The 72089-nt window shown below is 42.3% G+C and overlaps 5 protein-coding genes across 5 annotated transcripts in view; all 5 read left to right on the plus strand.

Moving 5' to 3' along the window:
* The first annotated feature begins 15594 nt into the window (after positions 1-15594).
* Positions 15595-16636, plus strand: LOC120930953 (extracellular calcium-sensing receptor-like). The gene has a single exon (XM_040342085.1). It carries the CDS (start codon positions 15859-15861, stop codon positions 16573-16575), a length of 717 nt encoding a protein of 238 aa, XP_040198019.1. The 5' UTR covers positions 15595-15858; the 3' UTR covers positions 16576-16636.
* A 2112-nt stretch (positions 16637-18748) lies between these two features.
* LOC120930595 (vomeronasal type-2 receptor 26-like) lies at positions 18749-28163 on the plus strand. Its single transcript, XM_040341770.1, has 3 exons — positions 18749-18964; positions 24168-24291; positions 27228-28163. The coding sequence occupies exons 1-3, from the start codon at positions 18749-18751 to the stop codon at positions 28124-28126; spliced, it is 1239 nt and encodes a 412-aa protein (XP_040197704.1). The 3' UTR covers positions 28127-28163.
* A 5878-nt stretch (positions 28164-34041) lies between these two features.
* On the plus strand, positions 34042-42903 carry LOC120930596 (extracellular calcium-sensing receptor-like). Its single transcript, XM_040341771.1, has 3 exons — positions 34042-34140; positions 40260-40448; positions 42058-42903. The coding sequence occupies exons 1-3, from the start codon at positions 34042-34044 to the stop codon at positions 42901-42903; spliced, it is 1134 nt and encodes a 377-aa protein (XP_040197705.1).
* Positions 42904-48876: 5973 nt separating this feature from the next.
* LOC120933553 (vomeronasal type-2 receptor 26-like) lies at positions 48877-59711 on the plus strand. Its single transcript, XM_040346810.1, has 3 exons — positions 48877-49101; positions 54876-54999; positions 58781-59711. Exons 1-3 carry the CDS (start codon positions 48886-48888, stop codon positions 59698-59700), a joined length of 1260 nt encoding a protein of 419 aa, XP_040202744.1. The 5' UTR covers positions 48877-48885; the 3' UTR covers positions 59701-59711.
* A 6472-nt stretch (positions 59712-66183) lies between these two features.
* LOC120930597 (extracellular calcium-sensing receptor-like) overlaps positions 66184-72089 on the plus strand; it is a 24683-nt gene continuing 18777 nt past the window's right edge. The window contains exon 1 of the mRNA XM_040341772.1: positions 66184-66327. Coding sequence (XP_040197706.1) covers positions 66184-66327 — 144 coding nt within the window. The remainder of the gene's footprint in view (positions 66328-72089) is intronic.

Below are 72089 nucleotides of genomic sequence, written 5' to 3' on the forward strand. Positions count from 1 at the left end.
TGTTTAAAAAAAAAAGGGTGTGGCAGCGTGGGTGGCTTTGTTTACACTGCGACCTGTGGGCCGAATAAAACACACAAGCGGGCCGGATTTGTGGCCCGCTGGCCGGGGTTTGGAGACCCCTGCTCTAGAGCAGCCTTTCTCAATCTTTTTATAATGCAGGAATTCTTGAAACAACTTTCCGGTCTAAGGAAACCTTCGCTTATAATGACCCTATCAACAGAGCATGATACATTAGCGTGAATTGATCATCTGAATTGAAGTTTACTAAACAGAAAAAAAGTTAGAAAGCAACAAAGCAAAACAGGTTCAGCATGGCAAAAGCATGCATACACCGCAGACTAATGAAAGTTACACAAACGCATGAAAGCTACATAAACATTGATTCTGTGACTCGATCAGGGTAACACATGGCTGCATGGTCTTTATAAGAGCACAGGTGTCAAACTGTTGTCCCTCCAGCTGTAGCGGAACTACAAGTCCCATGATGCATTGCAAGGCTAACGGTTACAAGCATGACTCCCACAGGCAGAGGCATGATGGGAATTTTAGTTCTGCAACAGCTGAACTGGAATTCTCTAGTAGCAATTTAAAAGGGTTCCCCACAGTAATGAATGAGTAGTGATATTAGAAAAAAAATAGTAATGAATGAGTTTACATTTATCACCACCTCCTTATTTCATTCCGGCAGCAGTTATGGAGATTTTCACTTTTATTTCCCATTGTTTACATTTTTCCCCACAGTAGTTGAGTATTCCAGAGAGACTGTGTCCTATTAAGCTTTGGCCCAGTTTGCCACACCCCTGTTCTGATAGTAAAGGGCCTCTCACTTGGCTGAAGATCATTTGCTCAGCTACCTCTACCTCATTAGGTGTGGCCTTTCTGAGCTGCAGAGTAAGGAAAGCAGAGAAATGTATCTCCCTTGGGTGTGCCCAGGAACTCAGTGAGTTGTGGAGGAAGGAGTTAAATGTGCCAGTGCCTGTATCTGAGCATTGCAAGTAAATGGGCACCCCAGTACAAGTTTCTATCCCAAGAAGTATCAATGTACTGCAAACACAGATTACGCAAATGACCTAGGTCATAGGACATTTTCTGTAAACACATAATTACTACAATTTATATTCCGGTGTTGCCCATCCATTAGGGGTGCCTGGGTGCCACCTTCCTATCCATGCCAGCCCGTCTATCAATGTACCCAACCCCTTTCAGGACGCCGGATACATGAATTCCAACAGGGTGGGTGTTTTTTTTTAGGCACCTAATTAGAGCCAGATGCCCTAATAGGCTTCAAAATAGGGTGGGCTCGGGGCACAGAGCATTGTGCTATAAAACCCACCCAGGTGTGTTACAATAGCAAATGAATATTCATTATTGAAACACTGATCTTCCTATGAGACCCGTTTCCCGATTGGACGAAAAGAGAATCGCCCCGGTTGGCCACCGAGGAAGATGGAGGAAACAGGAAACGTGGAGAGCAGGAGAAGGGGAAGCCACTGCCATGATCACAACAGAGAGCAGGGGACATGGAAGCCACCATGCTGCCCATGGAAAGCAGGGGAGGCCGCGGATGAAAGCCCAGGTGAAGTGCCAATAGATGGGGTAAGTGCTCCGAACCTGACCGACCGGATGTGGGAGGGTGGCTTCACTGTTTGCCCCTCAAAAAAAATTCTACTGGTCACCACTGTTTCTTTTTTTTTTCATATTTATCATTTTCTTTATTTTTCCCTTTAGTAAGGGTCACAGAGAATAAACATAACATTATACAAAAGGAAAAATTGCGCTTATCAATACAGGTGGAAATTAACACAATAAAAATAGGGAAGCAGCAGCTCATGTGCAGATGCACATAAATAAGTATGGAAAAAAAAGAGGGGGGTAGGCTGCGCTAATGGAACCCAGACTGGGTGAAACCAGTCCACACAAAATATGGATATTGCTCCAACCCTAGAGGGGTGAGCAATAGTATAGAACAGTCCACACTAAGTGATTAAAAGTTTATTTCCGTCTTTCAAGAGTCCGGATATTAACCAACACCAAATGCTCCTTTAGCTGGACAGAATTTTCTTGTTATAAATTGCAGTTGTCACCCTGTGGATCCACAGCACGCTCTAGGTGAAAGCCCACCACCACTTATGCCAAGCAGCTTACCAGAAGGTTACCAGTATACAGCGGTCGGCTATAACCCAGCCGCGGCCTTTTGGGGGGATCCTACTCCGGGAATCGCACCACCTTTAGCTTCCGTACGTATGATCAACACCACCATACGAATCATAAGTAAGAGAAGGCAGACATAGTATAGCACCGCAAGATATATTTATTTTTTAAAAAAGCAATCCGAAAATTACTCACATGGTTTAAATGTTAAACAGGCGTTTAAAATTTTGTTTGTTGCCGGCCGGCAACAAACAAAATTTTAAACGCCTGTTTAACATTTAAACCATGTGAGTAATTTTCGGATTGCTTTTTTAAAAAATAAATATATCTTGCGGTGCTATACTATGTCTGCCTTCTCTTACTTATGATTCGTATGGTGGTGTTGATCATACGTACGGAAGCTAAAGGTGGTGCGATTCCCGGAGTAGGATCCCCCCAAAAGGCCACGGCTGGGTTATAGCCGACCGCTGTATACTGGTAACCTTCTGGTAAGCTGCTTGGCATAAGTGGTGGTGGGCTTTCACCTAGAGCGTGCTGTGGATCCACAGGGTGACAACTGCAATTTATAACAAGAAAATTCTGTCCAGCTAAAGGAGCATTTGGTGTTGGTTAATATCCGGACTCTTGAAAGACGGAAATAAACTTTTAATCACTTAGTGTGGACTGTTCTATACTATTGCTCACCCCTCTAGGGTTGGAGCAATATCCATATTTTGTGTGGACTGGTTTCACCCAGTCTGGGTTCCATTAGCGCAGCCTACCCCCCTCTTTTTTTTCAATAAACATAACATATATCATGGGTACATAAACATATATAAAGTCCACTGTTCACTCTTACAGGGAATCAACGGGGGAACAAGGCGGTATCAATCAAGTTAAACAGTTAAATACCCTATCTAATATCATCCTGGTTCCCCTACTCTGTTTAAACCCTCCTTTTGTTCATAGCCCATTTTCCCCTTTCCCCAGGTCCCATGAGTTATTCCATACGTCTGCCCCATTCTGTTCCCTTTACCTTCCCTATGACCTACCTAATTCCACCCAAAACTTAAAACCAAAACCAAAACCTCCCCCCCCCCAAAAAAAAAACGTAATATTTTTAAACGGTTCCCCCCTCTCCCCCCCCCCTCACCCCTCACCTCCTCCCCGCCGGAGAGAAAGGATCCCCATTTGGTTCTCCTATTCTACCTCTCTCAACCTGGACCCAACATAATAGATTCTACCCTCTCCCTTCTAATCCTCCAGTAATCTCTTCCCTTCTTCCGATTTCATAAACTGGTTCCACCTGGACCATGTTGCTTCATATTGTTCCCTTTTATTCCTCGCTGAGAGGATTAAATCCTCTATAGCTCCAATCTCTCTCACTCTATTGAGCCATCTCGCGATAGAGGGTGATCTACTATCTCTCCACTGTAACGTTATTCCGATCTTGGCCGTGTTTATCAAATGGCATACCACCGACTTTTTATACTCTTGCACTGGGATTTGTGAGCTATGGAGCAGAAAAAAGGCCGGATCATCCGGAATCTGACGTTCCGAAATTTTTTGAACAATTCTCTGGACTTCCTTCCAGTAATCTCTTACTTTTACACATGACCAGAATATGTGCACCATAGTTCCCTGCTCCAAGCCACATCTCCAACAGTTCTCTGAGTTTTCCTCACTAAATTTATGTAGCTTAACTGGTGTATAATACCATTGGGACAATAGTTTATAGTTGGATTCCTGTATACGCGTAGATGTTGAACAGTATAATGCTAGATGAATTATGTGTTTACGTTGAGTCTGTGAGAAATTTCTCCCCAGATCCCTTTCCCATTTCCCCAGTCCCGGCAACTCAAAGTCTTCTTGAGGCGCGATCTGTATTCTATACATCTTTGAGCTTACTCTTTGTATTGGTTCCTCATCGTCGCAATATTGTTCAAATTTAGTTAATTGTCGCCTGAAGTTAGATGGTTGGCCTAGGGATCTTAAAAAATAACTTAATTGAAGTGCTTGCCACAGGCTTAGCTCATAATTCCCCCCTCTCCTCGTCAAGTCCTCAGTTGATGGCCACATATCTGTTTGCAGAAAATGTGATACCTGCACCTTGCCCTTTTCTTTTAATTTATTAAAAACCGCTCCTCCTGTGCCCGGTGTAAATCCTGGGTTCCCTAATATAGGGAACAGGGGAGAACGTTTTGTTGAAAATTTGGGGATTTTGCATATTTTAGCTGCAATTGGCAGCGTAGGTCCTATTATAGGATGTTTTTTCATCTTGCTTGGTAGTACATTATAGCACCAAGGGGCCCTACTTAATGCTATTGGACAGATCTGCTGTTCCACCTCAACCCACCTTTTATAGTGCCCATTCCTGCACCAGTCTACCAATCTTGTCAAGTGTGCCGCTTGATAGTATTTAGCAATGTCTGGGACTGCCATCCCCCCAAAGCTCTTGGGCACCTTCATCACCTCTTTTTTTATCCTTGCTTTTTTCCCCGCCCATATGAACTTCATCAAAAATGAGTCCATTTGTCGGAGAAAAACCTGTGGTATGGTTATTGGCAGGGTTTGAAATAAATATGTGATTTTTTGCGTCACCATTTATGAATTTATATTGTTTTGTACAGAGAAAGGTAACATTTAATTTATCTTACTTAACTTAAACTTAACTAGTAAAAACCCACTCAATTGCAGGAAATGTATATGAATGCAAAAGGGAATAAAGGGTCTTAATATCTGGTTTGTTGATAAGTCACTAGATCCTTCTTCCTGGTCTGATATTTTTGTTTTTAAGGAAACTCAGAAAAAGCAATCCTGACAAAGCTTATCAAAACTTTTTGATCAGAACATGAAGCAGTTTGATTTTACCATAATTGTTCTTGGTCTTGCAGTGTAAAAATCATGCATAAATCAATGCAGCAGAGGCGTAACAAGAACCTTCGCGGCCCCAATGCAAGAAACCATGAAGGGCCTTCCTGACCTCCCCCCCCCCTTCCATCCAAGTCCTGGGCTTCCAGTTCTGGGAGGGCATCAATGGATATATCCTGTTATCGGCAGTCCTTTCCTCTCACGCTTTGTCTGTGTGAGGAAAGGAGAGCCATTAACTGGCAAGACTATCAGTACATTGTCTACACTGATAATCAGGGCACTGATCATGAGTGTCTTTATTATCAGTGAAGCCCCATCAGTGCCCATCAGTGTAATCTAACAATGCGGTCTATCAGTGCTCATCAGTGCCACCTATCAGTGCTCATCAATGTCGTCTATCAGTGCTCATCAGCGCCACCTATCAGTGCTCATCACTGCCGTCTATCAGTACCGCCCATCAGTGCCACCTATCAGTGCTCATCAATGCCGCCTATCAGTGCCCATCAGTGGTGCCTATCAGTGCCCATCAGTTCCGCCTATCAATGCCACCTATCAATGTTCATCAATGCCGCCAATCAGCGCCCATCAGTGTGTGTGCACCACGTTGAAGTGGAAAGCCCAGAAGCTGAATTCAGCTGCTTAGCTTCACACTCCCCATGGAGCATACAGGAGGAAGGGGGCGGGAGGACAAGGAGCAGATCGTCTCTCTCCTCTCCCATCAGTACAAGGGAGGAGGAAGGGGGAACTGTCAGGGCATGCACTGGGCTGTATAAGAGAGGTGCTTTCAGTTCAGAGCCTAGTGGCCAGCAACCCAGTCGCAAGTGCTACCTTTTGCGACCCTGGTATTTCTGCCACTGGTGTGCAGCCATATACAAAAACACTAACCATTAACTAAAGCTAACACTTAACTGTAATGCTAAACTAAACCCTAACACTTATTATAAACATTAAAAGTAATCCTTAACACTTACAATATTCCTAACACTAACCTTTTATTTTCACATTAAAAAGAATGCCCCCTGCCACCATATTGTGGAAATGGGTCCTTGCTTTTTGTTTTATAACAATGACACTTCCACTTCTGATTCCGAGTTAGAGCTCCCCAATTATTCTCTGCTTCCCGGCAGGCAAAGCTCCCTAAGACTCCAGTGGTGGGCTGTTTCTTAGCACTATGGACCCTGGCTTATCAGAACTAAAGACTGGTAAAGCATGGGGGAGATCTTTGAAAACCAGTCTAGCAAAGTGGAGCAGAGGAGGATCTTGTGAGTAAATCTAAATTTCCCTCTGCAAGGGATGATTTTTAAGTTTTCTGGAGTTGGGCTTCAAATTGACAAGATGAAAATGTTATAGGGTCAAGTGTGTCCTGATAAAGGGTATTGTCAAATTGCTATTTTTCAGATAGAAAACTCAGAAAGAAAACTAAAGTACATTCTTCAAAGAATTAGCAATTTCAGATGAGTATTATGAATTTTAAATTGGTTAAATACATTTTTAAGACAATACTATTTAAACATTTTTCCATTTTTATCTGTTTAGGGGTATTTTTTTAAGCTACATTAAAAATGTACAGTTAAATAAAGCCCTTTTTTACATTTTTTAAATATCTTTGAAAAAAAAAAAAGGGGTAATTAGAACCTTGATTAGAGAAAAAACATATGCTCTTCATTCTATAAATAGGTAACCTGTAAACATGTTTTATTAATGTTCCCCGAGGTATCAATTTAACTGTCATCTTTAATTTTCACCTGGGACTGGAGAATTCGGTTATATATATATATATAGTAGTTTTATTTGAGGGATTCATTTTAACTGTCTGTGTTATCCAGAGCAAGTGAACTTATACTACATTACAATGAGGTATGTAATTACTGTGCAGTATGCGTGCAACATAAAAAAAAATGTAGAACCATATTATAAAGAACTTTTCAACACCGTAATGTGCAGCCAAGGTAAGAACTTTTCAACACCGTAATGTGCAGCCAAGGTAAGAACTTTTCAACACCGTAATGTGCAGCCAAGGTATATTTTATGTGTTTCTCAATCTCTTTAAAAAATTAAAATAAAACTGTAATAACAAAAGCAACATTCGTACCACAAAACAGCATCTCACTGTCATTGCTTTTATTTTATAAGTCAGAAATACTTATTTTTAATTTGATTTAAAAAAAAAAATATTGTAAATCAAAATATTAAAAAAGATACACACACTAATCTTCTGCTGCTAGTCCCGGGTTTGCCTCACCAAAACTCACTAATCTAGAAAAGTGGGCCACGCAATAAGCATCCGGGCTGGGAGAGTCTATTTTTAAGTCACAACTGCGCAGTGCACCTTTTGCAAATACAGCCTAATCAATAGGTTAACTTCTTCCCAGATGCCATCTGATTAATAACTTTGAACATATGGCACATAAACTAAAAAGACTTCAATGCAATTTATTGGGCATATGGTTTATATCCTGTTCCCAAGCCCCCTGCTGATGCTTCCCAGACCACTATTGCCTAAAAATCAAAATCAAATCAGCGTTTAAAAAAGCATGTAAACAGTGTTCATAAGATTCACAATACAAGCTAACAACATTATTTTAGCATTGAATTTACTCTGCTACCAAAATTTACTACCTTACTAAAAAATAAATCCCATTCAACCCCTTAGTAACCCTTATTAGCCCTAATTGATTCCTTCCTCCTCTTCCTCCCTTTATTATTTTTCTGCTGATTTTTTTCTTTATTTCTTTTTCTTTCTATTTTAACGCTTGTTTTCTCTTGGATTGGTTTTGTTATTTTTTTTCGTTTAGTGTTAATTTTTTTTTTTTTTATGTTGATAGTAAGCTTTATAAATAGAAACCCTTTATAAATAACTTTACAATGTTTGGTACCAGAACCAACATTTTAAGCTCATTGTAAACTAGACAAATTATAGGAAACAATTTACCTTATAGTTACATAGTAGGTGAGGTTGAAAAAAGTAAATCAAGTCCAACCTATGTGTGTGATTATATGTCAGCATTACATTGTATATCCCTGTATGTTGTGGTCATTCAGGTGCTTATCTAATAGGTTTTTGAAACTATCAATGCTTCCCGCTAAAACCACCACCTGTGGAAGGGAATTACATATGCTGGATGCTCTAATGCCGCGTACACACGATCGGTCAATCCGATGAGAATGGTCTCATGGACCGTTTTCATCAGACCAATCCGATCGTGTGTAGGCCCTATCGGTTATTTATCCATCGGTTAAAAAATGTGAAACTTGTTTTAAAAAAAAAACGATCGTTTGTAGGCATGTCCATCGGTTAAAAATCCATGCATGCTCAGACTAAATTAAGGGACGGGAGCGCTCGTTCGGGTAAAACTAGCGTTCGTTATGGAGATAGCACATTCATCACGCTGTAACAGACAGAAAAGTGCGAATCGTCTTTTACTAACACGAAATCAGCTAAAGCAGCCCCAAGGGTGGCGCCATTGGATTTAAACCTCCCCATTATAGTGTTGTCGTACGTGGTTTACGTGACCGCGTTCTGACACGATTGTTTTTTTAACCGATGGTGTGTAGGCACGACTGACCATCAGTCAGCTTCATCGGTTAACCGATGAAAACGGTCCATCAGACAGTTTTCATTGGATGGACCGATCGTGTGTACAGGGCATTACAGTAAAGAACCCTCTGCGCAGTCTAAGGTTAAACCTATTTTCTTCTAATATTAATGAGTGGCCACGTGTCTTATTAAACTCCCTTCCACGGAAAAGTTTTATCCCTATTGTGGGGTCACCAGTATGGTATTTGTAAATTTAAATCATATCCCCTCTCAAGCGTCTCTTCTCCAGAGAGAATAAGTTCAGTGCTTGTAACCTTTCTTCATAACAATATCCTCCAGTTCCTTTAATAGCTTTGTTGCCCTTCTCTGTACTCACTTCATTTCCAGTACATCCTTCCTAAGGACTGGTGCCCAGAATTGGACAGCATACTCCAGGTGAGGCCGGACCAGAGTCTTGTAGAGCGGGAGAATTATCGTTTTATCTCTGGAGTTAATCCCCTTTTTAATGCATGCCAATATTCAGTTTGCTTTGTTAGCAGCATCTTGGCATTGCATGCCATTGCTGAACCTATCATCTACTAGGACCCCCAGGTCCTTTTCCATCCTATATCCCCCCATAGATTCTTCCCCCAGTGAGTAGATTACCTTCATATTTTTGCCACCCAAATGCATTATTTAAAAAATGTTCCACATTAAACCTCATTTGCCATGTAGTTGTCCACCCCACCTATTTGTTCAGATCCTCTTGCAAGGTTTCCACATCTTGCACAGAAGTTATTGCCCTGCTTAGCTTAGTATTGTCCACAAATACAGAGATTGAACTGTTTACCCCATCCTCCAGGTCATTTATGAACATATTAAATAGGATTGGTCCCAGGGGGACCCCACTTTCCACCTCTGACCATTCCAAGTACTCCCTATTTATCACCACCCTCTGAACTCGCCCTTGTAGCCAGGTTTTCAATCCATGTACTCACCCTATGGTCCATGCCAATTACTTTGTACAGTAAAGTTTTATAGGGAACTGTGTCAAATGTTTTTGCAAAATCCAGATACACCACATCTACGGGCCTTCCTTTATCTAGATGGCAGCTCACCTCCTCATAGAATGTTAATAGATTGGTTTGGGAAGAACATTTCTTCATGAATCCATGCTGATTACTGCTAATGATACAGTTTTCATTACTAAAATCTTGTATATAGTCCTTTGTCATCCCCTCCAAGAACTTACATACTTTTGATGTTAGGCTAACTGGTCTGTAATTCCCAGGGATGTATTTTGGCCCTTTTTTAAATATTGGTGCTACATTGGGTTTTCTCCAATCAGCTGTTACCATTCCAGTCAGTAGACTGTCAGTAAAAATTAGGAACAATGGGCCAGATTCACAGAAGAGATACAACGGCGTATCTCCTGATACGCCGTTGTATCTCTGAGAGTATCTATGCGGCTGATACATAGAATCAGTTACGCATAGATAGCCCTAAGATCCGACAGGTGTAATTGACTTACACCGTCGGATCTTAGGATGCAATACTTTGGCCGCCGCTGGGTGGAGTTCACGTCGTTTTACATTGGATTTAAGCCATCCAGGACTTTTTTTCGCTCTTGTATTTGCATTTTCCAGCAGCAGGCTGAACTTTAGGTTCCATTTGAAATATTTTCCAGTTCCTTCTTGTCTCCTTCTGAGAAAGCCTGCAGATCACAGAGCTCAGTAGCTCAAACAAAAATTTGCAATTATAAATATTTTATCAAAGTAGCTGCTCCAACCCTTCCTTCTGTACAGATCTATATGACTTTTAGTCAGACAAGGGTAACTTCAAAACAGGCAGCACCTGCTGTGCTATTTCTTTTGGCAAAGCTCTGAGTATCCATTGTAATGTATTACCTTTTTTCATTTGGATACATTACAATTAAAACATAAAAAAAGCAGAGAGGTTTCTCTACCAGAGTCACTTGAAACTCAGGGGTTCCTCCAAAGGTTTCTAGGGCTTCCTTGAGCAATGACCAATTTTTGCCTTTTAGTTAAGTTCCCACTGACAACAATGATCTTTTTAGCTATCTATAAGGGGGTAATTCTTCCCAATGTCCACAAGTGTAAGGAGCATTCTTCCCACTGATTATCACACTAATGTATCATGAATTGTAGATATAGTCATTTTTAACAGGGGTTCCCAGAAACGGAAAGTTATTTCAAGTTTTCCTCTGTAGACTATAACATGTTCCCTTGAAGTGACCTATAATGAGAAGATAAAAATATGTTTATGTTATGTTTCTGTTATAAGGTGTATTACACTTTTCTACCAGTCGCTCTGGCACATCGTTCAGTATTTTATCATTCAGGTATTGTCTTCTAATGGACCTGCATGCACATTGGATTCTTCAGATCAGATGGGGATATCTTGGGATGGGGATATAATGGCTGGAGCAGTCTTATCCCTTCATGTGGAAAATGAATTTCCCCAATTAACCTTTACTCAGAGGCCGGGTCAAGTCATCTGTAGGAAGTAAGACATTTTTTTTAATATAAACAAACATTTTTATCCTATGGCACACTTAATTGATACATGTATATTTATCAAAGCATTGTTTAAAGTTTAAAGGGATTGTAAAGTCAGAAGGTTTTTTATCTTAATGCATATGCATTAAAGTGGATGTAAACCCACCACTCACCCAATATAAACTAACGGCACAGTATTAATCTGTGTGCATATACAAGACTCCTGCATGTACCCTTACCTTTCCTCTGTAATCCCCTTCAGCTGTAGGAGCCCCTCAAAACTCCGGAATCTGTGTGCGGGTCTCTTTGCCCTCATTTGGTGGGCAGAGTTATGATGTTACAAGACCCCTGCCCACCTCTACACTCTCCTACTCTTTCTGCTGGTGTCCTAGGGAGCTGACTGCACCATGTAAATCCTCCTCAGTCACGCTGATCTTCTGCTGATCTTGTGGATCACGCTCCATAATGAGTAACATCCAGTCAAAACTCAGGAAAGGCACCACATGACTTAAGCATGCCCAATCATGCTGAGGTGTGGAGCAGCCGATCCTGGGAGAGCTTGTGAAGAAAGGAGGAGGGATGTGAAGCTGGAATCGTAACTCTCTCTTAGCTCTCATGCTCGTGCATGAGATAAAGAAATGAGATGTCAGTCACAGCAGTGGGGGATGTGGCGACACACATTTATCGTGTGTTGGTTTTTATCTTACTAAAAAAAGACAAGAGGATTGCTCAGAGCTGAATTTACTCTTTATGGCAAGACTGGGCAAAGATGACTTGACATCCTCTACTGTACCAGGTAGACGTCTTCATTAAAAAAATGTTTTTTAGGTTTACATCCACTTTAAGATAGAAAGCATTCAGCCCCCTCTAATGCTTACCTGAAGTCCCTCTCTGTCCAGCAATGTCCACGAGTGTCTCAGCCATCCGAGATTCTCCCACCTGATTGTCTGAGACACAGCAGCTGTGCCATTGGCTCCCCCTGCTGTCAATCACAGTCAGCTTTTAAATCAGGGGAGAGAGGGGTCGGGCTCCATGTCTGAATGAAATCCCTGTGACTCGGTTCACAAGCTGCTCTGGGGGAGGGAGGGGCCAAGACAGCCAAAGAGGGAACCAAGAAGAGGAGGCTCCGGGCTGCTCTGTGCAAATCCACCTCAACAGAATAGGTAAGTATAGTTATTTTTATAGGAAAAAAGACAGACTTTACAATCACTTTAAAGTATTTTTAATTTTTACATTTTGAAGTTATAATCCCTGTCGTTTTTTTTTTATGCCTTTCGTGTCCCAATGGAAGAATCTCCTATTTGTGTTCTATCCTTAAGAAAGAGCAGGATGTGAGGGGGAACCAAAGACAACAAGTGTTCCAGTGAGAACCATGACATTTTGGATTTCCTCTCACTTTTTGTCCCGGTGACAATGGTCACTATGACAAATAGAAAAGGTGACACAAATACAGTAGTCAAAACCTGACAAAGGTTCTAACTTTAAAGGGGTATTAAAGGTTTGTTTTTGTTTTTTTTAAACAACAAATATGTCATACTTACCTCCATTGTGCAGCTCGTTTTGCACGGAGTTGCCCCAAATGCCATCTTCTGGGGTCCCTCGGCGGCTGTCTCGGCTCCTCCCCGCTCAGATAACCCCCTCTGGGAAGCGCTTTCCCAAGGGGGTTACCTTGCGGGCGCACTCCTGAATCCTGCATTTGTGTCCATAGACACGAATACTGGACTCGGCCCCGCCCCCGGCACCCGCATCATTGGATTTGATTGACAGCAGCGAGAGCCAATGGCTGTGCTGCTATCAATCTATCCAATCAAGAGCCGAGAAGACTGGGCCGAGATCGAGCACGTTCTCGATGCGGGAATTTTTAAGGGCACTTGGAAAGTAAATCGGGGGGCAGGGGGGGCCTGTAATCATCAGATCTTTTTTCACCTTAATGCATAGGATATATAAATTTAAAAAATAAAGTGTTGGCTTTAGATTCACTTGAATGCACCTTTCTATAGTTACTGTATGTGCTGGGAGGAATGGAAGAAGTAAATCCAAGCCAATCTCTGGGCCAATGTAACCCTGCTTCTAAGTAGCAGTAGTCTCAAAATGTCAAATATTGGTTAAAAGGTTTACATAAAAAGAGATCGTGTGAAGGTAAAAAGATGGCTTTTAGAGTGATCTGGAAAATGTATTTCAAAAGCTGGATTTGCATAATTTAACTTGTTAAAAACCCCAAAGGTTTTTTTAAGCTGACCTTAAGAACAGTCAAACTTTAGAGTTTTTTTTTTTAAATTGTTGAGGTATAGGAACTTTGTCAATGCAGATTTTTTCATTTTATTTGCCTTATTGAAATAAAGGAACCAAATTGGATTAAAAACCCAATTGTTTCATTTGCTTCCAGTAATTCAATCTTTAACTTCTTATGTACTTATAAAACATAATTTATATTTAGTATCTTTTTCTATTTTAATCATACTTTCAGGATTCTTCTGGAAAAATATCTTCAGCTACAGACTATAAAATTTGCCATGGAAGAGATAAATAGTAACCCTTTCCTTCTCCCCAATGTAAGCCTGGGTTTCCAGATATATGACTCCTGTCGGGTGTTGCAGAAAGAGCTGGAGGGTACTTTAAGGATGATAACTGGGCTCAATAAAGCCATACCCAACTTTCAGTGCCAAAAGAAGAAGCCATTGACTGCCATCATTGGCTATACTACATCTACATTTTCTATATCGATGGCTCATATTTTAAGGGTTATCAAGATTCCACACGTATGTATAAAATAAGTATTGGGAAGTAACAATGTTTAAAAAAGTGTCAATCATTTCTGATTTAAACTAGTGTAAAATTTGTATGTTGCATTCCTTGTATCAGAGACAACTGAAGAAAGCCCTAAAGTCTGTTGTCAAAAGAAAAGTTAAGCCGTGTACACACAATCGGTTTGTCCGATGAAAAAAAAACTGATGGACTGTTTTCATCGGACAAACCGATCGTGTGTGGGCCCCATCGGTCTTTTTTCCATCGGTGTAAAAAATAGAACATGTTTTAAATTTTTCCTATGAATAAAAAAACGATAGGAAATTCCGATCGTCTGTATGGAACTCCATCAGAGAAAAATCTGTGCATGCTCAGAATCAAGTCGCCGCATGCTCAGAAGCATTGAACTTCATTTTTTTCGGCTCGTCGTAGTGTTTTACGTCACCGCGTTTTGGCACGGCCGGAATTTAGTCTGATAGGCCCAGATTCACGTAGATCGGCGTATCTTTATGCCGGCGTAGCGCATCTCATATGCACTACGCCAACGTAACTGTGAGAGGCAAGTGCAGTATTCACAAAGCACTTGCTCCCTACGTTGCGCCAGCGTAACGTAAATTGGGCGGCGTAAGCCCGCCTAATTCAAAGTAGGAAGGTAGTGGGCGTGTTACATTTAAATTAACCGTGACCCCATGTAAATGAAGGGCCGAACGAACGGTGCATGCGTGCGCATGCTCAGAATCACGTCGCATATACTCCCTAAGATACGACGGCTCAATGCCTTCGACGTGAACGCAACCTACGCCCAGCCCCATTCACGTACGACTTACGCAAACAACGTAAAATCCGACGGCTGTTCCGACATCCATACCCTAACATGACTTACCCCTGCTTTATGAGGCTTAACTTTACGCCGGACGTACGTCTTACGTAAATTACAGCGACGGGCGGAAGTACGTTCGTGAATCAGCGTATCTAGCTAATTTACATATTCAACGCGTAAATTAATGGAAACGCCCCTTTCGGTAAGCGTAAATATGCGCCCAAGATACGACGGTGTAGGAGACTTACGTCGGTCATATTAAGCCAAAATTCAGGCGTATCTTGTTTCCTGAATAAGGCGCATAGATACGACGGCGCATCCGTGGACTTACGCAGCGTATCAGAAGATACGTCGGTGCAAGTCCTTTCTGAATCCGGGCCATAGTGTGTAGGCAAGACTGATGAAAGTCAGCTTCATCGGATATCCGATGAAAAAATTCATCATTCGGGATGATGACACATTGATACATTATTTATCAGTTCTAATTGAGGCTATACTCTACCTTTTTTACTTCATCGGTTAACCGATGAAGCTGAATGATGGTCCGTCGTGCCTACACACCATCGGTTATAAAACCGATCGTGTCAGAACGCGGTGACGTAAAACACAACGACGTGCTGAAAAAAACGAAGTTCAATGCTTCGAAGCATGCGTCGACTTGATTCTAAGCATGCGTGGATTTTTAACCGATGGTCGTGCCTACTAACGATCGGTTTTGTCCTATCGGTTAGGAATCCATCGGTCAATTTTAAAACAAGTTGCTTTTTTTTAACCGATGGTTAACTAACCGATGGCGCCCACACGCGATCGGTTTTGACCGATCTCATCGGTTTAACCGATCGTGTGTATGAGGCATTAGATGGATTGTCATGTAATTTTAAATGGGCTTTAATCACTTTAGCTCTCGTACCTTGATGGACCTGAGCACCTTGACCATTGACTTAAAATCCTTCTTGCAGGCATGCTGAATGTTCTTTGAAATCTCCCTATTTTCTCCAAATTTTAGGGGAAATGAAAACCCCTGAATCTTGCTCATTGCTAGTAATATCTAATTCCAAAATAAATTCTTTAGATTATTTTTTCATAATCTACATATTAGTTTTAGATTATATTTTCAGATCAGCCACGTGTCCACCAGTTCCCGTCTCAGCGACCGGACTCAGTTCCCGTTCTCTCTCCGCACTGCTCCCAGCGATGCCTTTCAGTCTAAAGGAATAGCTCATTTGGTGCTGCATTTTGGATGGACCTATGTAGGAATGGTTGCCGATTCTAATGACCATGGCTACCAAGGAATTCAAGGGGTGAGGCAAGAAATAATCCAATTGGGAGTCTGTGTTGCATTTATAGAGTATATCCAAAACAGTCAACCAGACAAAAATATTCCACGCATCATCCAGACTATTAAAAATTCCAGAGCTAATGCTATAGTTATATTTGTATCGGATGTTGATCTCATTTCTCTGCTGAAGGAGCTTTTACATCACAATGTGACCAAGAAGACCTTGGTGGCCAGTGAAGGTTGGGCAACTTCGACCTTATTGTCCTCTGAGAAATATTCAACACATCTCACTGGAACATTGGGATTCGCTTATTACAGTGAGGATATACCAGGCTTCAATGAATTTATTGAAAACATCAAATTCTCCAAATTATCACAAGAAATGTGGGATTTGATGTTCTGGGAGGAAAATGCTGGTTGCACTCTTCTAGATTACCAAAATATAACCTTCATCCGGGAAAGGCCTGCAAGGAATTGCACCGATAATGATATCATTGAAAATTTTCAGATAAGCTTGGATAATGTCACCAGCTTGCGTCTCCTTTATAACCTCTACAGTGCTGTATATGTAATTGCCAAAGCCTTTCATGACTTGAACAGTTGCCAAAATGGGAAAGGCCCTTTTTTAAATGGGAGTTGCTCAGACATTTGGAATATGAAGCCATGGCAAGTAAGATTGTCTCTAGTAACATAATTTAACAAAAAATAAGTACTAAACACAATATTTGATTTTGGGAAAACTGTGCTGGTGGACAAGAGTGCAATTTCCCCCTTGGAAAGCACTAATAATATTTTTTTGGACTGGCGGCCCCCAGTAAACCAACTGGTGAATTCTGGGTAGGTGATGTCACAAGGGGGCAGGGCCACCATGTGACATCACTAGGTTGCCCCGCCGCTTACATGTTTTAAACTATCACCCGGCGGAGCAGGCATTTAGCGGTCAGCCTTCCTTGGGTCCAGCCGTATTGGTGGGTATCATGATTGACAATGAAACTACATTGGGGGACAATGTTTTTTTTTTTTTTAACCACTTAAGGACCGCCTCCTGCACATTTACATCGGCAGAATGGCACCTGTACGTTGCCTTTAAGAGCCCAGCCGTGGGTCGCGCGTGGGTCCGAAGCTTACGCGTACCAGATCGCCGCCGGTGTCCCGCGATCGGTCACAGAAGCTGAAGAACAGGGAGAGGTGTGTGTAAACACACCTTCCCCATTCTTCACTGTGGCAGTGACACTGATCCCTGATATAGGGAATGACGATCAGTGACGTCACGCCTACAGCCACACTCCCCTACAGTAAGAATCACACCCTTAGGGCACACATAACCCCTTAGCGCCCCCTAGTGGTTAACCACTTCACTGCCATTGCCATTTTCACAGTAATCAGTGCATTTTTATAGCACTTTTCGCTGTGAAAATGACAATGGTCCCAAAAATGTGTCAAAAGTGTCCGCCATAATGTCGCAGTCACGAAAAAAATCGTTGATCGCAGCCATTAGTAGTAAAAAAAATTAATTTATAAAAATGCCATGAAACTATCCCCTATTTTGCAAACGCTATAACTTTTGCGCAAACCAATCGATAAACTCTTATTGCGATTTTTTTTTACCAAAAATAGGTAGAATAATACGTATCGGCCTAAACTGAGGAAAATATGTTTTTTTATATATTTTTTGGGGAACATTTAAAAGCAAAATGGAAGCATGAGGTAAGTGAAAGAGGACTGCACTTAGGTAAAGAAAGCTATTTAGGGGAATTTTTTTTTTACTTTTACAACCCCTTTAAATACAAGTTTTTGCATCAGAATCTCACCACGTTTGCGGTGCCATTTCTGCTCGCGATTCCAAAGTGCCTAATGTGAATGAATGTTATATGTACTAAGGCTCCATTCACACTTGTGTGACTTGTCATGCAACTTTGGCATACTAATCCCAACGCACACTCTCCTGTTGAAATGGCTGTGCAAATGAGTGGGTGCTGCAGTGACCAACGGCTGGAACTGTCCAAAGTCAAAATAAAACAAAAAATGTCACCAGCACACCACCACAACTTTGGACATCGTAGTTGCATAACAAGTCGTTCCCCATGTTTTCCAATGATAACAATTCATTTATGCACAACTTAAAGTTGCAGCAACTACAAAGTAGTTCATGCACTACTTTGGTCTGACTTTCATGCAACTTGAGGGCCACAGACTTCAATGCCTTAGAAGTAGGGTGACCATGTGTCCCGGATTGCCCGGGACAGTCCCGCATTTTGCAGATCTGTCCCGGGCACATTTATTCCAGGACAATACAGTGTCCTGGAATGAAATTGACACAGCCACCCCCCCGGGTCCATCTGATGCCTCCAAAAAAAGGCCGCCACATCACCGCTTTACTCACTGACAGTTCTTGTCCTGGCCGTGAATGCCCAGAGGAGCACAATCCCGCCCCCTGCTTGTGATTGGAGAAATCATAAATCCCGCCTCTTGTGTCCAATTACTGTGCTGTGATTCGTTACAGCACAAGCTGATTTTTGGGAAGGGAGGGTGTCCCTGAATAGTAGTTTGGAAATGTGGTCACTTTACTTAGAAGTTGTATGAAAGTCATACCTGAATGTTATACAATGCAACTTGTGTGCAGCAGTTATCACTGGTCAAAGCCAAAGTCGTATCCAAGTTGCACTCCAAAGTCGGCGCAACTTTGGAGTCGTACAATTGTGAATGGAACCATAGATATAAAGATGATTGTAACAAAACAAATAAAGCATCTCCACTTTGATTTCTCCTTAACAATATATTTAGTATGTTTTTTAGTTCCATGATAAAAAAAGGTCTATTTTAGGAAAGAAAAAAAAATCTATTTTCTCCTACAGGTGCTCCACTACATGAAGAAGGTTCGTTTAAAGCTGAACAGTGGAAGGGATTTTTTCTTTGATGAACATGGAGATCCTCCTCCAGTCTACGATATTGTAAACTGGCAAAAAGACCCAAATGGTAAAATAAGACAGGTCAAGGTGGGAACATACAATAGTACCACATCATACTCGAAAGCTCTTAATATTAACACAAGTCTCATACAATGGGCTTCTGATAACCAGCAGGTAAGACGCTCAGCTGATAGATATTGGGTTTTGGAATCTTAAACATTAGACTTTAGAACCTTACCATTTTTTTTTTGTTGGCGGTCTTAAGGGCCTATTGACTTCTTAGCAGGGAGTTAACATATGTGTGTTAACCACTTAAGCCCCAGACCATTTTGTTGCTAAAGGACCAAGCTCCTTTTTGCGATTCAGCACTGCGTCGATTTAACTGACAATTGCGCGGTCCTACAACGTGACTCCCAAACAAATAGAGCTTTCTTTTGGTGGTATTTGATCACCTCTGCGGTTTTTATTTTTTGTGCTATAAACAAAAATAGAGCGACAATTTTGAAAAAAAATCTATATTTTTTACTTTTTGCTATAATAAATATCCCCCAAAAATGTATAAAAAATTTAAAAAAATGTCCTCAGTTTAGGCCGATACGTTTTCTCCTACATATTTTTGGTAAAAAAATCGCAATAAGCGTATATTGATTGGTTTGCGCAAAAGTTATAGCGTCTACAAAATAGGGGATAGTTTTCTGGCATTTTTTTTTTTTTTTTTTTTTACTAGTAATGGCGACGATCAGCGATTTTTATCATGACTGCGATATTATGGCGGACACATCAGACACTTTTGACACTATTTTGGGACCATTGTCATTTTAACAGCGATCAGTGCTATAAAAATGCACTGATTACTGTGAAAATTATACTGGCAGTGAAGGGGTTAACCTGTAGGAGTTAAGTGTGCCCTAAGGGAGTGATTCTTACTGCGTGGGGGCATAGCTTGGCGTGTGACGTCACTGATCGTCGTTCCCTATGACAGGGAACAGACGATCAGTGAAAGTCTGACCAGGAAGCAAGGGGAGGATGGTTTGTTTACACTTTTCTCTCCCCGTTCTTCAGCTCTGTGACCCGATCTCGGGATACCGGCGGTGATCGGGTCCGCGGGTCCCGCGGGCGCGGTCACGGAGTACCCGACCAGATCGTGAGCACACCGCCGGCGCCGCGTGTGTGACCCAAGGCTGCGCATATTAAAGAAGACTTACCTGTATGCCAATATGCACAGCCGTGCCATTCTGCCAACGTACATCAGCGTGCGGCAATCGGCAAACGGTTATTGCACAAGATTTTACATGTTAAGATGTGTTGCATTAAGGTAACCCATCCAAATCAATGGACTGCCAACGCATCCTAACGTTCCTAAAATCAAATATGAACCTTTTTTTTGTAAAGTACCGTTATGTTGTGGTATGCTACAGTGACCTATTCAAAATAAATGGCCTCACAGTGTATTATAAAAAAGGGGGGGAGGGTTGGGACTTTGAATGAGATGCGTTTTTAGCAGTATGCGATTAAATATATATATGGAATATAAAAAATGTTTCCATAATGGCCAGGCTCAAAATTACCAACCAAAAAAGCACTAAACCAAATTAATCTGTCTAGCTGTATGCATTAAAAACAGAGGTTTAGTTGCATGTATTTGCAAATACCTGTTTAAGCTGCAGGCAAACAGCAAGGCACTCTGTGTACTGCAGTTCCTAACTATGAATTTTAAGGTCTCCTAAAAAGGAGCACAGGTGTGCTAATCAATAGATAGGGGGCAGGTGATAACCTATACCCGCCCCTACCTATAGTTGGTCTAGCAAACAAGAGCACTGGAAAAAAAAAATGCAAGAGTGGAACCAAACATGCCTACCAAGCCAAAATACCACCAAACTAAGGGTGGACCACATCAACCTGGGTCAGCTAGTCAAAAAATGACAATGCATAATTAAAGGAGTTCTCTAAGCTAAAACTTTTAACCCCCGCTGTGCCCGGGCTGCAAAACTATACAAAATAAACTTTCACTTACCTGCCTACGATCCCCCGTTGTTCCGATATCGCCATCCCGTTCTCCGGTCTCGGTCTCTTCCACTTCCTGCGGGTCGGTGACTCACAGTGCGCTCAGCCTATCAGCGGCCGCGACGGGACATTGCTGCGGCCGCTGATAGGCTGAGCGCACTGTGAGTCACCGACCCGCAGGAAGTGGAACAGACCGGGACCGGAGAACGGGACGGCGATATCGGAACAACGGGGGATCGTAGGCAGGTAAGTGAAAGTTTATTTTGTATAGTTTTACAGCCCGGGCACAGCGGGGGTTAAGAGTTTTAGCTTGGAGAACTCCTTTAACTGTCGGTGGTAGATCTGTGGAGGCACTCTATTCCACTCCTGAAACGCATTTCCATCCCTGGATAGTGTTGAAAAGAGGGGGGGATAGGGTTGGGACTTTAGATGAGGCATATGATAAAAACTACCACAGGCCTCCATCCCTGTAAATCTATAAAAAAAAGGGGGGGGGGGGGTTGGGACTTTGAATGAGATGCGTTTTTAGCAATATGCAATTAAATATATATATGGAATTTAAAAAATGTTTCCATAATGGCCAGGCTCAAAATTATCAACCAAAAAAAGCACTAAACCAAATTAATCTGTCTAGCTGTATGCATTAAAAACAGAGGTATAGTTGCATGTATTTGCAAATGTAAGCTGCAGGCCAATGGCAATGTATAATTAACTGTCAGTGGTAGATCTGTGGAGGCACTCTATTCCACTCCTGAAGTGCATCTCCATCCCTGGATAGTGTTGAAAAAAGGGGGGGATAGGGTTGGGACTTTAGATGACACAGTGTATTATAAGTGTATTATTGCACCTTGCGCTACTGTGCGTGGTGGTAATTCACAGTAAATCACACTTTAACGCAACATGTGTGAAAGGCCATTTGTACAACAACGTACAACTGTATTGCAAAACAAGTTATGTGCAATTTTCACACATTTGGGTATGTTAGCAGCACATTAATTTTGAATGGGCTCCCCCAACACAGTGCACATTAACATTTATTGTGCATTAAAACATCACAAAAAAAGTAAAGGGGCTGCTAGACATTTTCTCATTTCTTTCTAGTACTTTTCAATTTTTCAATTTTATGTAAATATCATTTTTTATAAAATAAGAAACACTAGTCAGTTTAGACATTTGATAGATCTTTAATACCCCATGCTACCCCAATGGGTGAGAGGTGGGATGAGTGACGGGTAGAAGCGATTGCAATGAGGGAACTGTAATCATCTTTAAATACGATTGTTAACATATTTTTTTATTTTTTAAATAGAGACAAAATTAAAATAGTAATGTACCTCATGGGATAAACTATGAGAATGTCACAATCAGGTATCAGGCTCAGGGACCAATAGCTATAGCAGAAGAGAAGCACCCACCGACTAGCAGGATAGGTATACAAGCAGGTCACCCTGATAGATGACGCAGGCTCACCCAAAGTTTAGGGTCTAATAATAATAAATCTGATAGAAGTCACAAGACTGCTATATACTGCTGATAAGAGGTATTTAGCAGTTTATATTGACTAAAATAATTATATTTCCATGTTCTGTGCATTGTGGGAGACCGAATATAGTGAATGCAGGGTGCTGGGTTAGTAGCACTTTAAGTTAGTCAGAGCTGGTGCAGTTCTTCACCAATAGACTCTTTGCTACTGTTTAGAAAAGGTGTACTTGTCTTATCAGCCTTATCAACAATTATCTACCTCGCCTTCCACTGCTATTTCTTGTAATGTTATATGTTATAATGTTTATTATTGGTTGAATATAATATATGTTATTTGATTTGCTTGTGCTGTCATAGCTAGGCCATTAGCTCATGGTTAAACTGTCTGTTATTGTTAATTTAGTAACTATTTCATAAAATAACACAGCCTTTTCAAGGTAAAAAAAAGGGGGGAGAGGAGAGGAGGGAGGGAAAGAGAGAGGAGAGGAGAGAATAGGAGGAGAGACGAGGAGAGAATAGGAAGAGCGAAGAAGAGAGGAGGCAATAGGAGGAGAGTAGAGGAGTGGATAGAATGGGAGGAGAGAAGAGGAAAGGAGAGAATAGGAAGAGAGGAGAGAATAGAAGGAGAGAAGAGGAGAGAAGATGAGAGGAAAGAATAGGAGGAGAGGATAGAATAGGAGGAGAGAATAGGAGAGGAGAGAATAGGAGGAGAGGAGAGAATAGAAGGAGAGAAGAGGAGTGGATAGAACGGGAGGAGAGAAGAGGAGAGAATAGGAGAGGAGAGGAGTGGATAGAATGGGAGGAGAGAAGAGGAGAGAATAGGAGGAGAGACGTGGAGAGGAGGGGATAGAAGGAGAGAAGAGGAGAGAATCGGAGGAGAGAAGATGAGAGGAGAGAATAGGAGTGAATAGAATATGAGGAGAGAATAGGAGAGGAGAGAATAGAAAGAGAGAAGAGGAGAGAATAGAAGGAGAGAAGATGAGAGAATCGGAAGAGAGAGGAGAGAATAGGAGGAGAGGAGAGGAGTGGATCGAATGGGAGGAGAGGAGAGGAGAGGAGAGAATAGGAGGAGAGACAAGGAGAGGAGAGAATAGAAGGAGAGAAGAGGAGAGAATGGGAGGAGAGAAGATAAGGGGAGAGAATAGGAGGAGAGGAGTGGATAGAATGGGAGGAGAGAATAGGAGGAGAGAAGAGGAGAGGAGAGAATAGGAGGAGAGGCTAGAATAGAATAGGAGGAGAGGAGAGAAGAGAATAGAAGGAGAGAAGAGGAGAGAATCGGAGGAGAGAAGATGAGAGGATAGAATAGGAGGAGAGAAGAGGAGAGGAGAGAATAGGAGGAGAGAACAGAACAAAAGGAGAGAAGAGGAAAGGAGAGAATCGGAGGGGAGAAGATAAAAGGTGAGAATAGGAGGGGAGGAGAGTAGAGGAAAGGAGAGGTATGTGGAGAAGACTTTACATCAGCAATGCAAATATAATACCTTTTTTTAATTCTTTAGCCCAATACCGCATACAAACAATTTTCTTTAAACATCACAAAAGTACAGTTTCATAGATTATAGAATGCCCAGATGAAAAAAAATGGAGGGGGGTTGCATAACAAACTTCATGCGGTCATTATACTCACTTAGGAACAAAAATAAACAAAAATAATGTTCTATACTGTCTTTTTTGTTATTTTAAAACATTGTAAATCTCCACATGGCCACTTAGTTGGCCTTAGGTAGCATTGTATTAAATTCCCAAGTGTTAATATTCACCTAATTTGATCTTCATAATCTTCACCTAATATGATCATCATAATCTTTTTTAGTAAGAGTTTTTATGTATATATATTTTTTTTTTACAGAGAACCTTGTAAAGATGTTTTCTCTTTTATTTTGGCCTGCCCTAGGTTCCCGTCTCCATCTGCAGTGTAAGTTGCTTACCAGGCCACAGAAAAGCTTCTATCAGAGGTGAACCAAACTGCTGCTATGAATGTGTACCTTGCTCTCAAGGAGAAATTTCAAATTTAACTGGTAAGTTAACAGCAAATACAATGAACTCTTGTATTCCTTAGAGCAGATTACCTTTTAACAAGTGACATAAATAGTGAAAAAACATAGTTAATGAAAGAAACTAAATAAATTGAGTCCGAATAACAATAAAAATTGTGAAAAACAATGATGAAAGAAAAAGTTCAATGAACAAATAAGATCCAGGGTTCATAAGGCCTTGTACACACGATAGGTTAACCAGAGGACAACGGTCTGAAGGACCGTTGTCATAGGTTAACCTATGAAGCTGACTGATGGTCCGTCGTGCCTACACACAATCAGTTAAAAAAACGATCGTGTCAGAACGCGGTGACGTAAAACACAACGACGTGCTGAAAAAAAAGAAGTTCAATGCTTCCAAGCATGCGTCGACTTGATTCTGAGCATGCGTGGATTTTTAACCGATGGACGTGCCTACTAACGATCATTTTTTTCCCATCGGTTAGGAATCCATAGGTTAATTTTAAAGCAAGTTGGCTTTTTTTTAACCTAAGGTTAAATAACCTATGGGGCCTACACACGATCGGTTTGGACTGATGAAAACGGTCCATCAGACCGTTGTCCTCTGGTTAACCCAGTGTTTCTCAATTCCAGTCCTCAGGCCCCCCCAACAGGTCAGGTTTTCAGGATTTCCATTATTTTGCACAGGTGATTTGATCAGTTTCACTGCCTTAGTAATCACCACAGCCTTTTCATCTGAGGGAAATCCTGAAAACCTGACCTGTTGGGGGGGCCTGAGGACTGGAATTGAGAAACACTGGGTTAACCTATCGTGTGTATGAGGCCTAAGGCTCATCCTCTGAGCAGGGACTATGGTCCTTGGCACACCACCACCCTATCTTTAAGGCTCTGTCTTCTCATCTGCAGAAAGAAGTGTCAGCGAAAGCAAACTGGAAGTTAAGGCGTCTCATCCTTCCAGGTGAACGATTAACAGGATGACTGGCATGATATCCAGCACTCAGCCGGGGGCAAATCATTGTGTTACCCTCAGATTGGAGTCCTTGCCTTTTTCTCTATTGAGCATCACGGAAGAGTTCTGATTACATTACATGATTATATTACATGATTCCGGTGATATGGGAGATTCATCCGTCCCTGTAGAGGGCTTAATCTGCTTGCGTTTAAGACCTTGCTATTTAGGGGGTCCACCATTTCCGGTAAGGGCACTCATTTTCAGAGTGGGATTCATCTTCAATTGGGGACTCCCTCCTCTTCCTCCTTTACCTCCTCTTCTCTTCATTGGACTTTTTTTTCTTTCGTCATTTTTTTCCCCACAATTTTTATTGTTATTCGGACTCAATATATTTTTTCACTATTTATGTCACAATTTTTTATGTATAATAAGCTTTATTATCAATTTTTAAAATAACACATACAAGACATGTCCAACAGCATTGGCAAAGGGAAAGAAAGGGTGAGTCCGACCTCGCAGGGTCGTTTGAACAATAACGTCTCAAGCAAGTTGAACAGACAGAACAAACAGAACAAAAAACAGAACAAAAATTGTGGTGAGCACCTAATAGGTCCCAAGGTCTACGCCAGATCAGGGAACATCGGGGGCACTGTCTCATAATGCAGACAGTGGGGTATAGGCAGAATATACAGCAATTTAACCATCTCGCGGCTTCACCAGTCTCCGAAAACGAATCAGGGGATCGCCCACAGAGGTATTTAGAGTGCGTGGACCCGTGGCCCGTGGCCAGGGCAGGGGGGGCATGAAGGCCTCCATCAAACCACCCCCTACTCCCCGCCACACACCAAGGGCACCAAAAGCAGCAACAAATGCATTCATTCGGGACTAGCAGTGCCCCAACGAAACCATGGGACCGTCCCGGGAGCCCGAGGACTCCAAGTTGCTACTGCACCTCTCTGTCGCATGTTTAGTCCACCAATCGGTTGCTGTACAGTAAGGAGGATAACAGAAAACAAGTAAGGAGAAACAGGAGGGGGCAGTAAGAGCAAAGAGAGGGGTGAATAGAGGGGGTAGAAAAAGAGGGTAGACAAGCCAGGTGTACCTGCAATCCGGTAAAGAGCAGCGCTTTCATCCACGCCGAGCACTGCACGCCAGGAGTAGACCACGTTCACAGCCAAATCCGGTGTGTTCAACGTATTTTAAGGTCTCAGCTCCATCTTTTAGGTGTCTAACAACCTGCAAGCTTTAAGGGAGGGGTCTGACAGTTCTAATAAGGCAGTATCTAGACTGGACGGGACATAGACAGGGTCAGAAACATATTCAGACCAGGATGTCCAGATGCCGGTGAATTTTTCTCTGGAGCCGCAACAGGTCGCTATCCAGTCTTCAGCTTCCCTGACCGCATTCACCACGTCGATCCACTCCTCCCGAGTAGGGATTCTGGAAGTTTTCCAATAAATTGGGAGCAAGCGTCTGGCTGCGTTAAGCAGATGGGGCAGCACACTCAATTTATATTGGTGGAGAGGAATCGGGGGGACATGCAGAAGGAAATGCTTTGGGGAGAAAGGGACTTCATCCCCAGTCACTATTTTAATTTGCTCACGCACATCTTCCCAGAAAGGCTTAATTAAGGAACATTCCCACCAAATATGGATAAGTGTCCCCCGAAGTCCACAGCCGCGCCAGCAAAGTGGGGGCGTAGAGGGGTAGATTCGGGCCAGATCCGCCAGTACGTGGTACCAGCGGGACAGGATTTTAAAATTTGTTTCTTGTGTCCTAGAGTCAATGGAGGATGAGTGAGTAAGGCAGTATTATGTCACTATTTGTTCGTGATTTTTCACATTATGAGCGCAACTTATGTTTATATAATTGTTTTTTTGCACCATAGAGATATTTAATGTTTTTTGTTGCAGCTGTACACCTATGTTGTTTTATCTCTAGCACGGTTTAACTCCCTTTATTTCTACCTTTTAACAAGCCCCATCTTGTGTTTTCTTTTCTTTAGACTCTACAGTTTGCTTTAGCTGCTCCTGGAATAATTGGCCAAGTGAAGGAAAAGACAAATGTCTACCAAAACCTGTTGAATATCTTTCGTATGACGAGACTTTAGGCGTCACCTTGGCGTCAACAAGCATTTCTTCTTCCTTAATTCCAATCGCCATTTTAGGTCTTCTGATTCATTACAAAGCTACTCCAATTGTCCGTGCCAACAATTACCCCATTAGTTGCCTTCTTCTGGTTTGCCTTGCCCTTTGCTTTTTGTGCTCTTTGTTGTTTATCGGTTATCCTCAATGTCAAAAGTGCCTTTTACGTCAGGTTATTTTTGGGATAGTGTTTGCCTTATGTGTCTCATGCATATTAGCTAAAACAGTCATGGTGATGATTGCTTTTAAAGCTACTAAGCCAAACAGTGATTTGAAAAGATGGGCCAGTCCCCATGTATGGTACCTACTGATCGGTCTAAGCACATGCATTCAATTTATGATCTGTATTTTTTGGTTATATAAATCTCCTCCTTTTCCTGAATACAACTCTAAGGTCAAAACTGGGGTTCTAGTTCTCCAATGTAATGAGGGTTCAACAACAGCTTTTTGGCTTACTTTGGGCTATCTAAGTCTCTTGGCTCTCATCAGTTGTTTTGTTGCGTTCATGGCTAGACAACTTCCCAGCACATTCAACGAGGCTAAATTCATCAACTTCAGCATGATGGCCTTCCTCAGTGTCTGGTTTTCCTTTATCCCAGCTCACCTGTCTACCAGTGGAAAGTACACAGTGGCCATGGAGATCTTTGCCATCCTGTCCTCTACATGGGCCATGCTTGGCTGTATGTTTGTTCCTAAATGTTACGTCATTTTGTTCCGTCCTAGTGCGAACTCAAAAAAGCATCTCCTTGGAAAGAAATAGATACTAGCAGACATAAATAATAATAAAAAAAAAAGTATTAACGGTTTATTTAAAGTTTGAAATAAAAAACCTATTTGAAACTGGTCTGATTAATCTATGAGAAACATTTCATCAACAGACACTCTTTGGGGAAACCCTTGAATACTGATATACTGTTTATTCAATCATTTTAAACATGATTTATTTTTGTGTTTTTATGTGTAATAAATGACAATTTTATCTAAATAATTGTATTTTTCCTGTATGAGTACCAAGACAGTCCACCACAAAAAATTGTGGGTTTGAGCTTGTGTTTGGGGGGTCCCAGCAACTACCCCTACGCTATTACCTCACCCTGTTTCCCTGTATCACTTTGGATGATAGCACTACTTTATGCCTAGGTTTAGGCCCTGTTATTGGAGGGTATACTCAAAAAATTCTCTGAAACAAAAAGTTGCTGGATTATCATTAAAGCATTTGTTACACCAACATTTCATATTCCTGATATGTGCCTGCTGTACCATGTACTTGTATGATAACGTGTCCTGTTCTCTTTGTATTGCTTCCTTTGTGTGAAATCTCTGGTGTTCCTGCCAGTCACTCTGCTTTCCTATTAATAACTGACCACACTAAGCAGGAGAGCACACCGTGGTTAGTTCTCTAGCTGTGCCGGGAACTCAGTGTACTCTCCTACAATGATCAGGGGGCCCTGCTCATTAGAGCTTACAATCAAAGAGGTAGGGCCAAGTGATACAAAAGGTAATAGCTGTGGGACAGGCTTCTCTGAAGAGGAGGGTTTTCAGTAATCGCTTAAAAGTAGATAGACTAGGAGATAGTCGGACAGATTGGGGTAGGGAGTTCCAGAGGATGGGAGAGACTCTGGAGAAGTAAAAAAAGTGAGCATGGGAGGAGGTGACAAGGAATTATTATTACTGGACCTTTGCTCCTTTTAAAAAATATATATATATATATTTGTATGAATGTTGTGCCAGAATGTTTGGTATTGCAGTGGTATCATCTATTTTGTATGAGGGGCTCAAGATGATGAAGGATGAGGCCTCTCTTGCAACCCCAGTCCAAGCACTCCAGGTTGCAGGTCATAGGCCAGGGTAGACAGTAGGTGAACAGTAAGTTGTCGAATGAGAAAAACAGACAGGGGTCACCCAGAGAATTCTACTTTTGGGTGCTTCAGTATGAGTTTATATGTTTGCCTATACTAGCTCTTGCACATGGACCAGTTCATTCTTTAATCAAATTGGCTATAAAATAGTTTAAAGTCAACTTTTCCGTGGATTTTGGTCTGAAGGGCGTTGGCTGTGAACTTGTTCTGCATACAGACAGCACAATATTTTCAGCCAACATTCACAAAACCATGTGGTTTTTCAGCTCTTTACCGCCACCCTTTGGGCAACTTCTGCTATTGTTGCCTGATGTTTAGCATTGGTTCTGAGCATTCGTGTTTGTACATTGGATTTTAGTTGGACCAACTTGCATACACACGATCGTATAAACCACCGTAACAGATTTATTGCCCAACAGTTGGTAAGCATGAACAGCCAACTTTTGTTGTCGTTAATTCAGCCAACAATTGTCTGATGGAGCATACATACGATCGGATTATCCGACACTACATGTCCATCAGACAATTATTAGATATGTGCATTTCCGTTCGTACGAATGTTATTTTCGTACGAAAATGTTCATTTTCGTACCCGCAGAATAATGTGTACATACGAAAAAATTTAAGCACCAAAATACGAAAACTACGGGATTACGAATGAGTCGCATAACGAACAACCGCAAATACGAACGAACGATCCGACGAAAATACGACAAAACGAAAAGACTTGCATTCTGTATTTTGTTTGAATCCTTGTTCTGTTCGTATTTTGATTTTCAGTCGTATGTTCATATGACATCTAACAAAAGATTTTCATTCTGTATTTTGTTTGAATCCTTTTTCTGTTTGTATGTTCATATGACATCTTATAACAAAAGATTTGTATTCTGTATTCTGAATTCCTTTTTTCTGTTCGTAATTTGGTTTCAAAATACAGAATACAAATCTTTTGTTATAGATGTCATTTTCGTTTTTTTTGAATGGGCAGTGAGTGTAGTTGGTTAGTGAAGCAGCTTCTCTTTTGTGCTGAGTAGTACAGTAAAGCCAAATAAACTTTTCTGTGGATTTTCGTCTGAAGGGAGAGATCAGTTGGCCAGACTTTTGAACCTGGAACCCAAAAATAGTTTTCTGATGGAGTTTAAAAACGAACGAACGTTCGGTAAAACGATCGTTTTTATGTTTGTTGTTAAAAAAGTCTGACCAAGTGTATGGGGCTTAACAATAGTTAATATGGATGAGCCGCGTGTTGAAAGTGCCGCGAATCCCACAATATATTTACGAAAGTACAAAATGACGAAAATTCACGAAAATTATTGTCTAACAAGTAACGAACATGAATTAAACAGAATAACGAACCATCCCGCATGTACGAAAATAAAACGGTAACCAAAATACGAAACGATCGTAATACGAAAAAATCGTGTCGTACGAAAAACGAACGGGAACGAACAGGAAAACGGGCGTCTTACGAAAAACGAACGGGAACAAACGAATGTGTTTGTTTACTTTTTTAAATTAGAGCAGCTAGAAAACAGCGATAATAAATTATAATCACTTGCAGAATTGAGCGATAGCGATTTGTGGGGAAATTCGTCATAAAAAAATAAAAGTAATGACAGCGACAATTCTGCAACTGAGCACATTTCAGTGATTTTGAGTTGATTACATTATTGAATAATTGTTATTATAATTATATTATTATTTGTTATAATTATTTATAATTATTTATTATATTATAATTTATAATTTTGTTTTTAAAAAAATGTCATACCCGGGATGCCTACTATAGACTCTTGTTTGGACAGATTTAAGTGAATTATTCCTAAGAATTACAGGCCTACAGTATAAAACGCCAAATTTCCTTTGCAAAATAATTGTACTGCTTTTGGTACAAAATTCCAGACAGAATCATACCGCCAGGGAGGTTAAACTATATGGGAGGTGTTGCAGAGATAATATATTGGACAGGACCCCTGCAGATTTTTTAAGTTTGCCCACTTACAAAGAAATTAAGGGCCAGATTCACGTAGAGCGGCGCAAATTAAGTTACTCCAAACGTATGTCATTTAAGTTATGGCACCTTAATTTTGTGTCGTAAGTGCCGTATCCACAGCGCATTTGCGCCCAAATTTGCGCCAGCGTAACTTAAATCCCGAGGCGTAAGGCTGGGTTATTGCAAGTGGGAAGGAAGTGGGCGTGCTCCATTGTAATGAGACGTGACCCCATGCAAATGAAGGGCCGGCCGTACTGCGCATGCGCGCACAAATCTGCACTTCACTGGGCATGCTCAGAACTCGGCTTGGCGCAATCAGTGAGATAGGTAAAAGGCCAATCGTACTTAGTTTAAGAATCGCCATGTGTATAAATAGCCCCAGACAAACACACTTCCCTTGCAAAAGTGCATCCCTGTTTTCCCCTTCCTAAAGCAAGTTGCTTTTGCTCTGTCGTCTGTTGGTGTGTGTTGGTGAGTGTATTGTTAGATAAAAGATTTGGAGGAGTAGTAGATTGTAGTAGCTGTGTTTTTTTTCTGAGTGTTTTTTCTGTTTGTTTTTTCGGTGTTTGTCTTTGAATTTGTATTAGCTGTCTGCTTGTGTGGTTTGATTTTTGTGTGTGTCTGTTCTGTGAGTATTTGTGTGTGTTTGTTGTGTTTGTTTTTTGTGTTTGGTGCTGAGTGTTGGGTGTTATGGCACCGAAGCGCAGGAAGTTGAATTTTACTGTGAGAGAAAAGCAGATACTTGCTAGGGCTATCACCCGTTTCGGGCGTTATTTGCATGGCCCTGAGAGCCGGGACACCACCCCGGCCAGGAGGAAGGAGATTGTTCAGCGAATTACTGACGAGATCAATGCAATGAACATCTAAATGAATCAAAGAAGGATTGGGAGAAAGTGCTGTGGTCAGATGAGACCAAAATGTAGATATTTGGCAACGTAAAAAAATTCAAATTTCGACGCGGGAACAGCGGCCATACTTGACATTACTATTCCAATAGGGCCTAGCTCTAACTTTACGCGGCCTATCTCTTACGTTAACGGCGTAAAAAAGTACTCCGTCGGCCGGGCGTACGTTCGTGAATCGGCGTATCTCCTGATTTACATATTCTACGCCGAATGCAATGGAAGCACCACCTAGCGCCCATCCAAAATATTGCAATCTATATGTTTAAACATATCTCTGTTTAAGCATACGTTTAAACATAAGTCGGCGTAGATTCTGAGTTAGGTCGGCTTATCTACTGATCTACAAAATTTATTGTTGTCTTATTTTTTAATTAAAAAAAGTGAATTTTTTTCAAAAAAAGTGTGCTTGTAAGACCGCTACGCAAATACGGTGTGACAAAAAGTATTGCAATGACCGCCATTTTATTCTCTAGGGTGTTAGAAAAAAATATATATAATATTTGGGGGTTTTAAGTAATTTTAGTCTTGTAAACACCAAATCTGAAAAACACCTTCTGTCCTTAAAGCGGTAGTTCCCCCTCCAAAAAATGTTTACCCTTAGATTGATGCTCATTTTGTCTAGGGGAATCGGCTAGTTGTTTTAAAATCGACGCTGTACTTACCGTTGTAGAGAGCGATCTTCTCCGCCGCTTCCGGGTATGGTCTTCGGGTATGGGCGTTCCTTCTTGATTGACAGTCTTCCGACAGGCTTCCGACGGTCGCATCCATCGCGTCACGATTTTCCGAAAGTAGCCGAACGTCGGTGCGCAGGCGCCGTATAGAGCCGCACCTACGTTTGGCTTCTTTCGGCTACTCGTGACGCGATGGATGCGACCGTCGGAAGCCTGTCGGAAGACTGTCAATCAAGAAGGAACGCCCACTCCCGAAGACCCATACCCGGAAGCGGCAGAGAAGATCGCTCTCTACAACGGTAAGTACAGCGTCAATTTTAAAACAACTAGCCGATTCCCCTAGACAAAATGAGCATCAATCTAAGGGTAAACATTTTTTGGAGGGGGAACTACTGCTTTAAGTGGTTAAGACGTGTTTCAAACCTGCTATTTGAGACATTTGCGTATTTTTCATGTCCCTTTTGAAGCCACGTGAACAGGACCTTCTCATATTAGACCCAAAAATCAACAGAATCTGCTTACACTTTTCAATGGGATTTGCTTTGGGGTTTCATGAAATTCAAGCAGTATGTGACAGCATTCTCATGAATCAAACCCAGGCCTCAAAACAGCGATAATAAATTATAATCACTTGCAGAAATGTGCGATAACGATTTTTGGGGAAATTCGTCATAAAAAAATAAAAGTAATGACAGCGACAATTCTGCAACTGAGCAAATTTCTGTGATTTTGAGTTGATTACGTTATTGAATAATTTTTATTATAATTATATTATTATTTGTTATAATTATTTATAATTATTTATTATATTATAATTTATCATTTTGTTTTAAAAAAAATGTCATACCCGGGATGCCTACTAGACTCTTGTTTGGTCAGATTTAAGTGAGTTATTTCTAAAAATTACAGGCCTACAGTATAAAACGCCAAATTTCCATGCAAATAATGGTACCGCTTTTGGTATGTAATTCCTGACAGAATCATACCGCCAGGGAGGTTAACAATGTTTTTACATTATCCCATATTAATATTTTACACTATTATTACCATTGTATTTTATATGAATGTTGTGTCATTAGAGGGGAATACCACCATGGTGACAAGCTGAGCAAATCTCTGGACTCTTATACTAAATGCTCTCATTATGTTATTAAATATAATTGTTCCTATTGCCATTTCTGCTGAGGAAAGCAATTCTCTGAAGGTATTTTCATTTCTTCTTGCAGTATTAGTTCTCGCAATAGACAATGTCATTTCAGTTGGGACTTCAATTCCCATACCTTGAAAGACTGCTCCATATAAAAAGTGTTTCTCAAGAAGACAAAAGACAGCAGGACAGTGAGAAGGTAAGTCAACGTCTACTTCATGCATTGTGCAACATCACTATTTGTGGGAAGTATTACATCTTTTTTGAACCAGGTATTTTATGTGGGTTTTCTTCATCATGATGCTCACCAATAGATATGCAAATGGTATGACAACATGTCATACCAATAGACATACAATTTTTTGTTGATGGATCTGTGCCCCTTTAGAAAAAAGAATTTGTATCCATAAAGTGTTCATTCTAAAAGGACACCTATTCTCTAAGAAGTGGGTAGGGCATGGTTGACCACTCATTCTGAATAATTCTGCTCACTTGGCCATCATGTCAATCCATTGGTTTAGTGTTTTGCTGAGATAATGGCCCAGAACAAGTATACAGATCCATCTTGCTTCATAACATTCCAGGTTGGTGACTCAAAGTATTCAAGCCAGTAGGAGGTTTAGCAATAGCAGCCTATATGTTTCCCCCATTACACATTTCTTTAAAGGGTAATAATAATAATGATGGGCCAAATATATATATATATATATATATATATATATATATATATATATATATATATATATATATATATATATATATATATATATATACACTATGCTCTAATTCATAGCAAAGGTGTTCTATCGGGTTGAGGTCAGGTGCCAGTCAATTTCCTCCACCCCAAACTCGCTCATCCATGTCTTGCTTTGTACACTGGTCCAAATCATTTGGTGGAGCTGGGATTATGGTGTGGGGTTGTTTTTCAGGGGTTGGGCTTGGCCCCTTCGTTCCAGTGAAGGGAAATCTTAAGGCGTCAGCATATCAAGACATTTTGGACAATTGCATTCTCCCAACTTTGTGGGAACAGTTTGGGGACGGTCCCTTCCTGTTCCAACATGACTGCGTACCAGTGCACAAACAAGGTCCATAAAGACATGAATGAGCAAGTTTGAGGTGGAGGAACGTAACTGGCCAACACAAGTCCTGACTTCAACCCCATAGAATACCTTTGGGATGAATTAGAGTTGGGGCGATTTTACAGCGTTTTTACAGCGTTTTTACAGCATTTTCAATTCATTTCAATGGAGAGGGGCGTTTTTTGGAGCATTTTATGAGCGTTTTAATAGCGCTATTTTTACCTCGAAAACGCGGCAAAACGCACCAGTGTGAAAGGGCTCATAGACACACTCCTAAACCTTGTGGACAGCCTTCCCAGAAGAGTTGAAGCTGTTATAGCATCAAAGGGTGGGCCAACTCAATATTGAACCCTAAGGACTGAGACTGGGATGCCATTAAAGTTCATGTGTGTGTAAAGGCAGGTGTCCCAATACTTTTGGTAATATAGTATATATATATATATATATATATATATATATATACTGTGTATATATATACATATGTATATATTCCAAATGATAATGCAGCATTCAATGGGCTTCAATGGTGAACACTTCATGATATTGTTTATTTGTCAATTATTCATTTATCGTTTTGATGAGACACAAGCTCATCTTGCATGTCGTCTTACCCAGGCAGCATAATGCTCTGTCATGTCCTTTCTTGTCTCTAGCACTTGCCATTCGTGCCTGGGTTTGGCTTCACTTATGTCCATTTTATGTACTAATTTGTTGCTGTTTCTTGTGCTTTCTATTTGGACATTTACCAACCACCATTTTTTGTCTGAAACCTTGACAATTGCACTTGATGATATCTTCACATGTGGGTGGTAATGTTAATGATGGGGGGGTAGGGTATATATGGTCTTCTGTTTCACTTAATTGTTGCCCTAAAGAAGACAGGTTTGTGCCTTATTGAAAAGTCTAAATAATTCTTATCACTGAGTGTTTAACTTTCCTGGCCCACGAGTGCTGCCTTATCTTTTGAATTATACATAATGTATCTCTGTCGAATGTGATTTTCATCAAATTATTGGACTATTATTACTTTTTATGTTTGGATTGGACCCATCCTATGCTATTGTAATCAATAAATTGACTTATTTTTACACTTTTTGGTACTAAGTTTATATATGTTTGAGAGTGAGAGCCATGAGCGCTGATTTTAGAGCTTTTCTGTGTTCAACTAGTACTTCCGGGTATGATTTTTTCCTGCAGCTCTGGATTCTCCTACTTTCACTCTCCAAGGAGATATTGGTAACCTCCTGAAATATTAATCATTCTCATTGATACTACCATTTTTTAGCGCCAGTGTTCTCGTTATATTTTAATCAAATTAATTTGTACAAATACCTTTTCATCAGTGAGATAAACTCAAACTGAAAAGTCCTTTCTATTCTTATCTAAAAATAAAAAATGTATTTAATATCAAAATAGAAATTGATTACAGGATGCATATTGTAATATCGAATATAAAAAAAAGCCAAAAAGTAGAGATAATGTTTTTTTTAAAGTTCTTGTAAGGATGTGTATCTATATGTATGAATGTATGTGTGTCCTTCTTGTGTGTGAGCTGCCAAGTCTTTTATGATAGAAAGCCCCTATTACCCCCATTGAACATACAACTTGTAGTTCTCCTATATGGTGAAGCAGTAGTTGGCTTGGCTTCATAGCAAAACAATGTGCAGCTGTTGAAATGTAAGTCTAATGCCGCGTACACACAAACGGTTTTCCCGTTGGAAAAACCTTGGATGGTTTTTCCGACAAAATTCCGCTGAAGCTTGTCTTGCATACACACGGTCACACCGAATTCTGCCATTCAAGAACGCGGTGACGTACAACACTACAACGAGAAACCGAGAAAAATTAAGTTCAATGATTCCGAGCATGCGTCAAATCGATTCCGAGCATGTGTATTTTTTTGCGCGTTGGAATTCCATACAGATGAACAGTTTTTCCGCTAGGAATTTTTTCCGTCAGGAATATAGAGAACCTGCTCTCAAACTTTTTCTGGCGGAAATTCAGAAAGAAAAAGTCAGATGGAGCATACACACGGTCAGAATTCCGGTCCAAAAGCTCACATCTGACTTTTTCCGGCGGGAAAACCGATCGTGTGTACGCGGCATTCGTAAGGCTGTTAGCCTCTTTCTCTTGCGTCAGAGTTTGGAGGAAGGGAAAACTGTAATATATAATACATATATGGTATATATTGTAGGTATAGTTATACCAGAAAAGTTTATTTGTCATCTGAATGTAATACTATTACATATTCCAATACCTGTATGCATAATGTAATGTTCTTTCCTCTATTAATGTCTTAATCAAGAAATATTACAGTTGAAAAAAAACGTGATATATTTTTTTAACTCTTTAAATGTTCTACAGGAAATCTCTAACAATTTCAGATGGGAGGGGTTGCATATGTCTATGCCTAATGAATACCATCTGTTAAGCTTGTTTGAAGCTTTTAGACAGCAAGCACACTGTGTATATATATATATATATAAATATATATATATATATACAGTGCCTTGAAGAAGTATTCACACCCCTTGAAATGTTCCACATTTTGTCAAGTTACAACTAAAAACATGCAGGGACAGGGAAGCTGGTCAGAGTTGATGGGAAGATGGATGGAGCCAAATACAGGTCAATCTTAGAAGAAAACCTGTTATGCCGCGTACACACAATCGGTCAAACCGATGAAAACGGTCTGATGGACCGTTTTAATCGGACCAAACCAATCGTGTGTGGGCCCCATCGGTTATTTATCCATAGGTTAAAAAAAAGCAATCTTGTTTTAAATTTAACGATCGTTTGTAGGCACGTCCATCGGTTAAAAATCCAGGCATGTTTAGAATCAATAACTGATGGTGTGTAGGCACGACTGACCATCAGTCAGCTTCATCGGTTAACCGATGAAAACGGTCCATCAGACCGTTCTCATCGGTTTAACCGATCGTGTGTACACGGCATTAGAGTCTGCAAAAGACTTGAGACTGGGGCGAAGGTTCACCTTCCAGCAGGACAACGACCCTAAACATACAGCCAGAGCTACAATGGAATGGTTTGGATCAAAGCATATTCATGTGTTAGAATGGCCCAGTTAAAGTTCAGACCTAAATCCAATTGAGAATCTGTGGCAAGATTTGAAAATTGCTGTTCACAGACGCTCTCCATCCAATCTGACAGAGCTTGAGATATTTTGCAAAGAAGAATGGGCAAAAATGTCCCTCTCTAGATGTGCAAAGCTGGTAGAGACATCCCCAAATATTCTTGCAGCTGTAATTGCAGTGAACGGTGGCTCTACAAAGTATTGACTCAGGGGGGCGCTATATAAATGCACCCCCCACACTTTTCACATATTTATTTGTAAATTGGCAAAACCATTTATCATTTTCCTTCCACCTCACAATTATGTGCCACTTTGTTGGTCTATCACATAAAATCCCAATAAAATGTATTTTTGTATACGTTTTTGGTTGTAACATGACAAAATGTGGAACATTTCAAGGGGAATAAATACTTTTTTAAGGCACTGTGTGTATATATGACATTGGATTACCTGATGGGTTTTCTAGAGAGCAGGAGCTGTTTATCTTTAGATTGTCTCTCTAATTAAAAATCTGCTCAGAACTGTGCCTAATGGAGAAATAAGAGAACAAGGAGAGGGTTGGAGATACTCCTCTCATTATTCACTCGTCTATGTGATTTAACACTAAGCAGTTGATATAGAAGAAATATTGAATTCATTTTTTTTTTTATAAATGTCTTTTTTGTTCTAGGATTTGCATTTCACTATTTAGGAGCTGGAGGTTTCATTATCCATTCATGACCTGCTTTTGGGCACTGGATGATCCCCGGATACTTTATGAAAGATAATGTTTGGTCTCCTCCTTCTGCTGAGCCTTGTATCTATATCTGAGTGTTCTCTTAACAGCTGCAGACTATTCACTACGGAGCTCACAGGCATGTCACTAAATGGGGACATACTAATTGGGGTGGTGGTACCTGTTCATGTGAATAAAGTATATCCAAAGATCGATTATAAGGAACCGCCAGCTCCAGCCACATGCAAAACGTAAGAATTAATTAATCTTTTTTTATGTTTTGAATTTCATTGCATTACATTTCAAAATTTGGTAGATAGGGTATAGGGACACTCTCCAACCTTCTTTTCATGCCACAACAGTGCCGGTGCTTAGGGGATGTCTATTCAGGCACCCAGTGCTGTCAGTGTGTGATGAGGCTTGGAAGAGACTTAAAGTGGATGTAAACCCTCCATACACCCAGTGAAGTGAACAGCCTCAGATGATACACAGGGATGAACCAAATCTCCCTACATAAGTTTTACATGTATATATGCTGTCTTCACGTTTATATACTGTTTAGAAAGTTCAGATTGTGTTAGGAGATTTTCTCTTCTTGGTTAACACAGAGTGTGATGTCTGGGCATACAGCCAGAATAGCTAAAATTGCTGATTGGAGGAGGAGCTAGCTGCCATAACCCCCATAACCCCCGTGTCTACTTCTTCAGTGGGAGCCTGATTGCAGATAAAAGTGGTATCTGCAGCGGCATACTTACCTGCTCTGTGCATTGATTTTGCGCAGAGTAGCCCAGATCCTCTTCTTCTTGGATCCCCAGCGATGCTCCTCCCCCCGCTGAGTGCCCCGCCATAGCAAACCACTTGCTATGGGGGCAATTGTGCAGGCTCACTCCCGAGCTTGCATGGCCCCACCCCTGCATCCTCCTTACTGGCTGTGATTGACAGCAGCAGGAGCCAATGGTTCCCACTGCTGCCCCTCTGTCCAGTGAAGAAAGAGAAAGTGGAGAGAGGCTACTCTCGGCCACTGCGCTGGATCACGGTTGGGGTCAGGTAAGTATAAGGGGGGCTGGAGGGGGGTTGTGGAGCTGCGCACAGATTTTTTACCGTAATGCAGAGAATGCATTAAGGTAAAAAAAAAAAAAAAACTCCTTCTGGCTTTAGAACCACTATAATGATGTATTAAGGATTACAGAACTGCATTCATGTGTGTCTTCTGTATTTGCCTAGAACTCAGTATTAATAGTATAATAGGCACAACAGGTTATCTTAGATCAGTTTTTAAAGACAATAAATTTATGGGATGATGTGTTATCCTTTATCTTAAATTCAGTTTCAGGCTGGAGAATTACCAACGTGTCCAGGCTGTACATTTTGCAGTGGAGGAGATAAATAAAGATCCTCAATTATTGCCAAACATCTCTTTGGGATTTCAGATTTTTGACTCTTGCACTGTCCTGCAGAGGGCGATATCAGGAACACTGCAGCTGCTGAGTGGAAATGGCCAACCTCTGGTTAACTACCGCTGTAACCAAGACACCCATTTGGCTGCTGTCATTGGCCACTCCATCTCCACCTACACCATGCTGTTGGCTCATATTCTGGGGCTCTATCGGTACCCACAAGTAAGTGCAATTTTAATTTCCTTATCTGCACCAAAGAAGACCTAAATGTATCTCCAACACATCCTCTTCTGCATTATATAACCATCAAAACCATTGATATAGCTTGAAGCTTGGCTTGTAATATATTTAGCACTGTCCGTGGTAGGTGTTCTGGCTCAGGAAAGTCTGTACTGAGAGAATTATAAGAATTATAAGAGATGCCATTGGTGGTATTTTGGTGGTGTTTTTTCTAAAAGTTTTACTTATTTGGCGGTTTTTGACTTCATTCATTTCGTAGCCACTGACCCAAAACTAAAAACACAAATACAAGGAAGCTAAATTAGGCTAGGTTAACACCTGTGAGGGCGTGCGGGCAATGGTTTGTCAGGACATGAGAGCCAATTCATTTGAATGTGCCCACGACATGTAGGAAACCTCAGTTCCTAGTACAGGTGCATTTTCCAGTGTGGGCGGTGTGCCATTAGGAATAATGACACCTGCCCATGGGTCCCCTATTTCTCTGTGTGGGTGGTTGTGGCTGCCGGTATTTGTGCAGGTCCCGCAGCGGCACCCCCCACACAGATAGGAACCTAGATTTATTAAGGGCTCACTTAGATTTGTGGTTGGGGGCGTTAAAAACGGCACCCAAACTGATAAGAGGCATGGAGGAGCTCAGCTATGAGGAAAGATTAGAGGAACTGAATCTATTCCCTCTTGAGAAGAGGAGATTAAAGGGGATGTTGCTGCTTCTCCTTCTGTGAAGCTCTGCTCTACAGGGATTGCAATAGTGTCAGAATAGTAACTGCACCAACGTGGACACACGTGAAAGCAGGTGAGGCAGGATCCTCCAGGGCACAGAGTCTAAAAGCCAACTGCATTCACCAGGTGCTTCCTTTATGGTGGGCTGGGAACATGGTAATCAGGATAAAAGCCAGAGCAGGCAGCATACATGGATAACCAAGAAAAAGCCAGACATCAGAGCAGGCAGTGGACATGGATAACCAGGAAAAGGCCAGACTTCAGAGCAGGCAGTGGACATGGATAACCAGGAAAATGCCAGACATCAGAGCAGGCAGTGGACATGGATAACCGGGAAAAAGACAGACATCAGAGCAGGCAGCATACATGGATAACCAGGAAAAAGACAGACATCAGAGCAGGCAGTGGACATTGATAGCCAGGATCAAGATGGAAGTCAGGGCAGGCAGCAGATATGAATAGTCGGGAAACAAAGCCAGTGAGACGGTAAACAGGAAAGGTAATTAGGGGCTCAGCAGCCAGTTTGTGAAAGTATTGCGCAGGCAACAGATAGAAGCTGTGCTAAGTTTAAATACACCAGGCAGAGGAAGGTAGCCGCTCTGATTGGATAAAGCAATGATAGGAAATGGGCTATGGGCTGAGAGCCACTGATTGACTGTGATGGTGACAAAACAGAGTGCATTTTGTGACAGCCTAGGTAAAACGCGGTAGTGTGTGCAGCTGAGCACCATAGACATAAAAAATAAATACACTTGTGTAGTAATGATTTCAAAGCTGCATTAATTAATGTAATTTATATTTCCCTAGAGTTTACCTTCAATGTTTAATTAATGTCATTTCATGTCATTATGGTTAATGTATTTTACTACAGATCAGCCATTTCTCTACAAGTTCTCTTCTCAGCAATCGGATTCAGTTCCGTTCATTTTTTAGGACTGTACCCAGTGATGCCTTCCAGTCCCGAGGCTTAGCCCAGCTTGTGTTGCATTTTGGGTGGACCTGGATTGGTCTGGTAGCAACTGACAATGATTATGGACAACAAGGTATCCAAATGATCAAAAGGGATATCTCAAAAGCTGGCGGTTGTATGGCCTTCACAGAGAGCATTGCTATCAACCAGCCAGATAGAAACGCTCCACACATTGTTCAGGTGATCAAAGAATCGACGGCCACTGCAGTGGTCATCTTTTCTACGGACGTAGATCTGGTTTATGTTCTCGACGAGATGCTAAAGCAAAATGTAACAGGAAAAATCTGGATCGCTAGTGAGGCTTGGGCCACCTCTGCCTCCTTGTCTGTTCAGAAATACTCCAAGCTGCTTCATGGAACCATTGGCTTTGCTCTGCACAGTGGGAAAATGCCAGGATTTGGGGATTTCCTCAACAAGATCTATCCATCCATGTCTGTAGGAAAAGAATGGATAAAGTTATTCTGGGAGGAAGCATTCACCTGTAAGTTCTTGGACAAGGAAAATCAAACAACATCTTTGCCATCATCAGTAAAAGAATGCACAGGGGAGGAACGCCTAAGTAACATCCTAAATAGCTATAATGATATATCTGGTTTGAGAGTGACATACAATATCTACATTGCAGTTCATGTTGTAGCCAGAGCTCTTCAGGACTTAACCAGCTGCAGGCAAGGAAATGGACCATTTTTCAATGGAACATGTGCAGATATACAAAACTTTCAACCATGGCAGGTAATGTCATTCTGAAGCCCTTAGAAAATAAATGAATAGTAAATTCCACTTAACCTGAATTTGCGTCAGTGGGCAAATTGATTCAGTGATGAACTGGTAAAGAGGTCCTTTTGAAAGCAACCCCTAATTCTTGTTGACCTTCAGCCACCAAGTTAATAGGCTGATAGACTAGTTACACATACAGGTAAAACTTGAAAAATTAGAATATCGTGCAAAAGTTAATTTATTTCACTAATGGTAAAGGTGAAACTAATATATGAGATAGACACATTACATGCAAAGCAAGATAGTTCAAGTCGTGATGTGTCATAATTGTGATGATTATGGCTTACAGCTCATGAAAACCCCAAATCCACAATCTCAGAAAATTAGAATATTGTGAAAAAGGTACAATATTCTAGGCTCAAAGTGTCCCACTCTAATCAGCTAATTAAGCCATAACACCTGCAAAGGGTTCCTGAGCCTTTAAATGGTCACTCAGTCTGGTTCAGAAGGAATCACAATCATGGGAAAGACTGCTGACCTGACAGTGGTGCAGGAAACCATCATTGACACCCTCCATAAGGAGGGAAAGCCTCAAGAGGTAATTGCAAAAGAAGTAGAATTTTCCCAAAGTGCTGTATCAAAGCACATTAATAGAAAGTTATGTGGAAGGGAAAAGTGTGGAAGAAAAAGGTGCACAAGCAGCAGGGATGACTGCAGCCTGGAGAGGATTGTCAGGAAAAGGCCATTCAAAAATGTTGGGGACTTTCACAAGGAGTGGACTGAGGCTGGAGTCAGTGCATTGAGAGCCACCACACAGAGACGGATCCTGGACATGGGATTTAAATGTCGTATTCCTCTTGTCAAGCCTCCTGAACAACAAACAACGTCAGAAGCGTCTTACCTGGGCTAAAAAAAAAACACACCTGGTCTGTTGTCCGGTGGTCCAAAGTCCTCTTTTCTGATGAGAGCAAATTTTGTATCTCATTTGGAAACCAAGGACCCAGAGTATGGAAGAAGAATAGAGAGGCACACACTGCAAGATGCTTGAAGTCCAGTGTGAAGTTTCCACAGTCTGTGTTGATTTGGGGAGCCATGTCATCTGCTGGTGTTGGTCTAATGTGCTTCATTAAGTCCGGGGTCACCGCAGCCATCTACCAGGAGATTTTGGAGCACTTCATGCTTCCTTCCGCAGAAGAGCTCTATGGGGGTGCTGACTTCATTTTCCAGCAGGACTTGGCACCTGCCCACACTGCCAAAAGCAACAAAACCTGGTTCAATGACCGTGGGATTACTGTGCTTGATTGGTCAGCAAACTCGCCTGACCTGAACCCCATAGAGAATCTATGGGGCATTGCCAAGAGAAAGATGAGAGACATGAGACCGAACAATGCAGAAAAGCTGAAGGCTGCTATTGAAGCATCCTGGTCTTCCATAACACCTCAGTAGTGCCACAGGCTGATATCTTCCATGCCACGCCGCATTGAAGGGCCCAAACCAAGTACTGAGTACATATGCATGCTTCTACTTTTCAGAGGTCCAATATTGTTCTATGTACAATCCTTGTTTAATTGATTGCATGTAATATTCTAATTTTCTGAGATTGTGGATTTGGGGTTTTCATGAGCTGTAAGCCATAATCATCACATTTATGACAAATCACAACTTGAACTATCTTGCTTTGCATTTAATGAGTCTATCCCATATATTAGTTTCACCTTTTAAGTTGCATTAGTGAAATAAATTAACTTTTGCACAATATTATAATTTTTTCGAGTTTCACCTGTATTAACCATGTGGTACAAAGAGGTGAGCTGTAACATACAATACCTGTCGCCAAGAATGTGTTTCCAGCATGACGGCATGGCGCTGATTCTCGGCGACATGGTGCCGACATTTCGCACTTGCTGGAATAGACGGGGATCCGACTTGGATTCCCGCCAATTCTAGCCGCGGCGTTTGGTATGAATCATGAGGGGGAGCTCCACGCCAAATTTTAAATAAAAAAACGGCATGGGTTCCCCCCAAGGGGCATACCAGGCCCTTAGGTCTGGTATGGGTTGTAAGGAGAACCCCCCTACGCCGAAAAAACAGCATGGGGGTCCCCCTACAATCCATACCAGACCCGTATTCAAAGCACGCCGCCCGCGCCGGAATCCAAGTCGGTTCCCCGTCTTCTTCAGGGTTGGCCACCGCTATCTTCTTTTTAGCTCAACTACTAGCAAGCCTGCTCTTCTTTGCCGTCTTCCGCCTTCTTCTTTTCTTCAGATGTTGACGCGTCGCTTCCTACCGCTGTAATTCCGGATGTCCGGTGCGTGATGATTTATATAGGCCTCTTATGACATCACAGACCCATCATGCTCCGGGACCGGGACCAACTTACCTACCTGACAACTACACTAACCTACCTACCTGATTCCTACACTGACCTACCTGACCACTACACTAACCTATCTGATTTCTACACTGACCTACCTGACCCCTACACTGACCTACCTGATACCTACACTGACCACTACACTTACCTACCTGCTTCCTATACTTGCCATTAGGGATGAGCCGAACACCCCTCCATTTGGTTCGCACCAGAACCTTCGAACGGACCGACCGTTCGCGTGAACATTTAGAACCCCATTGACGTCTATGGGACTCGAACTTTCAAATTCAAAAGTGCTAATTTTAAAGCCTAATATGCAAGTTATTGTCGTAAAACGTCTTTGTGAACCCGGGTCTTGCCCCAGGGAACATGTATCAATGGAAAAAAAGTTTTAAAAACTGTCATTTTTTCTGGAACAGTGATTTTAATGATGCTTAAATAAAAAAATAAAAAAAATAAAAATTCCTTTAAATATTGTACCTATTGGGTGTCTATAGTATGCCTGTGAAGTGGCACGTGTTTAGAACTGTCCCTGCACAAAATGAGATTACTATAAGAAAAAAGTAATTTAAAACTGCTTGCGGCTTTAATGTAATGTCTGGTCCCTGCAATATGGATGAAAATCATTGAGAAAAATAGCACAGACACAGACAGTACACACACCACGTAGCTTTAGGTGCAAACTACAGAGCACACGTGCAGTACACACTACGTAGCTTTAGGTGCAAACTACAGAGCTGTCAGGAATGCTAGTAGATCAGTACTGTGTGACTGTACAGAGAGAACCAACAAGGTAAGTAGTGAAGTAAAAGGTGTTTATTTACAATATGTGGGGACAACCAGTGCACAATAAACAGCAAACAGTATGTACAATCAAATGGAGATACCGTATTCAAAAACAAGCCAGGCCGAGGTCATACACGTGGGATGCCAGCAGAAGGGTGAGGGGACAGGAATCAGGAAACAGGGAGGATAAGTCCAGGCAGGGATCAAGATCAAGGATCGGGATCAGGTCCAGGGATCAGGGTCAGAATACAGGCTCAGGATCAAGGTAAGTAGACCGATACCAGGGCGAGGACTGATTGCACACGCCGGGTATATATATGCTTGCTAATTACGTTCAGGTTACACCTGAACGCAGGAAGGGCTGTATGCCCCACACTGACAAGAATCCCCCGCTGGTGGACGCCAGTACTGCAGCCCAAGGATAACATAACACCACCAGGGAAGAACTCCCCCGACAGTCCAAGGCTGTCGGGAGACACCTGGTGGTGGGCCACAGTACTGCACACCAAATACCAGGCAGTAACACCAGCGGGGGGAACCTTTCCTGACAAGAGCACACGTGCAGTACACACCAAGTAGCTTTAGGTGCAAACTACAAAGCACACGTGCAGTACACACCAAGTAGCTTTAGGTGCAAACTACAGAGCACATGTGCAGTACACACTAAGTAGCTTTAGGTGCAAACTACAGAGCACACGTGCAGTACACACCAAGTAGCTTTAGGTGCAAACTACAGAGCACACGTGCAGTACACACCAAATAGCTTTAGGTGTAAACTACAGAGGACACGGGCAGTACACACCAAGTAGCTTTAGGTGCAAACTACAGAGGACATGTGCAGTACATACCAAGTAGCTTTAGGTGCAAACTACAGAGGACACAGGCAATACACCACGTGAGAATACTGCAGCTAGCACAATCACCTGCCTGCCAGTAAATTAGGAAGAGCTGATCTAGATAAACTATACAGTGTATAAATATATATCCAACACCTGGGATGCATATATATCCTCTACACACTGTAACTTTAATTGACTAGCCTGCCTGCCTGTCTGCTCTATCTACCTGCAAAAAATGACACTCTCTCTGTCTCTCTCTGTTCTCTCTTAACCACCGCAACACACTACACAAGGCCGACCTGCAGGTGGCCTTTTATAGTGTGGGGCGTGTACTAAACCCCCTGAGCCATAATTGGCCAAAGCCACCCTGGCTTTGGCCAATTATGGCTCTCCGTTTTTTGCAAGCTGTGATTAGCCAAGCATGCGGGTCATAGTGCATTCTTGGCCAATCATCAGCCAGCAATGCACTGCAATGCCGCAGTGAATTATGGGCTGTGAAACGTAACTCGAATTTGCCGTGAACGGCCCAAAACGTTCGTAATCCGACGAACGATCGAACATTCCATGTTCGAGTCGAACATGAGTTTGACTCGAATACGAAGCTCATCCCTACTTGCCATCACTACACTGACCTACCTGTCCACTACACTACCTGATTCCTACACTGTCCACTGCACTACACTGACCAATACACTTTCACCTACACTGTACTTTCCACTGCACTGTCCATTGCACTGTCCACTACACTGACCACTACACTACACTGACTATTGCACTGACCACTACACTACACAGACCACTACACTACACTGCCCACTTCACTGCACTGACAATTACACTACACTGCCCACTTCTCTGCACTGACTACTACACTGACCACCTCACTGGCACTGACCACTACACTACACTTCACTGACCACTACACTACACTGTCCACCTCACTGCCCTGACCACTACACTGTCCACTTCACTGCTCTGACTACTACACTGCACTGCCCACTTCACTGACTACTACACTTATACTGACACAGACATTTTTTATTTATTTAACTCTGGCTGCTTCCTCGTATCCACCCCCTCACCTGCAGCTTGTATCTTCTATCAGTCCGGAAGTGAGGGGGAGCCTGGAGGAGGTGAAGGCAGTGGTATTCACAAATGTGGAGGCGGGACTCCAGGAGCAAGCGTGATCGCGGATAGGCCAGCCTGGCCGTGATCACGGATAGGCCAGCCCCACTGTGATCACTGATAGGCCAGCCCCGCCGCGACCACAGATAGGTCAGCCTCGCTGCGATCACGGATAGGCCAGCCCGCCGCAGCTGCCGCACATGAGCCCATTCTTCGCACTAATGCTCGGAGATAGCGGGTTGGGAGCCTGCGATTTGGGCTTTCTGACCCGCCATCTCAGAGCAAGACATGGAGGGCCACTTGGGAGGGCGCCGCGGGCCACATGTGGCCCATGTGCCAGCGGTTGGGCACCCATGCCTTACAACATACCCTGCAATAAACAGTCCCTGAGTGAATAGCTATCATAATGTTTGCAATGACAAAGTGCTACAAGATCCGGAGGGATGGTCAGGATATATGGAGTTAATAATTTTTTTTCTAAAAATGTGAACTTGCCCTTTAAGGGTAAAAGATAACTTGAGTGTGACAGTTCCTATATTGTAAACTGCCTGAACTCTTCGTCTAGTCTCAGAGTCATCTGTTCTGCCCTGTCCACCCATCTGACCACACACACTGCCCCCTGAGAGGATAGTGTGTGAGGTTAGGAGGCTACCAGAGCAGAACTAGATTACCTCTGACTCTCAGACTGAAAAGTTCAGGTAGGGCACAACACTTCAGGTGACCTTTTACCCCTGGCTTAAGCTGAAGAGTGAGCAAAAATACATAAAATCGGGGAAATGGCAAGTTTTTTAAAACTATTCAAATAACTGAAGACCAAATACTATACTCTTGAACAAGCCCAGCTAGTGATAATTCAATTTAGTGTTTGTTCTACAGCTCCTCAGCTATATGAAGAAGATACATCTGAAACTCGCCAGTGGCAGGGAAGTCTTCTTCAATGAGAATGGTGATCCTCCTGCAGCATATGACATCATAAACTGGCAGCTTAGCCAAGACGGAAGACTGCAACATGTGATAGTAGGAAGTTATGACACTGGGAATATAGCTGGAAATGTTTTCACCATCAATGCTAGTTTGGTGCAGTGGGGCGCTGAAAATAAAAAGGTAGGTATTGTATGTCAACTATCCTTCAATTCTCTATATTGGTGACTCTAGTAGGTATTAGGATATAGCATCTGTTACTGGTGCTACTGCAAGGCCCTCTATTCTCCCGTACCCCCAAAATACCATGCCACGCTACTTCTCCTTTGGCTGAAGGACTGCTTCTCTGAGTTATCCCCTGAATAAATGGACCATCTTTAATACTATTCTGGAGTACAGACATAGAGGTCCCATACACTGGTGTTTACACCACAAGCTCTGCTGACTCATCGAGCATATGCCCGTTTGAGTCCTTATACTTCAGTAACCCTTCACACAACCGGTGGTGGGTTCATTGTTGTGCTTCCACTTTAACCCTGATGGCATGTGGAATACCTTTTCCTGCTACAGGGTATTTTTTCACTTTTTATTCATGGACTGTTCTATTTATGGTCTATTAACCTCTGTATGATAGCATATGGACTTGTTTCAGTACAAATTTTTAAGCACTGCACAGATTTTTATTTTTCTGTATTTCTTATATTACCAATCTCCTACCTGACTTATGCCGCGTACACACGATCGGAATTTCCGACAACAAAACCGTGGATTTTTTTCCGACGGATAATGGCTCAAACTTGTCTTGCATACACACGGTCGCACAAATTTTGCTCAGAAATTCCCAACGTCAAGAACGCGGTGACGTACAACACTACGACAAGCCGAAAAAAATGAATTACAACGATTCCGAGCATGCTCAGAATTTTTGTTGCCTCGGAATTGGATACACACGATCGGAATTTCCAATAAGAACTTTTACTGTCGGAAAAATTGAGAACCAGCTCTCAAACATTTGTTGTTGGAAATTCCGACAGCAAATGTCCAATGGAGCCTACACATGGTCGGAATATCCGACCAAGAGCTCACATCGAACATTTGTTGTCGGAAATTCCGATTGTGTGTACGCGGCATTACTGTGTGTGAAGGAACCATCCAGCACCCAGCTTTGGTGCTTCCATCAGTATATACAGCATCCTCTAGTCTGGAACCAGGAACCAGGTATTATAGACCCCAAGATACTAGACGACACCAGCTTAGGTGCAAACTGGAACTCAAACTGCCTTTATTGTAAATTCACACAGATAACACGTGATTTAACACGTGTAATTGTGAGGGCTCATTCACACTATATGCAGTGACTGCCATTTTACTACACCTGATTAATACCAGTCACCACTAAAGCATTAGAAAACAATTGTTTTCTTTGTGCCCTGTTCACACTATAATGATACTTTGAGGTGCATTGCATGAAAATGCAGATTTGCTTCATTTTTTTTCTGCAATGTGGTGGTACTAATGAGAAAAAGCTGCAGGGTCTGCATCCCTTTAAAACTATTTTCTCTTGGTCAGTAGATCCCAAAAAAAAAAATTCCTATTGAAGGCGGTGCCTAAAATTTTACTTGTATCTTAGAAAATCATTGTACAAAATGTCATTACAGGGGTTCCTCTGTACCCTATTGTTGTACAGAATGCCTCAAAGGTTGAAATATTGCATAGAATTTTACAGAAAATTACAGCGGCTGCAGATTGAAAAGGAGAGGTAATTTTTAATAACATTAAACTAAAATATGGCTTGTGTAGAAATTTAAAAGAAAGAGGGGAGTTGGATTGTTTCCAAGCACAGAAAATGGCGTCTCACAATCCCATAGATTGATGAAGATAAAAAGAAAATATCTACTGAGAGAAGCAACAGTTCTCCCAAGGTGGGGGATTTTTGAGTGAGAGACATCACTACTGTTTACAGGTAAGCACACTATACACACAGGGCCAGATCCACAAACAAATTACGCCGGCGTATCTATGGATACGCCGCGTAATTTCAAAGTTCCCCCTGTCGTATCTTTGTTTTGTATACACAAAACAAGATACGACTGAATGAGGGATCGATCCGACAGGCGTACGTCTTAGTACGCCGTCGGTTCGTAGGTGCATATTTACGCTGGCCGCTAGGTGGCGTTTCCGTCGAATTCCGCGTTGAGTATGAAAATTAGCTAGATACGGCGATCCACGAACGTACGTCCGGCGCATTTTTTTACGTTGTTTCCGTAAGGCTTTTTTTGGCGTATAGTTACTCCTGCTATATGAGGGGCGTATCCTATGTTAAGTATGGCCGTCGTTCCCACGTCGAATGTTGAAAATGTTACGTCGTTTGCGTAAGTCGTTCGCGAATAGGGCTTTGCGTAGAATGACGTCACCGTCGTAAGCATTGGCTTGTTCCGGTTTAATTTCGAGCATGCGTACTGGGATACCCTCACGGACGGCGCATGTACAGTTGAAATTTTTTTTAATTTACATTGGGTCAAGACGTATTTACATAAAACACGCCCCCATCACATACATTTGAATTGCATGCCCTTACGCCGCCTAAGTTACTCTACGCCGCCGTAACTTATGGCGGAAATTCTTTCAGGATACAAAAAAAACTGTAAGTTACGGCGGCGTAGCGTATCAGAGATACGCTACGCCGGACGGAGGAATGCGCCGCGCTACGTGGATCTGTCCAACAGTGTTGAAAAAAAATCTAAATTTAATAATACTCATTAAAAGCAGATAAACAAATGTTAGTATGGACAACAATAGTTACAAACGTGAAATGTGTAATGGGATGCAGCTGGCCAACAAGTTTCTCACATTGGTGCTTCGTCAGGGCCTTGCAACCTTCTTTTGAGTTGTGTGGTCTACTCTGCTAGAAATTGTAAATGAACCAGGATGCAGGCCATAAGTCCCAAGACTGAGAGGGGCAACCAACTCCAGCAATAACCAGTGGTAGCCAGATCCACTGGTTTAAGATGTGCGGGTATTAGAACAATAAAGCCACCATCAACAGATCAGAATCTGTAAGTTGGCCTGGTATGATGATATACTGGCAGCAGGTTGGGGGTCGTCCCGCACAGCGTGCGGTCTCCAATACAGGGCGGCTTGGCTGGAGCTGGTGCTTCCACTCTGCAGGCTTGTGTAGAAAGTAGAGTTACCCTTTAAATAACATGTAAAGCCTCGTACACACGTTCGGACATCCGACAAACTTTCCCTTGGATTTTTGTCCGAAGTGATTTGTCCGGTCACACCCATAGCATACACACGCTCAGACTTTTCTGAAAACGTTCCCAACATCACATGGTTTTTCTGCTCTTTTCTGCTCTTTATCGCTAAACCCTTTGGTTAACTTCTGCTATTGTTGGTTGATTTTAACATTGGTTCTGGGCATGCGTGTTTGTACTTCGGACAAAAGTCCGATGGCTTGCTGTACACACGGTCAGACTAGGCACCATCGGACTTTTGTTGTCGAAAAGTTTGTCTGTTTGTCTGTTTGCAGACCAAACTTTTTGTCCGACGAAACACGAAAAAGTTGGTCCGATGGAGCGTACACACGATCGGACAAATGTGAAAACTTGTTGATTTTGAAGTTTGTTGGCCAAAAGTCCGACCGTGTAAGCTGCCCTTATTACTAAATACCTGATCATCGCAAATTGCAGTAGTCTAGGTACAATTTTGAACAGTTTGAACAGTTGAAGTAATTTCTCTCAACTTTAGTACCATTCACTTTTAACCTTATCCATTGAATTATCCAAGTAAAAGATTTAAAGGGATTGTAAAGGTTAGTTTTTTTTATTTTCTAAATAGGTTCCTTTAAGCTAGTGTATTGTTGGTTCACTAACCTTTTCTTTTGATTTCCCTTCTAAATGTTTTTTTTTCTTTGTCTGAATTTCTCACTTCCTGTTTCTCCTCAGTAAGCTTGCCCCTGTCATCTGGCTGGGGGGTTAATCAGCCAGAACAGCTTACTGAGGAGGAACAGGTAGTGAGAAATTCAGACAAAGAAATAAAACATTTAGAAGGGAAATCAAAAGGAAAAGGTAAGTGAACCAACAATGCACTAGCTTAACCACTTAAGAACCCACTCCTGCACATTTACGTCGGCAGAATGGCACGGCTGGGCACAGGCACGTACCTGTACGTCCCCTTTAAGTGCCCAGCCGTGGGTAGCGCACACCGCGGGCGCGCGCCTGCGACCCCGTCCGAAGCTCCGTGACCGTGGGACCCGCGGACTAGATCGCCGCCGGTGTCCCGCGATCGGTCACAGGGGCTGAAGAACAGGGAAAGGTGAGTGTAAACACACCTTCCCCATTCTTCACAGTGGCAATGTCAGTGATCGTCTGTTCCCTGATATAGTGAAAGGCGATCACTGACGTCACACGTCCAGCCCCACCCCCCTACAGTTAGACACACATATGAGGTCACACATAACCCCTACAGCGCCCTCTAGTGGTTAACTCCTAAACTGCAATTGTCATTTTCACAGTAAACAATGCATTTTTATAGAATTTTTTGCTGTGAAAATGACAATGGTCCAAAAAATATGTCAAAATTGTCCGATGTGTCCGCCATAATGTCGCAGTCATGAAAAAAATCGCTGATCGCCACCATTAGTATTAAACAAAAAAATATTAATAAAAATGCCATAAAACTATCCCCTATTTTGTAAACGCTATAAATTTTGCGCAAACCAATCGTTAAGCGCTTATTGCGATTTTTTACCAAAAATATGTAGAAGAATACGTATCGGCCTAAACTGAGAAAAACATTTTTTTTTTATATATATCTTTGTTGGGGGTATTTATTATAGCAACAAGTAAAAAATATTGGGCCTGATCCACAAAAGGGATACGCCGGCGTATCTACTGATACGCCGTCGTATCCCTGTTTCTATTTATGGAACTGATCCACAGAATCAGTTTCTCATAGATAGGCAGAAGATCCGACATGTGTAAGGGACTTACACTGTCAGATCTTAGGATGCAGTACCGCAGCCGCCGCTGGGGGCATTTCTCGTCGAAATCCAGCGTCGGGTATGCAAATTAGCACTTCCAAAGATCCACAAAGCTTTTAAGCTTTGTTTTTTCTCCGTAAGTATTAGTTTGCCGTCGCAAAATTAGGGCTGCTTTTACAAAGTGTAAAGTTAGTACACCATGTAAAAGTAGACCCTTCTTTCCCGCGACGCTGTCAAATTTTTTTTTTCCCGCCGCATCTCTTTTTTTCCCGACGCAACTTTTTTTACCCGGCGCGATTCACAAAACTTGGCGTAATGTAATTTCGCGCAATGAACATTGGGAAAATCGCGTCGGGAGCATGCGCAGTACGTCCGGCACGGGAGCGCGCCTAATTTAAATGGGACTCGCCCCATTAGATTAGGAACGCCTTGCGCCGGACGGATTTAAGTTACACCGCTCAAAATTTCTAGGTAAGTGCTTTGTGGATCGGGCACTTAGGTAGAGATTTTGCGGCGGTGTAACTTAAATGCCAAAAGTTAAGTTACGGCCGGTTTTTGTGGATCAGGCCCATTGTTTTTTTTTTCAAAATTGTCGCTCTATTTTTGTTTATAGTGCAACAAATAAAAACCACAGAGGTGATCAAATACCACCAAAAGAAAGCTCTATTGTGGGGAAAAAAGGGACACCAATTTTGTTTGGGAGCCACGTCGTGCGGCCGCGCAATTGTCAGTTAAAGCGACGCAGTGCCGAATCGCAAAAACTGGCCTCGTCCTTTACCTGCATAATGGTCCATGTCTTAAGTGGTTAAAGGAACCTATTTAGAAAATAAAAAACAAACCTTTACAACCCCTTTAATGTTCATTGCTCAATGAGAGCAGTGCTTAGCCTTCCTCCTCATTCAATTGCCATTTCTGACTAAAACTAGTGTTCTGCCATGCGAATGCTAAATTATAATTTCTGTTTATATTCCAGGTCCCAGTGTCAGTCTGCAGTCAGAGTTGTCCACAAGGTTTCAGGAAAGTCACAATATCAGGGCAACCCATGTGCTGTTTTCAATGTGTCCCTTGCCCTTTTGGAGAAATCTCCAACCAGTCAGGTGAGCAACATATTGTAAGTATGAATTAGAAAAAGTATATTAAACCGCGCTAAACAACTATCCCTATAAAAATAAAATAAAAAAATAAGCAGCAATAATTTTGTGCAGCACAATCAGGGCCGGCCTTTGCGGTGTGCGAGTTGTGCAACCGCACAGGGCGCCTTGGGCAATAAGGGCGCCGTGCGGCCATCACAGCTTGGCCGGCCCTGAGGCTTCCATCCTGTGCCCTCCATCCTCCGCTCTACTACCTGTCACCCCGCGGTGCCCTCCCTGCACTGCCAGGGAACAGGGTCAGGAACTCCACCCACAGCCAATCGGTGAGCTCGGAAGGGTGCAGAGGGGCGGGGCTATCACTGTTCCCTATTTCCCTCCTTCCAATCCGGAGCATTGGAGAGTGGGGCGGGTGACGTCATGTAGTGATAGTTCCCTGGCAGGGCCAGGTGGTACCATTCAGCACTTTTGGGGGGGGGCGGCATTCTGACATCCCAGCCAGCCCGTTCCACTGCCTGTGAGGAGCACGGCGCCGGGCTGCCTATGAGATCACTCACAGCTGGAGGGAAGCAGTCAGCGAATGAAAGAGGAGCCCGGCGCCGCTGCTGTTAGTTTTTGACACGTGCGGGTTTGACACATGTGCAGGCTGGACTGTGTGTGATCGCGCCCACCCGGAGTCCCGCCCCCCTGCCTGGCGCGCTGTTTCTTCTATGACGAGGTCTGTGTGTCATCTGCTCATCCACCCACCCGTCTGTCAGCCTGCCCCTCTCTGTAAGCCACCCCTGTCAGCAACATCCCCCTGTCAGCAAGCCCCCCCCCTGTCAGCAAGCCCCCCCCCCTCTGTCAGCAACACTCCCCTCTGTCAGCAAGCCCCCCTCTCTGTCAGCAACAGCCCCCTCTATGTCAGCAAGCTCCCCTCTGTCAGCAAGCCAGCCCTCTGTCAGCAACACTCCCCTGTCAGCAAGCCCCCCTCTCTGTCAGCAACACCCCCTGTCAGCCCCCCTCTCTGTCAGCAACAGCCCCCTCTATGTCAGCAAGCTCCCCTCTGTCAGCAAGCCCCCCCTCTGTCAGCAACACTCCCCTGTCAGCAGGCCCCCATCTCTGTCAGCAAGCCCCCCTCTCTGTCAGCAACACCCCCTGTCAGCAGGCCCCCCTCTCTGTCAGCAAGCCCCCCTCTCTGTCAGCAACACCCCCTGTCAGCAGGCCCCCATCTCTGTCAGCAAGCCCCCCTCTCTGTCAGCAACACCCCCTGTCAGCCCCCCTCTCTGTCAGCAACAGCCCCCTCTATGTCAGCAAGCTCCCCTCTGTCAGCAAGCCCCCCCCTCTGTCAGCAACGCCCCGCTCTGTCAGCAACACTCCCCTCTGTCAGCAAGCCCCCCTCTCTTTCAGCAACACCCCCTGTCAGCAGCCCACTCTATGTCAGCAAGCCCCCCCCCCTGTCAGCCCCCTCTCTGTTAGCAACCCCCCCATCAGCACCCTTTATGTCAGCAAGCCCCCCTCTCTGTCAGCAACACCCCCTGTCAGCCCCCTCTCTGTTAGCAACCCCCTGTCAGCCCCCTCTCTGTCAGCAGCCCCCTCTATGTCAGCAGCCCCCTCTATGTCAGCAAGCCCCTCTCTGTCAGCAACTCCCCTTGTCAGTACCCCCCTTCTGTCAGCCTGCCCCCCTCTGTAAGCCATTCCACTCTGCCAGCCTGCCCCTCTCTTTAAGTCACCCCCTGTCAGCCCACCCTTCTCTGTAAGCCACTCCCCTCTGTCAGCAACCCCCTCTGTGTCAGCAACCCCCTCTCTGCCTCTGTCAGCAACCCCCTGTCAGCCCCCCCTCTCCGTCTGCTACCCCCCCTTCTATCAGCTACCCCCAAACAGCATGCAAACCCCTCCTTTCTTCCCCCGCACCAGCAGGGCTTATGTCCTGCAGGCAGGTCACACTGCACTGTCTGTCTATGCAGTCTCTCTCTCCCACCAAGCTGCTGGCGCCGATACCAGCAGAGACAGTGAATGGAGGGCCACTGGACTGATGTCCTAGCAACCAGCGATGCTTTTGCAGGAGAAAGCGTGGTATTACAGATCCCGCCCCCTAACAGGTTCACACACACATCTTTGCAGTGGCTCCTGGAAGGTAAGGTTTTTTTTTGTCTCTCTGATGGGTGGGTTCCCTGATCTTATAATTGTGAATGATGGTGGAAAAACAAAGGATAATCCAAGTATTAATACGATTCAAACTTATTTAAACATACAGCATATACTCTGCAATCTCCATACACATATAATACTGTATGAATAGTGATGTAAATCCATTCCAAAATGTATTGTTACAAATATTTTTTTTCCTCTTTGTGTATGTTTAGGTGACCGTGGGCGAGGGGTGAAGATGGGGGAGGGGGGGGGGGGCGCCACAGAAATTAGCTCGCACAGGGCGCCTGAACACCTAAGGCCGGCCCTGAGCACAATGACAAACAATATATAAAAACCGATACAAATTTAAGTCCATATGTGTACCAAATAAATGATTCATATGTAAAAAGTCCATATTAATGTGACAAAGTGAATGATTCCATATCAATTTCCATCACCAAGATATCCCAGTGAATCCACCACCAGCTGCTTACCAGCTCCAGTGGACCCCTTATCACAGGGAGTCAGTGAACGCCTATGGCTTATAACCCAGCCAGGGCCTTTCTCCACATCTCAGGATCACTCCACACTCCAGATGGTAATCAATGGAAACGGATAGAGGGTTGCCACCGAAAAGGAACCAAAAGGCTCCACATAGTGTAAAATTCCTTAGGTTTATTAAAAGGTCTCACTCACAGCAATAGACAATGAGCCAACATCTAAATCAGCTTTAAGTTTGGTGTGTCGGCCAGCACACAGCCAAACAAACCCGTTCATTGGGACACGAGAAGAAAGATGGTGACATCCAGGGCCGTCTTAATAGCATCACGGTCCCCTGGGCAAAGTAATGCTCTGGGGCCCCTACAACGATGACAGTGCAGGTAAACAGACATCAAGTAGGTAGGAGGCAGACTGCCTCCCCTGTGTATCTATCACTCTCAGTGCCACCAAGGGGGACCCCAATTTTGGGGCAGCGTGGGTTCAAGGACCAGCTGCTTTGGGGAAAGTGCAGGGCCCAGGTGTGCCCTCTAATTAAGACAGCCCTGGTGACATCACTATGTTGCTCCTCCCTACACGTTTCGTCACAAACGCCTCAGGACGACATAATTTGTGACTAAATGTGTAGGATGGAGCGACGTGCTGACGTCACCATCTCTGTGTGCTGGCAGCATTCACTTTGTCACATTAATATTGTAGGTATGGCCTGTTCAGTTATAAGGGTGCAGCTACACTTACAATAGTTAACTATCTATTTTGGAATGGTAGGGGATCATGGGCACCACATCCCTCATTGCTCTAAAATAAAACAGCTTAATGAATGGAACTTTAAATGTGCTACAACTACAGTCTCTATAGGAAAGAAGAAAGAAGCCTGAAACTATCTTGCTTTGCATGTAATGAGTCTCATATATTAGTTTCACCTTTTAAGATGCATTAGTGAAATAAATGAACTTTTGCACGATATTCAAATTTTTGGAGTATCACCTGTATATCCCTGCAATTCTAGATTTTGAGGGTAGTTCCTAACTAATAACTCCTAATTGGGATCATCTGACAGAGAACATAGCCAAAGTTCTTCTGGGCTCACCTTTTCTACATTTGCTCTTTGTAGAGTCTCTAATGAAAATTATGATTTTGTTCGGTATAATGTGTTGCTCTTCTGTTTTTAATATTTCAGATTCAGTTGATTGCAACAAATGTCCATGGGATATGTGGCCGAATTCAGCACATGATCACTGCGTTCCAAAGATCAGAGAATTCTTAGCCTATGATGATCCACTGGGTAAAACGTTAACCTCTACAAGTATTTCTTCGTCATTGATTCCAGTGGCCATCTTTGGACTATTTATTCATTATAAATCCACACCTATTGTTCGTGCCAATAATTATTTTTTAAGCTGTCTTCTCCTGGTGTCATTGTGTCTTTGTTTTCTTTGTTCTTTGGTTTTTATTGGTTTCCCCCATCCTGAAAAATGTCTTTTGCGACAGGTTACCTTTGGCATAGTGTTTGCCCTTTGCATCTCGGGAATTCTGGCCAAAACGATAATGGTTGTCATAGCTTTCAAGGCTACAAGACCAGGCAGCCCCCTCAGAAAATGGACAAGTCCAATAGTATCTTATTTAATAGTCTTTTCATGCGTCATTATTCAAGCCTTTCTTTGCATTGCTTGGCTAGTTATAGCCCCTCCCTTTCTACAGTTTAAAACTGAAATCAAATCAGATATAATTATGGTTGAGTGCAATGAAGGCTCAACCATGGCCTTCTGGAGTATGTTGGGCTTTCTAGGCATCTTGGCCTCCATCAGTTTTGTTGTTGCCTTCTTGGCCAGGAGACTTCCTGACAGTTTTAATGAGGCCAAGTTCATCACTTTCAGCATGTTGGCCTTCTTAAGTGTCTGGATATCTTACATCCCAGCCTCTCTTAGTTCAAAAGGAAAGTATACAGTAGCCATGGAGATCTTTGCAATCCAATCATCAAGCTGGGCTTTGGTAATCTGCATTTTTCTACCCAAATGTTTCATCATATTGTTCCGGCCGGAGATGAACTCAAAAGAACATCTCATGGGTAGAGACAAAAACCTTGATAATAAAAAATAGAAAAAAACAAATCATGTCTGTGCCTATTTTTTACTGTCCTCAATTTAAATGCATTAAATGTTAATTTTTGCTACACCCAGCCAAGAAAAGAGGTGAACAGAAAATGCAAAACCTCTAGTTGGGCTTTAAAGTAAAATGTATTTAGGTTTATGGGCATTCAAATATTCACATATTCTTAACAAGCATATGCCATTTACTAGTGCCACATATCAGTGCCCATCAGTGCCACATATCAGTGCCCATCAGTGCCGCCAGTGCCCAGCAGTGATGCCTATCAGTGCCACCCATAAGTACCCATCAGTGCAGCCTTTCAGTACCCATCAGTGCTGCCTATCAATGCCTATCAGTGCTGCATATCGGTGCCACCCATCAGTGCCACATATTAGTGCCCATCGTCAGTGCCTGTCAGTGCCACCTAATTAGTGCCACCTCATCGGTGTTGCCTTATCAGTGCCCATCAGTTAATGAGAAAAAGTACTTATTTACAAAATTTTATAACAGAAACAAACAAAAAACTATTTATTTATTTTTAAAAATGGTCTTTTTTTTATTTGTTTAGCAAAAAACAAAAACCGCAGAGGCGATCAAATACCACAAAAAGAAAGCTCTATTTGTGGGAACAAAATGATAAAAATTCTGTTTGGGTACAGTGTAGCATGACCACGCAATTGTCATTTAAACAGCGACAGCGCTGAAAGCTGAAAATTGACTTGGGCAGGAAGAGGGTACAAGTGCCTGGTATTGAAGTGGTTAAATCTCTTTTTTTTTTTAGACACTTATGTGAAGTGCAATTAACACCATCATTCTGAATTCTCACCCCTCCCCTAAAGTAAACATTTAGGAATGTACTTGAAAATATACCCAAAATAACAGGCAGGCCTAAAGGCATAGGCAGTGGTGATAAGCATGGAGGTAATAGAATCAGAAGCTCAAGGTGGTCCAATATGTCAAAGCAGTGAAAAGCTGCACATATCAGAAGCCAAAAACATCTGAAATGTCTTTACCAGAGTGACCAACCAATTCAACCACAACATGCCAAAGATGCAATTGACTTGCTCAAGAAGCCTGTTTCTCCTCCCAGGCAGAGAGCAGCCGGTATGCAGCCAGTGTTTTTTGATGCATTCTCTTCCCCCTCCTCTCTATAAACTGGTAAACTTAAAGGGGTTGTAAAGGTTTGTTTTTTGTTTTCTAAATTGTTTCCTTTAAGCTAGTGCATTGTTGGTTCACTTACCTTTTCCTTCGATTTACTTTCTTTCTAATTTCCTGTTCCTCCTCAGTAAGCTTGGCTGACTAACCCCCAGCCAGAACAGATCGGATGATAGGGGCAAGCTTACTGAGGAGGAACAGGAAGTGAGAAATTCAGACAAAGAAAAAAAAACATGTAGAAGGGAAATCGACGGAAAAGGTAAGTGAACCAACAATGCAATAGCCTAATGGAACCTATTTAGAAAATAAAAAAAACTAACGTTTACAACCCCTTTAACAAAAAATTAAAAATAAAACAGCAAAATAAAAAAAATAAAAACACTATTAAGGCCGGGTACTCACGAACAAACATGTACGGTGAAAGCGGTCCGTCGGACCGTTTTCACCGTACATGTCTGCCAGAGGGCTTCTGTACGATGGTTGTACACACCATCGTACAGAAGTCCGCGCGTAAACATTACGCGGGGCGTGTCCGCGTCGTCGCCGCGACGATGACGCGGAGACGTGGGCGGGCCTGCCATTTAAAGGCTTCCACGCATGCGTCAAAGTCATTCGACGCATGCGAGGGACGGCGGGCGCCTGGACATGTACGGTAGGTCTGTACTGACGACCGCACATGTCCGAGCGGGCAGGATTCCAGCGGACGGTTTTAAAACACGTCCAGGAATATTTGCCCGCTGGGAAAAGGCCCGGCGGGCAAATGTTTGCTGGAATTCGGCCCGCTCGCGCCTACACACGACCAAACATGTATGCTGAAACTGGCCCGCGGACCAGTTTCAGCATACATGTTTGGTCGTGTGTACGGGGCCTAAGTGGCGAAGGCTCTAGCTTAGAAAGAGACAACTCTGAAACCTTTGCCTCTGCATTGTGCTGAAGTCAAACAATGGTGCCACCGGTCAATTTTTATTCACCAATATCCCAAGGCAAGTCTCATAACAACTGACAAAAAAACACTATACCATTTTTCACAGAAATTAAGGGCAATTAGGCCTCATACACACGATAGGTTAACCAGAGGACAACGGTCTGATGTGTGTGTGTCGGTTAAAAAAAAATCCAACTTGCTTTAAATTTAACTAACCGATGGGAAAAAAACGATCGTTAGTAGGCACGACCATCGGTTAAAAATCCACGCATGCTCAGAATCAAGTCGACGCATGCTTGGAAGCATTGAACTTCGTTTTTTCAGCACGTCGTTGTGTTTTACGTCACCGCGTTCTGACACGATCGTTTTTTTAACCGATGGTGTGTGGGCGCGAAGGACCATCAGTCAGCTTCATCGGTTAACCGATGAAAACGGTCCATCGGTCCGTTCTCATCAGATGGACTGATCCTGTGTACGAGGCTTAAGGTGCACAGGAGGAATAGTCCATTCCTCCTGTGCACCTTATTGCCCTAAATTTCGGTGAAAAAGGGTACAGTGTTAACATATTGCACCTAATGCAAGATAACGTATTGTCTCTGAATGGGCACTTGAGGTTCTGAAGCCCAATTTGCACAAACTAAATTATATAGGAAAATGCTCATCCCAGTTAATAACAGGTTCTATCTATCTATCTATCTATCTATCTATCTATCTATCTATCTATCTATCTATCTATCTATCTATCTATCTATCTATCTATCTATCTATTTATCTCATAACTTACGAGTATAGAGTCTTGAAACCTTGTGTCACATTTACAGATTATAGTTGTCCACTAGGGAAATTTTTATCCTGGTGGCACCAATTATTTTCCAAGAGGTAGAAGCAATTTCTGATAAACCCTTGGTGTATAGAGCAGGCTGAATGTCATGTGATGCAAAAATTACATAAAATAATAAATTAGTTTAAAGGCAATTGAGATACAATCCCTGGCTTCCCTATAAATAAGACACCAAGCCCCATTCAAGACTTATTATTGCGGAGTCTTGTTATGTTCTACTCTACTCTACTCTACTCTAACTAATTTCATGCTATCTTGGATGTCTGTTGATCCATCTATTTATTTCTATGTTTTTATCTTCACAAGTTAATTTGTTTGTTTATTTTTGTAGCATTAAGCTAACCACTAACCTCTCTGCCAGAGTTGACCAGTAAAGAATAACTGGTATGTATATAAAACCAATAAAAAATTATATATTAATTGTTCGAAGAGTTTTCAGACAAAAGCCTTTTTTTTCGAGCATCTTTCCATAGTTTTTACTTGTCAATGGCACTAAAGACTGCAACTGAACTGCATTTATTTGTGATTGTTTATGAAGCAATTAATTCAACTGAATATCCCTGAAAATCCAGACTGCTTTAATGATGGATAAGGATATTTTTATATATTTGTTTTGCATTAGATTTGCTTTAGGGCTATATACAGCACATTTGGTGTTAATATTTATCCATCATCCACCAGGGACACGAAAATAAACTCTACAGATATCTTCAAAATTAGCAATTATATGCATAATAGCACAGCAGATGAAAGGTAAACAAGGATAAAAATATTCTTGACAGTGAACTTTAATTTCTGTATGTATGTGCTATAATGAATAAAAAAAAAATGTATATATATTAAAAAAAATTAAATAAAATGTTTGTGCTTTTTATGTCACAAGAATTCATTTTGATCAGCTCAGAAAAATAACCCTTTAAGATGAGACTACTGTACTTGTATTTTATTCATTGTCAGTATGTTTAGCTAAAGATCTTTCCTTATGGAATACCTTCCAGATGGCAAGATAGAATCTTCAAATCCAGAAGTGTTAGAATTACTAAAGAGGAACTGGAAGCTTTGTCCCAAAAGGACAGACAGAGGACTAGTCACCAGTATTTTATATGCAACATACACAAATAATTTTATAAAAACTAGTATTACATTTATATTGTAACAAATAATCTACACAAATAAAAAGAACACAAAGGCAATGCATCAATGCATAAATAACGATAGAAAAGCATTCAAATAATTAATGAACAAATGCAACTAAATACATAAATAATCCATCAAACATTGGTTTTTGCACCTTTATTAATTTGCACAATAGTTTTGTCATTAATTATTTTAATTTTAATTTTTGAAAATATATTTATTGATGCACAGATATGATATATTGACTTAAAGCGGGGGGTTCACCCTAACAAAAAAATTCTAACATTACAATGAGCTGACCTGTGACACGGACATTGTGCTGGTCTTTTTTTTTTTTTTTGTACATACCGTTTTTTCTGTATTCTCTCCCCAGATTTCCCGCGGGAGTTAGCGTTCCTATTCACAGGGAAAGTGATTGACGTTCTTCCGACCGGCGCATACAGCGCGTCACAAGTTGCCGAAAGAAGCCAAACGTCGGTGCACAGGCGCCGTATAGAGCCGACCCGACGTTCGGCTTCTTTTGGCAACTCGTGACGCGCTGTATGCGCCGGTCGGAAGAACGTCAATCACTTTCCCTGTGAATAGGAACGCCCACTCCCGCGGGAAATCCGGGGAGAAAATACAGATAAAACGGTATGTACGAAAAAAAAGACCAGCATAATGTCCGTGTCACAGGTCAGCTCATTGTAATGTTAGAAATTCTTTTTAGGGTGAACCCCCGCTTTAATGCACTTCCTTTTATTTGTAAGTGGTCATTTACAAGGGGTGCTTTACTGCCGGGGATGGCCCGGTGGTTGCATGCATCCCCATGCCAGCATCCCATTCATTTCTATTAAAGAAGTTAAACCAACATGGGAAAGACCCAAATCGTGTTGCCAACATCCTTTAGATTATGAACAGACAAAGAAATGGTACACCTCAGTACAGTGGGACTTTAGAGACAAACTCAAAGTATTTGAATTAATTGGCAATTTTTTTTTAAAGTTGGCCCTTATGCTCTGGGCATAACAACAAGAGACCATTACGTCAGTAATCCGCTCTATACGAGCCCCTGTACATTTTTTTGTTTTATGTATGGTGATGTATGCACCAATGTTTTTATTGTGTTTTAATAAACGTTATACTTTTTTAGCCAATTAATTAAAATACTTTGAGCTTGCCTCTTAAGTCCCACTGTACTGGGGGTAGCCTTTCTTTGCCCATTCATTTATATTGGAGCACGCGGCTGCACGGACACTGCCCTTGTGTCCTAATATGTCATGGGAGTGCAGGTGCGGGTTCCCTAAGACCTCATGTGAACGAGCCCTAAAGATTATTTGTTATGTTATAAATTATTCATTTTTTATATATTTCTTTTCTGGGTAGTGCTATAAGTTGCATATAAAGTTATTTTTCCAATCATTAAAATATTTATTTATTTAGAAAAAACAACAATTATCTGTATTCCTTGGAAAGGGTGAGAAAACAGTGCTCAGGCTGATGATGTCTTCCTAACACTCAAATGCAGCATAGAATCTAGATGTATATCCGGCCACAAGTCATCCAAAGTATATACTGTATATACTTGAGTATAAGCCAAGTTTTTCAGCACATTTTTTTGTGTTGAAAATGCCCCCCTCGGCTTATACTCGAGTCACCTTTTTGCGCCTGATCTCCCAGATTTGGGGACCTCGTACCGGCTGGTCGTAGGTCCCCTGGACCCGGAACTTGGCACACATGTAGCCCCATTTCTCCTCTACAAGTGTGCAAAGGTTGATGTCTGGGGGATCTATGGCTGGGGAGCATAGATTTTTCAAAGCCGGGCACCCCCTTCCATTGACTCTTATGTTAAACATCAGTCTAGTCATGTACACAGTTTGGCATGGACACAGTGAGGCATGGAAACAGTGAGGCATGGACACAGTGAGGCATGGGCACATTGAGGCATGGACACAGTGAGGCATGGACACAGTGAGGCATGGGCACAGTGAGGCATGGGCACAGTGAGGCATGGGCACAGTGAGGCATGGACACAGTGAGGCATGCACATGGACACAGTGAGGCAAAGTGAGGCACAGTGAGGCATGCAGATGGACACCCTAGGCTTATACTCGAGTCAATACGTTTTCCCATTTTTTTGTGGTAAAATTAGGTGCCTCGGCTTATATTTGGGTCGGCTTATACTCGAGTAAATACGGTATATTTATGCAGGTGGAGTACAGATATTCAATGGCTAGCAGCTTGATTCTTTTCAGATATTTATACAGCAGCTTGGGTTGAGGGGGTTTAGGGTAAGCACAGAAATCTTTGCATTTTACCACGCCTTGCACTGTATCTGTTTGCCGAGGCAGCAATCTTGATAAAGGCAGAACTTTGCCTTCTCTGGTCAAAGGCTCCTCCTGTTGACTGGTGATCTGACAACTAATGGGGTAATGATCAAGTAGCGATAGGTGAGATGGAGGAAGCACAGAACTCCAGACTGAATGAAGCAGAAGCAGAGGGATCCTTGCACTCCATGTCCTCCAGAACAGCTTTCCCTCCATCAGGGAGAACAATCGACAGCACAGTTGTCACATCACTAAATTTCACTCCAAATCTGGTCAGCAGTCAGTGCCTTAAAGCGGGAGTTCACACGAAAAAAAAAATTTAACATTAGATTCATGCTCATTTTGTCAAGGGGAATCGGGTAGTTTTTTTTTAAAACAAAGCAATACTTACCGTTTTAGAGAGCGATCTTCTCCGCCGCTTCCGGGTATGGTCTTTGGGACTGGGCGTTCCTATTTGATTGACAGTCTTCCGACAGGCTTCCGACGGTCGCATACATCGCGTCACGAGTAGCCGAAAGAAGCCGAAGGTCGGTGCAGCTCTATACGGCGCCTGCACACCGACGTTCGGCTACTTTTGGAAAATCGTGATGCGATAGATGCGACCGTCAGAAACCTGTCGGAAGACTGTCAATCAAATAGGAACGCCCAGTCCCGCAGCCCATACCCAGAAGCGGCGGAGAAGATCGCTCTCTAAAACGGTAAGTACTGCTTAGATTTTAAAAAAACTACCCGATTCCCCTTGACAAAATGAGCATTAATCTAAGGTTAAAAAATAACATTTCCGGGTGAACCTCCACTTTAAGCTGGCAATGCATGGTTTGAAACTCAGCTGGCTCAGCAGGAACCTGACACATTTTGATCCATGTATGGGCACTGTGGTTGTTTAGAAGTCAATCAATTGAATGACTTCTGTACAACAGCCCTGTTGGATTTTCCCTGCTTGATCAGTGCTGTAGGCTAGAGACTGTTAGGCCTTGTACACACGATTGGTTAACCAGAGGACAATGGTCTGAAGGACCGTTTTCATCAGTTCAAACCGATCGCGTGTAGGCCCCATAGGTTATTTTACCTTAGGTTAAAAAAATGAGAACTTGCTTTAAAATTTAACCTATGGATTGGTAACCGATAGGTCAAAACCGATCGTTAGTATGTAAAACTATTGGTTAAAAACCAGTGCATGCTCAGAATCAAGTCGACGAATGCTTGGAAGCATTGAACTTCTTTTTTTTTCAGCATGTCGTTGTGTTTTACGTCACCGTGTTCTGACACGATCGTTTTTTTAACTGATGGTGTGTAGGCACGACGGACCATCAGTCAGCTTCATAGGTTAACCTAGGACAACCTAGGTCCTCTGGTTAACCTATCGTGTGTACAAGGCCTAACACTAATCAGTGTACTCTGACAGCACAGAAGTCTCCCAACTGTCAGAATACAATAGCTCAGTCGGGAGGATTCTCCCATCCACATCGAGTGTATGGATGGGGGAATCAAGTTGCACAAAAAAAGGGACTCATCTATTGGCTCCCTTAGATAATGTCACTCTGCAGATATACATCTATGAAGGTAGAGAACAGGATGCACAAGAAGTGTGTTTTCAGGAAGAATTCAACATAAAAGGTAAATCTTCAAGGGCACATTTAAAGTGTATGAATAGTTCAAGCTTGTGTTTACCAGTTTTGGATACAGTAAGGGAGGTCTACAATCCCTATAAAGTTATTTTTGCTGTTCCTGATCCAATAGGGGGATTTTAAATTTACATTTTTAAATTTAAATAAAAAAAAAAAAAAGCCAAAGAGAGGGGAATTCCCATCTATGACAGTTATTACCAGAACCGTTATCGCTGTTGTAAGATTTTCCCACATATCATGCTCTTATGACAACTCTAGAATTTTGGATTTTACCTCAATTTCTATCTTGGTGACAATGATCTCTGGGACAAATAGAGAGGGTGAACCTCTCCAGTGGGGATGCAGACAGCAGTAAAAACTTCAGAGCAACATACTTAAAGAGGCGCTGGGTACTTTTAGGCCCCGTACACACGTCCGAGGAACTCGACGGGCAAAACTCATCGTTTTGCTCGTCGAGTTCTATGTGAAGCCGCCGAGGATCTCGGCTAGCCAACTTTCCTCATTGAACAACGAGGAAATAGATAACATGTTCTCTATTTGGCTCGACGAGGAACTCGTCGGCTTCCTCGGCCGAAAGTGTACACACGGCCGGGTTTCTCGGCAGAATTCAGCTCCGATCGAGTTTCTGGCTGAATTCTCGGTCGTGTGTACGGGGCCTCAGACTTGCAAGAGTAGAATGACTGAAAAGCTCAGGAGCTCTGGCAAGACAGCGCCTGCGCAACAAGTCTTTCCTTTGATGGTCGATGGTCAACCAACAGTAGCTCAAACCACAGAGATACAAAAAGGAGCTCTAGACCAAAATTGGATAAATGTTTCCAAAATCATTTTAAGTGTTAATAAAAATGACATATACAAACATACAAAACGTTTTTTGGGGCAACACCACTCCCCCTTCATTAGGGTTCAATACAAGAGTAAACTTTAATGGACTCAAAGAAACCAGTGACCTTACAGATCTATAGTAGAACCTGAACTCCCCTCATGGACGAACAACCTGACAACAGTTGCTGAGCAGCAACGGAGGACAGGTCGTGGTGTAGCCTCCGAAAAATACATTGGCTGTTTTCATATGACTTTTTTTAACAATTCAAATTATGTAGGACTCTCAGATTTTTGTCTGATGCTCTTTTCCATATTTCTGTAGTTTTCTCCATTAAAATTAGGCAGGGGGTTTAACCTAATATCTAAATATGGTTTCCTTTACATATATTTTACTATTTTTATCAATAGAAATATAGGGCCAGATCCACGTACCTCGGCGCATCTATAAGGCCGGCGTAGCGTATCTCAGATACACTACGCCGCCGTAACTTACAGCGTATTTTCCGTATCCACAAAGAATTTGCGCCGTAAGTTACGGCGGCGTAGTGTAAATGTGTCGGCGTAAGGGCGCGGAATTCAAATCACTGAGGCCCCGTACACACGACCAGTTTCCTCGGCAGAATTCAGCTTCCGACCGAGTTTCTGGCTGAATTCTGCCGAGGAAACTGGTCGTGTGTACACTTTCAGCCGAGGAAGCCGACGAGGAGCTCGACGAGGAAATAGAGAACATGTTCTCTATTTCCTCGTTGTTCTATGGGAGCTCTCGTCCCGCCGAGCTCCTCGGCGGCTTCAGTGCTGAACTGGCCGAGGAACTCGATGTGTTTGGCACGTCGAGTTCCTCGGCCGTGTGTACGAGGCTTGAGATGTGGGCGTGTTTTATGTTAATGCAACTTGACCCCACGTAAATGACGTTTTTTTTAACGGCGCATGCGCCGTTCGTGGGGGTATCCCAGTGCGCATGCTCGAAATCACGTCGCAAATAGTCAATGCTTTGAACGTAATTTACGCAAAGCCCTATTTGCGAACGTTTTACGCAAACAACGTAAACGACGGAAAATTCTACGCTGGCCCGACGTCCATACTTAACATTGCGTACGCCTCATAGAGCAGGGGTAACGTTACGCCGAAAAAAGCCTTACGTAAACAACGTAAAAAAATGTGCCAGGCGGACAAACGTTTGTGGATCGCCGTATCTAGCTCATTTGCATACTCTATGCGGAAATCAACGGAAGCGCCACCTAGCGGCCAGCATTAATATGCACCTAAGATCCGACGGCGTACTAAGACGTACGCCAGTCGGATCGAGCCCACATTCAGTCGTATCTTGTATTGTGGATACAAAACAAAGATACGACGAGGCATCGTAGAAATTATGCAGCGTATCAATAGATGTGATCAGTTTAAAATATACTATCAAATGTATATGTATGTCGAGTTGATTTTTTAGTTTTGAAGTTAAGTACTTGGACTGACTCAGAATATTGGTACCACACCCCTGGACATAGTAATGCTGGTCTTTACCAGTACCAAGATACCAAAAACAACAAATGACATCAAACAAAAATCCAGACTTTTGTTTCTATTCACATGGAATATTCATAGAATCATAAATTGTGAGCGCTGTTGCATTTTTTGTCTTTTTTACACCTGCATATATATATATATATATATATATATATATATATATATATATATAGGAAATATGACCCCATCTATCTAATAACTCTTTAGTTGGTCTTTTCAGTTACATATATTAGTTAATATTGTACAATCAGTTGGTTTTCAAGACAATACTGGCGGAGAGGTGATACTTCCCAATGCATTTCACAGATATTAAAATATGCTTTAGGTGATCTACAAGAACATATGAAATATTAAGAAATATATATAACTGAATCCGCCAAATAGGAGGTCATGAGCTATCTGGGGGTTATGTTTCTGGTATATATGCAGATGAACAAAATAAATGAAATATGCATAGTGTGCATTGGCAGATTTTGTGATTTTATGAATATTCCATGTGAACAGGAATAAAGGTCTGTAGTTTCATATAATGTAAGTTGTTTCTGATTTCTTGGATCCTTCAAAGTCCCACATTCTGCATTATACGGTGGAGGGACATGGTTTGTATGTGTTGCTTAATGCGTTACCAAACTCTGGACCTTACATTCACTGTAGCTGGTCTCCCACAGTACACAGACCATGGGAATGCAATAGTTTTAGTAAATATAAACTGCTAAATACCTTTTCTTTTCAGCAGTCTTGTGACTTCTATCAGTGTCTGGTTAAAGCTTGTAGAAAGAGTTTTTATACTGCTCTGACTGTCCTATGAGGCTGAAGGACCCCTCACCCTCTGTCTGCACAGTGCTGATTGGCCCTGTGCTGATCACATGCACTCTCCCAAAAAAAAAAAAACTCTCTAGCAATACGCACCAAACAGAGCATGTACAGGAGAGCCTGTTCTATCAGGAGATGTAGTGGGGATTGTGTTAGAAAGGAGGATCAGAAAAGACAGAAGCAAACAGCCTTTTTACACAACGCAGAGGATTAACCCCTTATGTCAGGGGTGCCCAACCTTTTGAAGGCCGAGGGCCACTTAAGCGACTTATTAACCATTGGCGGGCCACAGTGAGCGGAGTGGGCAGATGACAGGTCTGTGTCCAGTCTGCATATGAAAAGCAGACACAGACACAGCCCAATCTACTCTACGGGCCCTCCGATCTAATCAGATAGAAGGGGCAGATCCACTTCTGTTTTTTTTTTTTACAGATCGAATTGGAGGTAGGCAGGTGTAAATGGACAAAAGTCTGTTTACATCTGCCGCTCCATAGAGGTGAATGGAGGGTCCAATTGGGTTGGACCGATCATGTGAAAGGGACCTAAGGCTGCTTTTACACTGATGGTCTATGATCTATTGTGGCGCAGTGTACCTGTGGTTTTCCCGCCGATTTGCTGCACTTTGCTATAGACGTCTATTATATCCTGCAGGTGTGGTGCACTTTCTGAAAAGCCACTTGCTTCCTCTACCACCGGCTTCATTTACAACACCGATGCTCTCGGCTGGCAAGTCGGCAACCTGAAATCTGGGCTTGCCAACCAGCCATCCCAGAGCAGGAGGTCGCGGACCACATCAGAGGGCTCCGCGGGCCACATGTGGCCCCCGGACCACTGGATGGGCACCCCTGCCTTAGGTTGTTCAGTCAGTATAACAAGCATGCTTTACTGAATATACAGACTGATTTTACTGTTGTGGGTTTAGTAACACTTTAAGTCCTGTAAGGTTAGACTTCCATGGATCAGATTTGTTTTTCCAGCTCATCCAACAAATGCTCAATTGGTTTGAGATCTAGAAAATTTTGAGGCTAAGTCAATACCTCAAACTCATTGTTGTGTTCCTCAAATCATTTTTTATTTCATCAGACCAGGCCACCTTCTTCCATGTGGTCCAGTTCTGATGATCACGTGCCCATTATAGGTGCTTTTGGCTTTGGACACAAGTCAACATGAGCACTCAATCATATTTACTTAATCTGTGTAGTAGGCTGTTTGGACTGAAAGTAGCTATAATGGGTCTGTAGAATGGA

Source organism: Rana temporaria, chromosome 3 (genome assembly GCF_905171775.1).
Source record: "Rana temporaria chromosome 3, aRanTem1.1, whole genome shotgun sequence".
In the NCBI taxonomy this organism is placed as follows: domain Eukaryota; kingdom Metazoa; phylum Chordata; class Amphibia; order Anura; family Ranidae; genus Rana; species Rana temporaria.

Coding starts and splice junctions, on each gene's coding strand:
- LOC120930953 (XM_040342085.1), top strand. CDS start 15,859: ATGGTTGCCGATTCTAATGACCATGGCTACCAAGGAATTCAAGGGGTG.
- LOC120930595 (XM_040341770.1), top strand. CDS start 18,749: ATGAAGAAGGTTCGTTTAAAGCTGAACAGTGGAAGGGATTTTTTCTTT. Junction 18,965..24,167: donor GGGCTTCTGATAACCAGCAG/GTAAGACGCTCA, acceptor GGCCTGCCCTAG/GTTCCCGTCTCCATCTGCAG. Junction 24,292..27,227: donor AGAAATTTCAAATTTAACTG/GTAAGTTAACAG, acceptor TCTTTTCTTTAG/ACTCTACAGTTTGCTTTAGC.
- LOC120930596 (XM_040341771.1), top strand. CDS start 34,042: ATGTCATTTCAGTTGGGACTTCAATTCCCATACCTTGAAAGACTGCTC. Junction 34,141..40,259: donor GACAGCAGGACAGTGAGAAG/GTAAGTCAACGT, acceptor TTGGGATTTCAG/ATTTTTGACTCTTGCACTGT. Junction 40,449..42,057: donor GGCTCTATCGGTACCCACAA/GTAAGTGCAATT, acceptor ATTTTACTACAG/ATCAGCCATTTCTCTACAAG.
- LOC120933553 (XM_040346810.1), top strand. CDS start 48,886: ATGAAGAAGATACATCTGAAACTCGCCAGTGGCAGGGAAGTCTTCTTC. Junction 49,102..54,875: donor GGGGCGCTGAAAATAAAAAG/GTAGGTATTGTA, acceptor TTTATATTCCAG/GTCCCAGTGTCAGTCTGCAG. Junction 55,000..58,780: donor AGAAATCTCCAACCAGTCAG/GTGAGCAACATA, acceptor TTAATATTTCAG/ATTCAGTTGATTGCAACAAA.